The sequence below is a fragment of the Phoenix dactylifera genome, unplaced genomic scaffold (genome assembly GCF_009389715.1).
Source record: "Phoenix dactylifera cultivar Barhee BC4 unplaced genomic scaffold, palm_55x_up_171113_PBpolish2nd_filt_p 000469F, whole genome shotgun sequence".
Lineage (NCBI taxonomy): Eukaryota > Viridiplantae > Streptophyta > Magnoliopsida > Arecales > Arecaceae > Phoenix > Phoenix dactylifera.
Window position 1 is genome coordinate 137,971 of NW_024067892.1, and position 72,089 is coordinate 210,059.

General features: G+C 45.2%; 1 protein-coding gene across 2 annotated transcripts; it reads right to left on the bottom strand.

Moving 5' to 3' along the window:
• Window positions 1–30,078: 30,078 nt before the first annotated feature.
• On the bottom strand, window positions 30,079–60,377 carry LOC103698873 (probable BOI-related E3 ubiquitin-protein ligase 3). Of its 2 annotated transcripts, XM_039119006.1 has the most exons (4): window positions 60,252–60,377; window positions 60,091–60,155; window positions 59,705–60,021; window positions 30,079–30,742 (listed from the first exon to the last, which is right to left on the bottom strand). In XM_039119006.1, the coding sequence occupies exons 1-4, from the start codon at window positions 60,308–60,310 to the stop codon at window positions 30,215–30,217; spliced, it is 969 nt and encodes a 322-aa protein (XP_038974934.1). In that variant the 5' UTR covers window positions 60,311–60,377; the 3' UTR covers window positions 30,079–30,214. The 2 variants fall into 2 exon arrangements, with proteins under 2 accessions (XP_038974934.1, XP_008790191.1); XM_008791969.4 differs by lacking the exons at window positions 59,705–60,021; window positions 60,091–60,155; window positions 60,252–60,377 and adding an exon at window positions 35,308–35,744.
• Between the last annotated feature and the right edge of the window lie 11,712 nt (window positions 60,378–72,089).

Here is a 72,089-nt window from a genome sequence, read left to right on the forward strand (position 1 = left end):
CGGATGCCAGGCTAACCCGATGATCATCCCTGGAGCAGACTAGCCTGAAGCCCCGACCGGTCGCCTCGGCTTGCGCCAGCCTTGGCCGACCAACGAGCGGAATTCCCCGAGGCTCGGCCCTCGGATGCCAGGCTAACCCGATGATCATCCCGGGAGCAGACTAGCCTGAAGCCCCGACCGGTCGCCTCGGCTTGCGCCAGCCTTGGCCGACCAACGAGCGGAATTTTCCGAGGCTCGGCCCTCGGATGCCAGGCTAACCCGATGATCATTCCGGGAGCAGACTAGCCTGAAGCCCCGACCGGTCGCCTCGGCTTGCGCCAGCCTTGGCCGACCAACGAGCGGAATTCCCCGAGGCTCGGCCCTCGGATGCCAGGCTAACCCGATGATCATCCCGGGAGCAGACTAGCCTGAAGCCCCGACCGGTCGCCTCGGCTTGCGCCAGCCTTGGCCGACCAACGAGCGGAATTCCCCGAGGCTCGGCCCTCGGATGCCAGGCTAACCCGATGATCATCCCGGGAGCAGACTAGCCTGAAGCCCCGACCGGTCGCCTCGGCTTGCGCCAGCCTTGGCCGACCAACGAGCGGAATTTTCCGAGGCTCGGCCCTCGGATGCCAGGCTAACCCGATGATCATCCCGGGAGCAGACTAGCCTGAAGCCCCGACCGGTCGCCTCGGCTTGCGCCAGCCTTGGCCGACCAACGAGCGGAATTTCCTGAGGCCTAACCCTCGGATGCCTGGCCTAGCGCCGGAAGAATTTCCTGAGGCCTAACCCTCGGATGCCTGGCCTAGCGCCGGAAGAATTTCCTGAGGCCTAACCCTCGGATGCCTGGCCTAGCGCCGGAAGAATTTTCTGAGGCCTAACCCTCGGATGCCTGTCCTAGCGCCGGATGAATTTCCTGAGGCCTAACCCTCGGATGCCTGGCCTAGCGCCGGATGAATTTCCTGAGGCCTAACCCTCGGATGCCTGGCCTAGCGCCGGATGAATTTCCTGAGGCCTAACCCTCGGATGCCTGGCCTAGCGCCGGAAGAATTTCCTGAGGCCTAACCCTCGGATGCCTGGCCTAGCGCCGGATGAATTTCCTGAGGCCTAACCCTCGGATGCCTGGCCTAGCGCCGGAGGAACTTCAAGAGTCAGGAGTCGGCGAGGCGCTACCGAGAAAAAGAGGAAGGATGTCCGCCGAAATCCGCAGACCGCCAGATCAGCAACAACTGTCATACGCCATAAAGAAGGCGGGGAGCTCGGAGCACGCGCGCCTTTCCGAGGGATGGCGGCAATCTCGAAGCATCACTCCCTTCACCCGTACCCCTCCTGGTTCCAGGCTCGGGAGTGGGGGGCTACTGTTACGGAGGAACTTAGCCACCATGCCCCACGTGACCGGCACGCGCGCCCAGGAAGACTACGGCTGCCCCTTGATCCAGCAATCCGACCCCGAGTCGGATATCTTCGGCTCCGCAGCCCGACCCCGAGTCGGCAGTCCCTTGATCCAGCAATCCGACCCCGAGTCGGATATCTTCGGCTCCGCAGCCCGACCCCGAGTCGGCTGCCCCCTGATCCAGTCATCCGACCCCGAGTCGGCAATCTCTCGACAACAACAGACTGTTCCTCTGAGGCACGCCGCGGCCCCCTGCTCCACTACTCCCTGCAACGGCCGTATCCGGCGCTGCCCCACGATCCCCTGTAACAGCCGTACAAAGCGGAGCTCCACTATGCCCTGCCAGGGCCGTACCCAGCGCTGCCCCACGACGCTCTGTAACGGCCATGTCAGTGGCAGCCCCATCGTGCCACACGATGACGAATCCCCGGAAAAACCCCCCAGCCTGATATATATGAGGCTGGGGGGGGAAGGGAGAGAGGAGGGAAAAGGTTTTCCAGAGTATTCTCTTATCCGTTACTACTATCTCTCCTTCTCCTTGAATCTCCTCTGACTTGATCGTCGGAGGGCCCCCACTACCCCAGTGGTGGTGCGAGGCTTGCCTGCAGGTTTCCCGGTGGAAGGTGGAGCGCAATCAACCCAACTCCAAGGGAACCCCGTTCACACCGCTGTGCCAATCGTTCCCGGTTTGGACCACCAGCAACAATAATATTTTATTTTTAAAAAAATATTTAAAATAATTTCAATATATTTTTATAATTATATATATATATTTTAAAAGTTCTTTAAAAATAGATAATTCATGATTTTTTTGTTGCAAACTATAGTTATACAACGATATACAGATGATAACTTCCATTTCGTCATTGAATGGTCAACATTTTGCAACAAAACTTTATATATGGCCAATAAACATAATTTAACGATGAAATACTGTCATTATTAAATTATATAAATAATTTGTAATAAAAACTATTGTTAGAAATCCGCCCATGCCGCAGAAAAATTTCAAAAATTTCAGATGCAGCGGAAGAGGCATGCGCGGGATCAACCGTTCATCGCATGAACATTGTTTAAAATCGTTCGTAGATAGATAAGGATTAAAAACTTTTTAAAAATATTAGAAGATCAGATCTTCACCTTGTGCGGATAGATGATTACCGCAAACTGATGATCGTGGTTTTTGGATGAAGGTTCGCTTGAAGCCGTTCAAGTGCCCGGCCTCTACGGGTATCCACACGAAGCAGGAACCGATCCAAGCTTTCTATCTCTCCGGGGTGCTAGCTCCCTTGCAGAGATAATTTTTGATGGCTGATGTCCTCCCTCTTAATCAACCCTTGATTGTGCTTGGAAGGAGGAAGAAGAAGGATGAAGAGATGAAGAGGATCAAAGCCCTTGGCAGCCTTCTTCTCTTCTCATGCGTTGAAGCCAAGGAAGAAGCCCAAGAGGAGGGAGACGCCTCCTCTTCTTTTCTCTTGCTGTTGGCGGCTGAAACAAAGGGGAAAAGGGTGGCCACGGCTAGAGAGGAGAGGGCTTTCACATAATTAGGTCAGCCCCCAAAAGCCTCCTTTAAATAACATGTGGAGCTCCTAACTTTTAGGAGCTCCCTTGAAATTATTCCAAGAGGGGCGTCGGCCCCTCTTGTTGCCGCACCAAGGAATCAAAGGAGGAGGGGCGTGATCCCCTCCTTCTTGTGATGCCCTAGGTGTCCCTCTTATGGCTTAGTCCTAATCCAATTAGGTCTTAACCAAATCATGAATCAATTGGGTTCAATCTATGCTAGTCCTAATCCAATTAGAACTTGAATGAACCATGACTCAATTGAACTCTTCAATCCTAACCCAATTAGGAGTCATGTTGATTCATTAGATTAATAATTAATTAGGACTTAAGAAAACCTAATCCAATTAGGACTTATTTAATTTTAGTCCTAATCCAATTAGGACTTTAATTTGAATCCGAAGTCCTAATCCGATTAGGACTCTAGGAATCCTACTCCAAGTTGGAATCCAATTTTAATTCAAAACTCCTAATCTAATTAGGATTGTAGGAATCCTACTCCAAGTAGGAATCCCAGTCCTACTCCAATTAGAATTTTCAGTATCCTACTCGAAGTAGGATTTGTGTTTAAGTTCAATTAATTAATTCCATTGTTCCTTCTTCAACTGAATATCAATCGAATTGATTACTTGTGATTCCTAATCACGATTCAACCATCGGATCGGTCAATACTTCTAGTGTGTGTGACCCCATAGGTTCTATTCTGACTGGTAGTGAGATATATTGTGATCTCTATCATAATATCATTGAAAACTCCTTTCAATGGATTGGAACGATTCCAACTCTACTCATTAGGGTTAATCGATCATCGAGATAATCCCTGTGAGTCCCACCATCCACCAATGACACCTAGCAGCATGTAGTGGCTACCCAGCGGAATAGAATGATGAACCTCTAGGTGCAGTTATCATGTGATACAGTCCTTCTATCGTGGATCCCTACAGGACGGAGGTCATAGATAACTCGTCAAACCCCTTCGTCTGTCATATGTCAAGATTTATTCGACTTAAGTTCGAGAGCGGAGAACTCTTTCTCCACTGTGCAATCTGCTCCGGCCGAGGTCTTACGAACTCAGTCTTATACATCACATAGGATCTCTCCTTATCTATCAAGATCGATAGATTCCTTATAGGTGCATACCCTAATCCTACAGTGAACCTACTGCAGCCAATCTACACTGCATGGACCCATATGGCTAGAGACCATGTATATGTGCAGTCAAACTACAATAACCTCACTATGAGTAGCCGAAGCATCGCAGGTCAAAGGACCAGTCACACTACTGCAACATCAAGCAAGTCACTGACGAGTGGATAGACATCCAAGTGACTTCTTGTCTTGGTCACGCTCAGTACCCTTGTTCTTAACAAGCACCTGCACTATTACTTCAGTGTCGTCACACTGTGGACTCGAGTCTCGTCCATCCATAAGGAAAGCAATGTGTGCACTGATCTCATCGGATCGATCACCGTCCTCGTGATGATCCATCGATCAGGAGCGTTTAGAAATTAATCACTAATGATATATGGCTCAAATTCTCAACTCTTGAGAATATGCATCATCATCTTATTAATTCCTTGGACGATTCATAGACACAATAACAATATGAATGAAAAAGATGCCTTTCATTTATTTAATAATAAATAGTCAAGTACAAATTATGTCCCTAGAATTAACAATGTGTCAACCAGATTGGCTTCTAGGGCATACATCTAGATGGGAGATGCTTCGGGCGTTGATCATGGGAGATGCTTCACGGCTGAATAGGAATGGGGCGCTCGCACAAGATTGCCGTGGATGGATGAGATGCTGGGAGGAAACGGGATGGGAGCTGGGAGACACCAAGTTCCGTCCAATCAGTCATATAGATAAAAAAAATAGTGTGATATGAAATTTGACTTGTAGACGGACGAACTTGGTTCGTCGCGGGTCATCTGTTGAGGTCAATTGCAAGTCTTTCAAGTCATGGGTTACCCAACACCTCATAGTTATGATATGGCCAAATTAGATTTGCCCCAAAATTATTTCCCAAAAGCACCAAAGAAATGGACCTGATTCGGATCCGAACCCGATTCGGACCCGACCCAATCTTCAACCGGATCAGATCTGGGAAGGGATCCTTTTTTAGTCAAATTTGTACTTAATGTGCATTTTATCTCTAATTTATGAAAATCTGTGCCAAACCCAAATATAATATTAATCCAGTGAATTTATCATTATCGGTTAGCAATAATACTAATTTAGGTGACATGTAGGTCGCACTTTTGTGCTCTCATCACACCCCCCAACTAGCTTATTGCTAGTCTCTAGCAATTTAGTGTGAAAATGATAAAATGAGAGTGCAAAAGTGTAATTTATTATATAAATATACTAAGATAAATACTCATTTTCGTAGAGCATTACGATTGCACTTAGCACGTGCAACAAGCCTTTAAACCCCTAGGTTACCCTAGTGGACGAGTGTTGTCTCGTGAGGGTTTGCAGTGAAGTTACCCACAAACTTCAATCCCAAAATAAAATTTGGTTTGTGAAATGAAAGTCTTATTTCCAGTACATAACTGATAAGAATTTCAAAAGCACACAAGGTTTTAATTACTAAGTAGCCCAATTTCTAGGTTAGTATGCAATTTGAGTTGAAGTCATTAAGTTTTCCATTAGGGAGTTGTAAGACTTATTTATACTTGAGTGCTCAGTGAAGTTTGGACCATGCACAAGCTAAGGTTTTGGATCTTCAAAATATCGCTAATATTAGTAGTTTCCAAGAATTGGTCGGACAAGACCTATTTGTTGATTCCAAATCATCTTTTCTGCAGGATTTCGAGAGCTGTGGATGTTTACTTTAATACCTCATGGGCTTTATCTGTAATATTCCAGTTTACTCGAATTTTTACAACGACGGCTTTCACACTATTGTCTTTCTTCAGGTCAATATACAATTTTTTTTTTATTTTTGGTTTTTTTGTTTTTGTTTTTTTTTTGTTTTTGTTGTTTTTTTTTTTTGCATTAAAGAGAAATGATAATGTATATATTGTGCACTTTTACTCCTGTGATGATTCCTCCATGTAGCGAGCAATTAGTCGACAATTCTCACACCAGTTGGCATGAGGTGTCGGGCATCAAGACTCCCCTACGGACCTATGCTCGGGTTCCTCATCACAAGCCCGCTGACCTTTGACAATAGGTAGCCCTTTCCGATGTACCTGACTAAATCCACCATTTTTTTTTTTTTTTTGATCAGAAAAAGATGGTTCATCAGGATTCGAGGTTGCTACCATATTCTCAACACAATGTCGAACCTATACCTTAGAAAATGTAGGCCAGATGTGTTGTGAAATTCAAAGCACTAATTAGCTTACAACTCACTAAAAGGAACTTAATAAAAAGAACTCACTTTGCACTACTTCCAACTAGTCATTGGGCTCTTAGATTTTATATACCTTGTGTGTTGTATATATATATATATATATATAATTTTTTTTTTCAAAAATTTTAACTAAAAACTTTTTTTTTTATAAAATTTCAAATGCGTAAAAATACCCCCGAACCTAAATCTAACATTGTCCTCAATGTTAAAGAAAATTTAAAGCAGTAAGAGGACAGAGGAGAGGTTACCTGATATGGGTGGATAAATTGAAAATTGGGGCAAAATCCCCCAAACCTGCATGTTAGTAATTTATTGATTTTTTTTTTTTTGAAGATATTTACATGTTGGGTTGCCTCCCAAGAGCGCTAAGTTTTATGTCTTTAGCCAGACAATTCCGATTTACTCATAATAGACAGGATCAGTCAGAAGTGTCTTCTCGACTTCTGGACTCAGATACTCGAGGTATGGTTTTAAACGATGTCCATTGACTTGAAAGGACCTACCATCCTTGGTATTGCATATTACTACTGCACCATGCGGGTGCACTTTCTCTACTGTGTATGGGCCAGTCCAGCGAGATTTAAGTTTTCCAGGGAATAAATGTAATCGAGAATCATATAAAAGAACTTTTTGTCATTGGTAAAACTCTTTACGAGTAATCATTTTATCATGCATGACTTTCATGCGATCCTTATACTTCTTGACACACTCGTAAGCATCGTTCCTAATTTCTTCAAGCTCGTCGAGCTGAAGCTTTCGATGTTCTCCCGCCTTGTCGAGATCGAAATTTAAGCGTTTGATTGCCCATTAGGCCTTGTGTTCTAACTCGACAGGTAAATGGTAAGCCTTGCCATAGACAATCCTATATGGGAACATCCCAATTGGTGTTTTGTAGGCCGTACGATATGCCCACAATGCATCTGTCAACCTAAGGGACCAATCCTTTCGAGATGGATTGACAGTTTTCTCAAGGATGGTCTTGATTTCTCTGTTGGAAATCTCAACTTGTCCACTCGTTTGTGGATGATATGGTGTACCGACCTTGTGGGTGATGTTGTACTTTCTAGCAAGGGCTTTAAAAATTCTATTGCAAAAATGTTTCCCCCCATCACTAATGATAGCACGAGGGGTGCCAAAGCGAGCGAAGACAGACTCCTTAAGAAACTTGATCACTACTTTGTGATCATTGGTCTTACATGCGACAGCCTCAATCCACTTGGATACATAGTCAACAGCTAGGAGTATGTACTGGTGCCCAAATGACATGGGAAAAGGACCCATAAAATCAATACCCCAAACATCAAAGATTTCTACAATTAAGATTGGGTTCAGGGGCATCTCATTTTTTCTTGAAATTTTTCCTAGTCTTTGACATCGGTCACATGATTTGCAATACTCGTGTGAGTCGTGAAATAGTGTGGGCCAATAGAATCCGCACTGCAAGACCTTTGCAGCCGTCTTTTTACCACTGAAATGACCACCACAAGCGTGGTCATGACAAAAGGAAAGGACATTCCTTTGATCGTGTTCAGGGATGCATCGTCTGATGATTTGATCAGGACAGTATTTGAACAGGTATGGTTCATCCCAAAAATACCATTTTACACGAGCTAGGAAGCAAAATTTCTCTTGTTTGGTCCAAGAGCTGGGCATTTGCTCAGTAACAAGGTAGTTGACTACATCAGCATACCATGGAACATTGGTATGGGAAATCATCATTAATTGTTCATCAGGGAAGGTCTCGGACACAGGCATGGATTCTCCAGATGATTCAACAATTAATCTGGACAAGTGGTCAGCTACAACATTTCAGATCCCTTTTTATCTCGAATTTCGAGATCAAATTCCTGGAGCAATAGGATCCAACGAATGAGCCTTGCCTTAGCATCCTTCTTTGTGAGAAGGTACTTAAGGGCGGCATGATCGGAATAAACAAGAACCTTAGATCCTATCAGGTAGGGACGAAATTTATCTAGGGCAAAAACCACTGCCAACAATTCTTTTTCAGTGGTAGAATAGTTAAATTGGGCGTCATTCAGAGTTTTGCTTGCATAATGAATCACATGGGGAAGCTTCTCTACTCGCTGACCTAAGACAGCACCTATGGCATAATCGGATGCATCACACATGATTTCAAAAGGACGACTCCAATCTGGACTCCTTATGATGGGTGCTGAAGTTAGTTCAGACTTTAGTCTTTCGAAAGCAGTTATACAAATTGGCGAAAAATTAAAAGTAGCATCTTTCGCCAACAAATCGCATAAGGGTTTCGACAATTTACTGAAATTCTTGATAAAGCGGCGGTAAAAACCCGCATGCCCTAAAAAAGATCTGACTTCCCTAACAGTTTTGGGAGGTGGCAATTCAGCAATTAATTCTACTTTGGCCTTATCCACCTCAATTCTCCTTTGTGACACAATGTGTCCTAAAACAATACCTGATTCTACCATGAAATGACACTTCTCCCAGTTAAAAACTAAGTTTTTCTGTTTACAGCGTTCTACAACAAGTGTCAAGTGGTGTAGACATTCCTCAAAATTGGATCCAAATACAGAAAAATCATCCATGAAAACTTCTAAAAATTTCTCCACCATGTCAGAGAAAATACTCATCATACACCGTTGGAATGTAGCTGGTGCATTGCATAGCCCAAAAGGCATGCGACGATAAGCAAAAGTGCCATAAGGACAGGTGAATGTGGTTTTCTCTTGATCCTCACGTGCGATAGGGACTTGGTTATATCCAGAATAACCATCGAGGAAACAGTAATGGGAGTGGCCAGCTAGCCGTTCTAGCATTTGATAGATGAAGGGTAGAGGAAAGTGGTCTTTCCTAGTCATGGCATTAAGCTTCCTATAGTCGATGCATACTCGCCATCCCGTTTGGACTCGAGTAGGGACTAACTCATTGTGATCATTTTTTACCACAGTGATGCCAGACTTTTTAGGTACGACTTGAACTGGGCTTACCCACTGACTATCAGAAATAGGATATATAATCCCTGCATCTAAAAGCTTGATGACTTCGGCTCGAACTACGTCCTTCATGATTGGATTAAGTCGCCTTTGTGGTTCTCTAGAAATTTTTGCATCTTCTTCTAGATGGATTTTATGTTGGACCACAGAAGGACTAATCCCCTTAATATCAGCTATAGACCAACCGATAGCTTCCTGATTCTTTCGAAGGATACTTAACAGCTTCTCTTCCTGTTCTTTAGTTAGATTCGATGCAATTATAACAGGTAAGGTCTTGTTTTCTCCAAGAAATGCATACTTCAAGTTTTCGGAAAGGTCTTTAAGTTCTAGTTGTGGAGGTTTGACATTGGATGACACTAGCTGAGATTCCGAAATAGGCAATGATTCAAACTTGGTGGCCCATCTGCTAGTATCCATCACAGGAATGGAATCTAACAATGCATTAACCTCTTGACTTGACTCACAATCTTGACCAAAATTAGCCAAACATCTTTCTAATGGGTCAGAATAACTCAACTCTTCAAAAGAACTGCTAATTATATTCTCAATCATGTGAATTTCTTCCAAATCGTCCATCTCAGTTGACTGACTACTACTATGAAAAACATTGAGCTGGACAGTCATGTTCCCAAAGGCTAGAGTCATTATTCCATTTCGGCAACTAATCACAGCATTTGAAGTGGCCAAAAATGGTCTACCTAGAATCACCGGGATGTGACTTTCTGGATTTTTTACTGGTTCAGTTTCAAGGACTACAAAATCCACAGGGTAGTAGAATTCATTAACTTTTACAATCACATCCTCTACAATTCCTTTGGGATACTTCACAGTCCTATCTGCTAATGACAAGGTAATGTTTGTGGGTTTTAATTCCCCCAAACCTAGTTCGATGTAGACAGAATAGGGTAATAGGTTTACACTTGCTCCTAAGTCTAATAGGGCTCTCCGAATGATGGTTTCTCCTATTTTAATTTCAACAGTGGGGCAACCAGGGTCCTTGTATTTTGGGGCAATCTGCTGTTGAATAAGAGATGAGGCTTGTGCAGCCATCACAGCTTGCCTAGGAATACTGGTTTTCCTTTTTACCGTGGTTAGGTCTTTTAAAAATTTTGTATAGGAGGGGATCTGTCTGATGGCATCTAGGAAGGGTAAATTTATCTGGACATTTTTAAAGACTTCCATGATTTCATCGTACTGAGATTTTTTCTTTGAGTCTTGTAGTCTACTAGGAAAGGGAGCCTTAGGTGTGTAAGTTTCTATTGGTTTCTCCTCTATTCCTTGTGTTCCCTGTTCTTGTGCCTTTTTCTGGGTGGGGTTTGGTTCATGCTTTTCTTCTTTTTCTTGCACAGGAAGTTGGACTTTGTTGTCCACTTGCTTGCCAGATCGTAAAGTGGTAATTGCCTGGACTTCATGGGTAGGGTTTCCATTAGAATCAATCTAAAACTGGCCTCTCGGCCCTTGATTCTGTTGTCTACTAGGGTTAGGTACTGGCTGACTGGGCAATTCACCTTTCTTCCTATCCCCTAGAGAGTTGGCTATTTGGCTCAGACTAACCTCAAGTTTTGCAATCGCTTGCGCATGGAATTGGTTAGTCTGGGTTTGAGCCATGTTGGTCTGTTGTTGTTGTTGGATGAAGTCTTGTTGCTGCTTCATCATGTTAGCCATCATGGCTTCTAATGATGTAGTTTGCTGAGGGATAGGGGCACTATAGGTAGGAATAGGTGGAGCCAATGATTGGTTTATTTGTGATGGACCTATCCTGAAAAAATTCTTTTGAAAACCTGGTGGACCACCTTGATGCTGAATAGGTTCATTTTGCTTGTAAGAGAAATTTGGGTGGAACCTATTATCAGGGTGGTAGACTGGGCTGAATGAATTGGGAGTGGGCTTCTTGAAGGCACTATATGAATTTAGAGCATTTGCCTGCTCAGCCTTAATGTTGGGTAAACTAGGACAACACTCCACTAGATGCTCAGAACTATTACACAAGATACATAAACTATGTGATTCGTGATCCACTTTCATGATGGGATTTAACTCTTTATATGAACTCGAGCTAGTGGAAACAGTGAAAGCATCAAACTTTTTGCTTAAGTTGTTCATTCCAGTCACCAGATTGGACATGACATTTTTGAGTTCTGGGTCTGCTTTCATTTCATAATTACCTGGTTTTCTAGACCCGAACTCATCTCTATTTACTTCCTCACCATAGCTACTCCAATTTTGGGCATTCTCGGCTAAGTCAACAAGAAATTCATAGGCTTGATCCGGGGTTTGGTCCATAAACCTACCTTTGTGCATGGACTCGATCATGTTTCTATGTGCCGGAGGTAGTCCTTTATAAAAGAAATGTACTAGATCAGCCTTGTCAAGCCCATGGTGCGGGCACTTGACCAAAAGATCATGGAATCTCTCCCAAAGTTGGGAAAATTCCTCCTCAGATTTTCCTCTAAAAGTTCTGATGGCATCCTTAATTTTTTCAGTGTTTACCATGGGATAGAACTTAGCCATGAACTTCCTAGATAGTTGTTCCCAGGATGTGATGGAATTTGAAGCTAGGGAATACAGCCATGCAGCAGCACGATCCTCTAAAGTCATGGGAAATAACCTTAATTTAATACCCTCTTCATCTAAATTTTGATTTCTAAACGTTTGACAGATTGTCAAAAATTTGTTTAGATGAATGTAAGGTTGTTCACTCTCGAACCCATGAAACTTGGGTAACAAGTTTATTGTTGCAGCCCGAATCTCGAATTGGGCTGCATTATTAATTGGTAATACTATGCAAGTAGGGGGACTAGCGGATGCGGGTGCGAACAATTCATTCAGGGTTCTAATATGATCGCCCATTGTAGAGATTGACGGTTGGTTTACAGTTCGCAGGTTGTGATGAAAAGTTCTGTCAATCTCAGGATCAAATAGGGTTAGCTTATCCCTTAATGACCTTCTACCATGCATACATTATCAACACTTCATTATATTTGACTCCTAAAATGAACGAAATCCTAAGAGAAGAGAAGGGCTAGACACAGATGACCACAACCAACACCACACAACAATTTGACCCTATTAGTCTTAGAACTAAGTGAGGTTTAGCAGCTTCTTAAATCTAGTTGCACAGAGATGTATCAGGTTAAAAAGTTCCTGAAATTCTCTCCTAGATTAGACAGCTCCTAATCTCCCTTTTAGATTAAGCTTGAGCTTACCAGTTAAGCAATCCAGTAATCAGTGACCAGGAAAGTCCCGGGGTGTGTGGTGGTGCCAGAAGGGATACACCGATACCACAATACCCATAACAGTTCTCACTGTTGTAAAACTTTCCTAGACATCACCAATTACTAAATTCTCACTGGAGTGGCTTTCAGCCGCTTCTTTCCAAGAGCCTAATTGAGCTCGAAAACCCTAAGGCCAACGTCTAATTTGATTTTAATTTAATTTGGCTTAGGATAAGTATGCAAGGTGGTGATTTTTGGGCTAAGGACAGGTAATGACTTCCCGACCTTATCTTTTTAATGGGTTTTGCCCTTAATTACTTTATGCAAATGCTTAATACTAAATGCAGCAAATAATCAATATTTTTTTAAAGTTTATGCAATGTCATTAGGTTGTACTGATTAAATGAGCAAGCAATTTTTTTTATTTTTATTTTTCTTAATTTTTTTTTAATTTTATGTTGTTTTTTTTTTAATTTTTAATATAGGAATAACTTGAATGTAAACTAAAACTAATCCTTATGCGTCAGTCAATCTCCGAATGCCCGTTGAATAAGCTCTGGAGATTACTCCGTGAGGAGCCCCAATAGAGGTATGATCACCTCGGGGGATTGCACCCTATCAATTACTAGCAAAAATAATATATATATATATATATTTTTGAATTTTTTTTTAATTTACTTAACTTTTTTTTTAATTTTTTTTTTTAAAATTTCAAATTTCGAATCACAGAATTCAAATTTTGAATTTAAATTTTTTGAATTTTTGAATTTTGGAAATTTTTTCAATTTTTTTTTTACTTTTTTAGAAAACTTTAAATTTCGAATTTCAAATTTCAGAATAACTAATAAAAAAAACTTATAATAACTAATAATAACTACGAAATTACTTAACTAAAAATAATCAAAATAAGAAAAATTAATAAAAAAAAACTTACTACCGGAATGCGTTCACTCCGGATATCCAAAATCTGATTTGATCTTCGTGATCGTTCTTGCTTCTCGATTTGCCTCCCCGGCAACGGCGCCAAAATTTTGTTCGTCCTTTTTCTGTCTACCTAAAAATATGCTAGACAGATCGTTGTTAGAACCGACGAACAAAAGTTAAATTTAATTCTACTCTTACCTTTCCTACTCGAAGAATAGCGGTTGTAAGAGGTCGATCCACAGGGAGGCGATTGGAGTTGCATAAAATAAAAACATTCACTCAGATTTGAAATCGATTTTCGAATGATAAAAGAAAAAAACATTACTTTGAGGATGTTGATGGATTCTCTAGTCTATCGGAGAATATATTTTTTTTTATTTAAAAATAATCAAAAGACAAGTACTTAGAAATCAAAGAGCATTTATAAATTCATGAAATGTTTAACTATTCAAAGAAAAATTTTGGCATAAATTAAAATGGATGAAAACAAGTGCTAAGAAGATCAAAAGCCTAGAACATGAATTTTTTTTAAAAGAAAAATTAAATATATTGCATCAATTAAAAGATTGCATAAAGAAATAGAAATTAACTTGAACCTAGAACAAGGATTGCATAAAAAAAATGATAGATTTATAAAACTAAATTGATTACAAAGGTAGAAATGAAGATTGGTAGCTTGATGCTGCCTTTTTTCTGCAAATAAAATAAAGGAAGAAAATAACAAAAATCAAAAGAAAACATCTCCCTTTCTCTCCCATGGTGGAATAACAACATAAACTAATATTTCTCTTTTTTTTTTCTTTCTTCTCCAAAAGAAACAGAGCTCTCCCCTGTTTCTTTTGAACCAGCCGACTCCTTCTTCTTCCCCTGGCTCTGTTTCTTAGCTCTTTTTCCTCCCACCGAGCCCTCCTCCTAAGCTCCTCCTCTCCTCTTTTTATAGGCCCTTGGAGATGTGGTAGAGGCGGGATCAGCGGGATCGGCTGGGCGGATCGCGGAAGGGAGGCGCGGACTTCCTTCTTTGGGCAACGGATGCGGGATCGCCGGAATGCTTGATGCGGAAGGCGGATGGCTGTGAGGCACGGAGAGGACGCGCTGGCAGTGACTGCGAGGCGCTGGGATCACGGACGGATGAGCTGGGAGCATGATCGACGATGGCGTGGAGGATTTGGAAGGGATGCCACGGCTGGATGTCTGGGACGGATGCGGGATCGCCGAGATCACGGAAGAGGGGCTGGGATTTTGGGATCACCGGATTGGAAGCGATGCTGGGAGCTGATGCGGAAGGGAGGCGCTGGGATCTTCCTTCTTTGGGTGCCGGATTGGAAGGCGATCTGGGATGCTCACCGTGTGAGGACTGCGGCTTGGACGCTGGGAGATTGCCGCTTGGGATCACTGGCGGAGCCGGGAGCGTGATCGACGGAGCTTGACGCTGATCGCGGGATGCTGGGGATCCGACGGGAGCTGGCACGGGTTGGATGCGAGGCCACGGGATGATTCGGGCATTGATCATGGGAGATGCTTCACGGCTGAATAGGAATGGGGCGCTCGCACAAGATTGCCGTGGATGGATGAGATGCTGGGAGGAAACGGGATGGGAGCTGGGAGACACCAAGTTCCGTCCAATCAGTCATATAGATAAAAAAAATAGTGTGATATGAAATTTGACTTGTAGACGGACGAACTTGGTTCGTCGCGGGTCATCTGTTGAGGTCAATTGCAAGTCTTTCAAGTCATGGGTTACCCAACACCTCATAGTTATGATATGGCCAAATTAGATTTGCCCCAAAATTATTTCCCAAAAGCACCAAAGAAATGGACCTGATTCGGATCCGAACCCGACTCGGACCCGACCCAATCTTCAACCGGGTTAGATCTGGGAAGGGATCCTTTTTTAGTCAAATTTGTACTTAATGTGCATTTTATCTCTAATTTATGAAAATCTGTGCCAAACCCAAATATAATATTAATCCAGTGAATTTATCATTATCGGTTAGCAATAATACTAATTTAGGTGACATGTAGGTCGCACTTTTGTGCTCTCATCAGGGATGAAGTAGACCACGCCAAGAGCTTCTTTTCTCTTGCTTCCTTGTGGCTGAAAGGAGGAATGGAAGGAGATTCCTTTCTGCCAAAAATCCTAAGAAAAATCATGAAAAATTCAAAGCCCCTTTGAACCCCTCTTTTATGGTGTGTGGATAGAGATGAGCTCCTAAATTTTAGGAGCTCATCTTTATCCCTTTGTGAATTCAAAATAGGAGGGGCATGGCCCCTCCTTTTTCCTTCACGCCACCAGCACTTCTCCCATATGGTTGGCCCCACTTAATCAAATTAAGTGGGGATTGGGTTAGGACTAGTTCTAGGTCCAATCCTATTCAAAATAGGATTAAGTGTACCCAATTTAATTCCTTCAAATTCAAATCCAATTAGAATTTAATTGAACCATGACTCAGTTGAACTCTTCAATCCTAATCCAATTAGAAGTCATTTGATTAATTAGATTAATTAATTAGGACTTAAGAAAATCCTAATCTAATCAGGACTTGTTTAAATTTCTGCCCTAAGACAATTAGGACTTTAGAAATCCTACTCCAAGTAGGACTCTAATTTAATTTGAAATTCTAATCCAATTAGGACTCCAAGAATCCTACTCCAAGAAGGACTCATCATCAAGTCTATTTAATTACATCCAATTAATTAAATTAAATTGCAATCCGATTGCAATTATTCCTTCTTCTAACTACTAACTCTTAGCGGGTTATCCATTTATCAATCTAATTGATCATATGTGATTCTTAATCACAATTCAACCATCGGATCAATCAATACTTCTAATGTGTGTGACCTCATAGGTTCTATTCTGACTGGTAGTGAGATATATTGCGATCTCTATCACAATATTATTGAAAACTTTTTTTAATGGGTTGAAACAATTTCAACTCAACTCACCAGGGATTATCGACCATCAAGAGATCCCTGTGAGTCTCACAATCCACCAGTGACACTTCGCAGTATGTAGTGGCTATCCAGCAGAATAGAATGATGAACCTCTAGGTACAGTTATCGTATGATACAGTCCTTCTATCGTGAATCCATACAGACCGAAGGTCATGGATAACTCATCAAACCCCGTCGTCTGTCATATGTCTAGATTTATTCGACTTGAGTTCGAGAGTGGAAAACTCTTTCTCCACTTTATATTACTGTCATGGCCAAGGTCTTAGAACTCAGTCTAATAAATCACATAGGATCACTCCTCTTCTATTAAGGTCGATAGATTCCATGTAAGTGCATACCCTACTTCTACAGTGAACCTACTGCAGCCAATCTATACAACAAAGACCCATATGACTAGAGACCATGTATATGTGCAGTCAAACTACAATAACCTCACTGTGAATAGCCGAAGCACCGCAGGTCAAAGGATCAGTCACACTACTGCAACATCAAGCAAGTCACTGACGAGTGGATAGACATCCAAGTGACTTCTTGTCTTGGTCACGCTCAGTACCCTTGTTCTCTAACAAGCACCTGTACTATCACTTCAGTGTCCCTACACTGTAGACTCGAGTCTCGTCCATCCATAAGGAAAGCGATCTGTGCACTGATCGGATCGATCACCGTCCTCGTGATGATCCATTGATCAGGAGCATTCAGAAATTAATCACCAATGATATATGGCTCAAATTCTCAACTCTTGAGAATATGTATCATCATCTTATTAATTTTTTGGACGATTCATAGACACATAAACAATATGAATGAAAAGATACCCATTTATTATTCAATAATAATAAAGTCAAGTACAAATTTATGTCCTAGAATTAATAATATGTCAGCCAGATTGGTTTCTAGGGCATACATCTAACAGTTTGTTCTGAAGGTTAGATAGGATTTATCTAGGGCGGATAAGCTCGGGAAAGATAGGGAAGCTAGGATGTTAGAATTTCGGCTGATAACAGGAGATGAGATCTTGATACTTGGTTGGAATAAGGACGTAATCCGAGACGCGGGGGATTTGATGAGTTCATGGGATGAAGTAGATCACGAACGCGATCCGGAGGGAGGCTGGGAGAAGCTCTGTTTTCAGGGGATTCGGAGGTTGATTGGTATCCGCGAGGGGGAACAGCTTGTAGAGTAGGTTGTTGGTTCTTATCCAAAAGAGAAGAGACACATAAAACCGGGGAGAGGGTGCTGGGAGAAATCTGTGGACGAAGGATTGGTTTTGCTCGTTGGATACGGGAGGAAACTTGGTTTGATTCGTGGACATGATCCTTTGATGCTGAGAGGCTTGCTTGGATAAGGATGGATCACGTCCGTGGACGATGCGGGATGAAGAGAAGGTAAGGAAGTTTGGGATGAAGGATTTTTTTGTTCGAGATGAAGCTGAATCTATTGGATGCAGGGGAGAGACGTTGCTGTTAGATGTATGCCCTAGAAGCCAATCTGGCGGACACATTATTAATTTTGGAACATAAATTTGTACTTCACTTTATTATTATTGAATGATAAATGGGCATCTTTTCATTCATATTGTTTATGTGTCTATAAATCGTCCAAGGAATTAATAAGATGATGATACATATTCTCAAGAGTTGAGAATTTGAGCCATGTATTATTGGTGATTAATTTATAAATGCTCCTGATCAATGGATCATCACGAGGATGGTAATTGATCCGATCAGTGCACAGATGACTTTCCTTCTGGATGGATGAGACTCGAGTCCACAGTGTAGGGACACTGAAGTGATAGTGCAGGTGCTTGTTAGAGAACAAGGGTACTGAGCGTGACCAAGACAAGAAGTCACTTGGATGTCCATCCACTCGTCAGTGACTTACTTGATGTTGCAGTAGTATGACTGGTCCTTTGACCTACGGTGCTTCGGCTACTCACAGTGAGGTTATTATAGTTTGACTACACATATACGTGGTCTCTAGCCATATGGATCCTTGTAGTATAGATTGGCTACAGTAAGTTCACTGTAGGAGTAGGGTATGCACTTACATGGAATCTATCGACCTTGATAGAAGAGGAGTGATCCTATATGATTTATTAGACTGAGTTCTAAGACCTTGGCCAGGACAGTAATATAAAGTGGAGAAAGAGTTTTCCACTATCGAACTCAAGTCGAATAAATCTAGACGTATGACAGATGACGGGGTTTGACGAGTTATCCATGACCTCTGGTCTGTAGGGATCCATGATAGAAGAACTGTATCACACGATAACTGCACCTAGAGGTTCATCATTCTGTTCTGCTGGGTAGCTACTACATACTGCTAGGTGTCACTGGTGGATGGTGAGACTCACAGGGATCATCTTGATGGTCGATTTACCCTGATGAGTTGAGTTGGAATTGTTTCAACCCATTGAAAGGAGTTTTCAATGATATTGTGATAGAGATCGCAATATATCTCACTACCAGTCAGAATAGAACCTATGGGGTCACACACATTAGAGGTATTGACTAATCCGATGGTTGAATGTGATTAGGAATCCCAAATAATCAATTAGATTGATAACCCGCTAAGAGTTAGTGGTTGGAAGAAGGAACAATTGCAATCGGATTGCAATTTAATTTAATTAATTGAATTTAATTAATTGGACTTGATCATGAGACCTACTTGGAGTGAGATTCATGAAGTCCTAATTGGATTAGGATTTCAAATTAAATTAGAGTCCTACTTGGAATAGGATTTCTAAAATTCTAATTGTCTTAGGGCTAAAATTTGAACAAGTCCTGATTAGATTAAGATTTTCTTAAGTCCTAATTAATTTTAATTTTAATCTAATTAATTAAAAGACTCCTAATTGGATTAGGATTGAAGAGTTCAATGGAGTTTTTGTTTAATTAAATCCTAATTGGATTAGGATTTGGAATAAAAAGAAAGGGGTGCACTTAGTCCTTTTTGAAAGAGACTAAACCTCCTAAGATTAAGCCCCTAACCTCCACTTGATTAGATCAAGTGGAGGCGTGCATGATTTAACATAAGGAGGGAGGGGCGTACACCCCTCCCTTGGCATTTCACGGAAAGAAAAGGAGGAGGGGCCCACGCCCCTCCTCTTGAATAATGGATAAGAATGGATCTCCTAAATTTTAGGAGCTCCAACTTTATTTTAAAAAAGGAATAAAAAAGGGGGCTGCCATGAAGTTTTTTCTACCCTCTCCTTTTGTGCCGTGAAGCCCCTCCATTCTCCTCTTGTTATCAGCCGCAAGCCATTAAAAAAAAAAAGGTGGTGGTGTTGTGGGCTTCTCCTCCTTGATTCCTTCTTCCACCGCAAGAACGATAGAAAAGGCTGCAAAGGGTGTTATCATCTTCTCCCTTTATCTTTGTTCTTCCTCTCAAAAATAATCAAGAGTTGATTGCAGAAGGGAGGATATCAGCCATGAAGAGTTGTCTCTGCAAGGGAGCTAGCATCCCGGGAAGATACGAAGGCTTCGATCGGTTCAATACTTCGTGTGGATACCCGTAGAGGCCGGACGCGTGTGCGGCTTCCATTGAACCCTCATCAAATACCTCGTGAATCAGATTTGCGGAGATCATCTACCCGCACAAGGTGAAGATCTGATCTTCTTAATGATTTTAAAATGGTTTAAAATAATTTAATTCTAATCTATCTACAAATGAAAGATTTTAGAACACGTTCATGCGATGAACGGATCCCGCATATATTTTTCCGCTGCAATCTGAAAATTATTTCAAAATTTTCATGGCATATGAGGGATGCTAATAGTGGTATCAGAGCCATGGTTATGTAGATTAAGATTAGAATTAAATTTTTCAAGGCATTTTAAATCTAAAATTTAATGGATTATGCTTGCTGAAATTTATGTATGCAGAATTTTCAGCTTGCTGATTTTTCTGCATACTAATTATTGGATGCTTGGATTAATGATTCTAATGCTTTGATAATGTGATTACAAATATTTAGAATCATATCTTGCATAATCAGCAAGTCATGAGATGAAATAATCAGTTAAATATCAGATCTGAAAATAATTTTTATGCATGTGATGCGTATGGTGATGATCATGGATGGACCCTTTGAATGTGCTGAAATGTTCTGTAATGTTCTGTGATGCATGTAATTTTAATTTTCAGATGCCTGCGTGCATCTTAAATTCATGTATTAGAGACCTGCGTGTCTCATAAAAAGGGTTGTAATTTATTATTTTATTTTTATTTAATTTTTAAAGCAATCTGGGATGTAATCTGTGATGTGTGTTGCACGTCGATGGTTGATCGATATGTACATCAACAAGCTCAACATGCGCGGATCGAGATCAAGGGTTGATTGAAGATGGATCAAGAAGTTGATCACAATTGAACCTAAGGGATCAAGATCGAGTCAAGAGTTGAAGACGATCAAACCAATTGACGTGCATGTGCTTGTAAAATGACCCCATCCTGGATCCATAATCATCACCATTATATTTATTTTGTTGATAAATGCCTGGATGTTTAATGCTTATGTTTATGCGGGTAGATTTATATTTGCATGAGATGTGAATACGCGATCGAGTGAGACCTAAATATAAACTTCCCTAATCAATCGAGAGTGAACCAACATGAGTTAGTCATATTAGATTAATTGAGACCAACAGACTGACCAGAACCAACTATAAAGACTGGTTTAGGAACCTGAAAATTGTTCTGAATTGTGAGAAAATAAGGTATGTGCTCGAGAATGATATCCCTAGGCTACCAGCACGTCCTACTGATGATCAGCGTGAGACGCATCAGAAGTGGACTGATGATGACATTAGGGTCAAGTGCTATATCATGGCATCCATGACTAATGAACTTCAATGCCAGCATGAGAACATGAAGACTACTAGGAAAATACTGGCTCACCTGCAAGAGTTGTATGGTGAGCAGAGCCGCACTACACATTTTGAAGTGTCCAAGAGACTCTTTAAGGCAAAGATGCGCAAGGGGCAGTCTGTCCACGATCATTGTTTGACTATGATCAACGACCTCGAGGAGCTTGAGAAGCTCGGTATATCCATGCATAAGGAACTGCAGATAGATCTGATCCTGCAATCCCTTTCTGATTCATTTGGGCAGTTTATAGTAAACTACCATATGAATAAGATTGAATACACTAAGACCGAATTGTTGAACATGTTGGTAACTGCTGAAGGAGCCTTGAAAGGTTCAAGGGGCTCTGTTCTAGCTACTGAGCTGACTTCTGGTTCCAAGAGAAAGTCTACTTGGAAGAAAAAGAAGCCTGCTAAGAAGTAGAATAAAGACAAAAAGCCTAAGAAGGAAGTTCAAAAGAAAAAGGCTGATGACAAAGGAAAATGTTTCCACTGCGACGTCAACGGCCATTGGAAAAGAAACTGCCCTTCATACCTCGAGAGCCTGAAGAACAAAAAGGCAGACACACCTTCTGAAGGTATGTTAGACTTGCTCATAATTGAAACTAACCTTACGGTTTCTTCTACTTCTAGTTGGGTTATAAATTCTGGTTCTAGTGCTCATTTGTGCACTACTATGCAGGGTCTAAAGGAAAGTAGGAGGCTAGCGGAAGGTGCAGTAACCCTTCGGATTGGCAACGGGGCAAGAGTTGCTGCTGTAGCTGTGGGCACCTATCCTCTGCGATTACCGTCTGGATTTAGTTTACTATTTAGATACTGTTATTATGTCCCTGCTGCTAGCAGGAATTTGATTTATGTTTCATGTTTAGCACAGGATGGTCATGTTTTGACTTTTGACAAAGACTGCTGTTCTATTTATTTCAGAAATAAATTAGTTGCACGTGGTTTCATGATTGACAGTCTCTATCACTTGCATGTTGATGTGTCTGTGAATGTGTTTGAGCAAGTAGTGAGTGCCATAGGATCTAAAAGATCCAGAGATGAGATAAACCAGAAGTATTTGTGGCACCTCAGGCTTGGCCATATTGGAGAGGACAGAATGAACAAAATGAAGAAAGATGGGCTTCTCGGCCCATTGACTTCCGAGTCATATCCAGTTTGTGAATCCTGTCTTCAAAAAAAAATGGCTAGATTACCTTTTGTAGGATATGGAGAGAGGACCACTGAAATACTTACCCTGGTACATACTGATGTGTGTGGCCCATTTGATGTGTCAGCCAGGGGTCGTTATTCGTACTTCATTACCTTTACCGATGACTATTCACGATATGGGTATGTGTATCTTATGAGATACAAATCTTTTGAAAAGTTCAAAGAGTTCAGAAATGAAGTAGAAAAACAGACCGGAAAAATTCTTAAGGTTCTTCGATCAGATCGAGGAGGAGAATACCTTAGTAGGAAATTTCGGGACTATCTCAAGGAGAATGGCATAGTCTCACAATGGACGCCTCCGGGTACACCTCAACTCAACGGGGGTGTCAGAAAGGAAGAATCGGACTCTATTGGATATGGTCCGATCCATGATGAGCTTCACAGATCTGCCTATGTTTCTTTGGGGAGATGCCTTATTATCCGCAATTTACTTGTTGAATAGAGTTCCCTCTAAATCCGTTCCTACCACACCGTATGAGATATGGCATGGTAAGAAACCGAGTCTTGGTCATCTCAAGATTTGGGGATGTCCGGCCCATGTCAAGCGACAACAGGCAGATAAGTTAGAGCTTAGGACCATAAGTGCTCGTTTCATTGGATATCCTAAAGAGTCATTAGGATACAATTTTTACGTCTCAGAGGATCACAATATGTTTGTGAGCCGACATGCCGTCTTCCTGAAAAAATAGTTTATCCTTGATAGAGGCAGTGGGAGAAAAATTGAGCTTGAAGAGAAAGTCTCTGAAAAGCAACGAGTTATGGATCCTATACAACCTATTCATACAGAGCCAGTACACGTAGTACCTCCTCCACCTCGTAGATCTAGTAGGGTCTCTCATCCTCCTGATAGATACTTAGGTATACTAGTAGAGGATACCGAGGAAATGTTTCTCATGGGAGATAGGGAACATGTACAGGATCCTAATACCTACAACGAGGCGATATCTGATATCGATTCCAAGAAATGGCTGGAAGCCATGAAGTCAGAGATAGACTCCATGTATTCCAACCAAGTCTGGACCTTAGTAGATCCACCAGAAGGTATAGTACCTATTGGATGCAAATGGAACTATAAAAGAAAGATAAGTTCGGATGGAAAGGTAGAGACCTATAAGGCAAGGCTAGTGGCGAAAGGGTATAGTCAGCGCGAAGGCATTGACTATCAGGAGACCTTTTCACCAGTAGCCAGGCTGAAATCCATTCGAACATTGCTTGCCATTGCAGCATTTCATGATTATGAAATATGGCAGATGGATGTGAAAATTGCTTTCCTGAATGGATATCTTGATGAAGATATCTATATGGAGCAGCCTTTGGGTTTCACTTCCAGTGATGAAGATCACAAGGTCTGCAAGCTGCAAAGGTCCATCTATGGACTAAAGCAAGCATCTCGGAGTTGGAACACTCGTTTCAATGATGCGATCAAATCGTTTGATTTCATCAAGAACGAAGAGGAACCGTGTGTTTACAAGAAGGTTAGTGGGAGTGCTATCGGGTTCCTCGTACTATATGTGGATGACATCCTCTTGATTGGGAATGATGTTCCCATGCTAACCTCGGTCAAAGTCTGGTTGTCAAAAGAGTTCTCCATGAAAGACCTTGGGGAAGCATCCTACATTTTGGGGATTAAGGTCTATAGAGATAGATCTAAAAGGTTGCTTGGCCTATCACAGAAGATGTACATAGAGGAGGTACTGAAAAGGTTCAGTATGAAAAACTCCAAGAGGGGTCTATTACCCCTAAGGCATGGGATTCATCTCTCCAAGAAGATGTGCCCCAACACATCTGAAGAGATACAACGCATGAGCAAGATCCCTTATGCTTCGGCAATAGGGAGCCTCATGTATGCCATGCTGTGTACACGACCTGATATAGCCCTTGCTGTGAGTGTCACTAGCAGATATCAGTCGAATCCAGGCGAAGAGCACTGGACAGCTGTGAAGAACATTCTTAAGTACCTAAGAAGAACTAAAGATTTGTTCTTGGTCTTTGGGGAGCATCAGAGTTAAAGGTAGAAGGATACACAGATTCAGATTTTATGACTGATATTGATGATAGAAAGTCTACATCTGGATATGTGTTCTTGTGCAATAGTGGTACGGTAAATTGGAAGAGTTCCAAACAACCGATCATTGCTGATTCTACCATGGAAGCTGAGTATATCGCCGCCTCTGAAGCTGCAAAGGAAGCCTTCTGGTTCAAGAAATTTATTGCAGAGTTAGATGTAATGCCATCAGATGCCATCACACTCTACTGCGATAATAATGGCGCCATAGCTCTAGCTAAGGAGCCTAGGTCTCATCAGAAGTCCAAGCACATAGAGCGGCGCTTTCACCTCATACGCGATTACCTCGAGAAGAAATATGCCGTGGTGCAGAGAGTAGACTCCACGGACAACGTGGCGGACCCGCTCACTAAGCAGTTAAATCAGCAGAAGACTGAAGCCCACCTTGAGAAGATGGGACTTAGATATATGACTGATTGGCTTTAGTGCAAGTGGGAGATTGTTAGATGTATGCCCTAGAAGCCAATTTGGCGGACACATTATTAATTTTGGGACATAAATTTGTACTTGACTTTATTATTATTGAATAATAAATGGGCATCTTTTCATTCATATCCAAGAAATTAATAAGATGATGATACATATTCTCAAGAGTTGAGAATTTGAGCCATGTATCATTGGTGATTAATTTCTAAATGCTCCTGATCAATAGATCATCACGAGGATGGTAATTGATCCGATCAGTACACAGATCACTTTTCTTCTAGATGGACGACACTGAAGTGATAGTGCAGGTGCTTGTTAGAGAACAAGGGTACTGAGCGTGACCAAGACAAGAAGTCACTTGGATGTCTATCCACTCGTCAGTGACTTACTTGATGTTGCAGTAGTATGACTGGTCCTTTGACCTACGGTGCTTCGGCTATTCACAGTGAGGTTATTGTAGTTTGACTACACATATACATGGTCTCTAGCCATATGGGTCCTTGTAGTGTAGATTGGCTGCAATAAGTTCACTGTAGGAGTAGGGTATGCACTTACATGGAATCTATCGACCTTGATAGAAGAGGAGTGATCCTATGTGATTTATTAGACTGAGTTCTAAGACCTTGGCCAGGGCAGTAATATAAAGTGGAGAAAGAGTTTTCCACTATCGAACTCAAGTCGAATAAATCTAGACGTATGACAGACGACGGGGTTTGACGAGTTATCCATAACCTCCGGTCTGTAGGGATCCACGATAGAAGGACTGTATCACACGATAACTGCACCTAGAGGTTCATCATTCTGTTCTGCTGGGTAGCCACTACATACTGCTAGGTGTCACTGGTGGATGGTGAGACTCACAGGGATCATCTTGATGGCGATGAACCCTGATGAGTTGAGTTGGAATTGTTTCAACCCATTGAAAGGAGTTTTCAATGATATTGTGATAGAGATCGCAATATATCTCACTACCAGTCAGAATAGAACCTATGGGGTCACACACATTAGAGGTATTGACTGATCCGATGGTTGAATGTGATTAGGAATCACAAATAATCAATTAGATTGATAACCCGCTAAGAGTTAGTGGTTGGAAGAAGGAACAATTGCAATCGGATTGCAATTTAATTTAATTAATTGAATTTAATTAATTGAACTTGATCATGAGACCTACTTGGAGTGGGATTCATGAAGTCCTAATTAGATTAGGATTTCAAATTAAATTAGAGTCCTACTTGGAATAGGATTTCTAAAGTCCTAATTGTCTTAGGGCTAAAATTTGAACAAGTCCTGATTAGATTAAGATTTTCTTAAGTCCTAATTAATTTTAATTTTAATCTAATTAATTAAAAGACTCCTAATTGGATTAGAATTGAAGAGTTCAATGGAGTCTTTGTTCAATTAAATCCTAATTGGATTAGGATTTGGAATAAAAAGAAAGAGGTGCACTTAGTCCTTTTTGAAAGAGACTAAACCTCCTAAGATTAAGCCCCTAACCTCCACTTGATTAGATCAAGTGGAGGCGTGCATGATGTAACATAAGGAGGGAGGGGCGTACACCCCTCCCTTGGCATTTCACGGGAAGAAGAGGAGGGGCCCACGCCCCTCCTCTTGAATAATGGATAAGAATGGAGCTCCTAAATTTTAGGAGCTCCAACTTTATCTTAAAAAGGGAATAACAAGGGGGCTGCCGTGAAGTTTTTTCTACCCTCTCCTTTTGTGCCGTGGAGCCCCTCCATTCTCCTCTTGTTATCAGCCGCAAGCTATAAAAAAAAAAAAGGTGGTGGTGTTGTGGGCTCCTCCTCCTTGATTCCTTCTTCCACCGCAAGAACGATAGAAAAGGCTGCAAAGGGTGTTATCATCTTCTCCCTTTATCTTTGTTCTTCCTCTCAAAAACAATCAAGAGTTGATTGCAGAAGGGAGGATATCAGCCATCAAGAGTTGTCTCTGCAAGGGAGCTAGCATCCCGGGAAGATACGAAGGCTTTGATCGGTTCAATACTTCGTGTGGATACCCGTAGAGGCCGGACGCGTGTGCGGCTTCCATTGAACCCTCATCAAATACCTCGTGAATCAGATTTGCGGAGATCATCTACCCGCACAAGGTGAAGATCTGATCTTCTTAATGATTTTAAAATAGTTTAAAATAATTTAATTCTAATCTATCTACAAATGAAAGGTTTTAAAACACGTTCATGCGATGAACGGATCCCGCATATGTTTTTCCGCTGCAATCTGAAAATTATTTCAAATTTTCATGGCATATGAGGGATGCTAACAGTTGGGAAGATTTCGGAGTAGATGAGCTTGGATATGGCTCGATTTGTGGGAGAACAATGCAGAAGGATGTAGGATGCTGGGAAGCTTGAGAACAGATTGTTCTTGGATGCGGAAGAGAATGACATGCTTATCCGGCTGGGAGGGAAGCCATCGCAAATGAGAAGAATCCGGCTCTGTTTCTTGGTTCCCTTTTTGGGTCCGAATGAAGGCTGTTGGGATGAAGATTGGTTGGTTTGAGATGAGGAGATTTGATTTGAATGTGTGATTTCCTTTGGCTGGGAAGAGCCCAATGGTTATAATTCTTTGGGATCCGTGTGACTATAGATGGTATACTTTGAGATCTGAGAGACAAATAATTGAAGGGATTAATGAGAAGCACTGGGTTTTGGAGAAGAGTTCTTGGAGTCGACTCCGGAGGATGTAAAATTGTGAAATGATGCATTATCAGTTTAGGCTTTACCTAATTAAGCTTGACTCGACCTGCATACATTAAGCTTAATCAGTAAATAAGTAAAACTCGAATTACCTTTAATAATTTATTCAAATGCAATGATGAAGGTATCACTATTTTTTACTTAAATTTACAAAATATGTGAATTAAAAATATGATAAGTGCTATGAATAAGATATTAATTTGTACATTATTTAGCACTTATTAGCTGGCAGACAAGTATCTTGTCCATGATGGGGAGGATCACACTATTGCGATCAATGCTCAGCTTAATCCTGCTTTATCTCCTATCTAATACCTTGATTTCCATCGGTGTGTTACAGTACATCAAGTGTCTATTCCGAGATTTCATTTGGCGGAGGCAGGGGAGTAGCAGGGGTGTACACCTAGCGGCATGGGATACGGTATGCCAGCCGACTAGCTATAGGGGGGATCCACTCTCTGATCGAGAGACGGGAGATCTTCGCCACTAGATTGGCAGTCAGATTTATATTGGAGCTGGCAGGTCTATGGAGTTTCCTGATGAGAGCCAAGTGTCGGGACTCGGCGGATCCGTTAGCATTCCTGGTGGGGAGGTGCAGCTCTTTCATATGGAGGGAGATCTGCTCCTGTGCTACTGTGGTGCTTCTGGAGATTAGGTGGGAGATCGGTGATGAGCGAGTGGTGGACGTCTTGGGAGATTTCTGGGTGGCTGATTTTCCATTATGTAGGTGGCCTATCATGTTTGACCCCGAGGAGCTGGAGGGGCGCACTATAGGTGACCTGATTATTCCAAGCAAGCGGAGCTGGGACGAGACCCTGGTTTGACGGACCTTTGTCGAGCAGTTGGTCGAGCGGATTTTTGCGGTGTCGCTCCCGATGAGTGTAGTGGAGGACATGAGGGTGTGGGGCCGGACGGGTAGGCCGGAGGTGAGGACCAAAGATCTATTGGAGCTAGTTAGGAGGGTGTCGACTTGGTAGTTTGAGAGGGGATGGATCTGGCAGATACGCACTCACCCTCGAGTGGCCTTATTTGTGTGGATGGTAGCCTAGGGATGCCTGCCTACTAGAGGAGTGCTATCTTGGCGTGGGATGGGCATTTCTCCGGTGTGTGGAGCCTTCCCGAAGGTGGAGGAGTCTATCTTCCACATTCTTTTTTGGATGTCAGCATGCGGTTCAGATTTGGGAGTGCGTAGCAGTTTCCTCCGATCTGACATAGAGGTGGACATCGACTGAGGATTTTCTGACTTTCCTGCAAATTTCCTCTCGGAGGTCGAACAGTGTGGACCAGGGGACTAGGGCAACTTATTTGGCGTATCATTGCTGGCTAGATAGGAATGCCCAAGTCTTTGAGGACAGAGGCGCGCATCCGAGGCTGGTGGTGGACCGGGCTCTTACTTATGTAGCGAAGGTCCTTGGCATTGCCGCGGTGTCATCCTTTGGGTTGACTAGGAGAATTTGGGGCTCTCATTCCACTCTTATAGCACCCAGGACTATATCCATATCCCAGGAGCCCCCACCCCTTGGCTTTCTCAAGGTAAACTTCAATGGCGGTGTCAGCTAGATCGGAGGCAGCAGAGGTGCCGGGTTTGTCATCAGAGATCAGGAAGCTCGATTGATGGCGGTCGAGGGTCAACAATCTTCGAGTAGACGGTGGTCGGAGCCGAGGCTAGAGCTGCACAAAAGGGCATCTCCTATGCAAGGCGTGTGCTGGTCGCGGACCGCATTATCCTTGAGGGAGACTTAGCTATGGTGATTGAGTGGATCCGAAATCCGGACAGTGATGCCGGCAGATTGCGATTGATTCATGACATCTACCGATTTTTGGGTGAGTATATCTCCTACCATACCACTCATGCCTATAGAGAAGCTAACAGTGCGGCTGACTAGGTGGCATTCTTCACAGCTCAGCACTCCAAAGGTTTCACTTGGGACAACCTATCCTTGGTTCCATCATCCTCATATTCTCTTATCATATTTGATCTTATAAGCTGCACTCACATCCGTTATGTGTGAGTCGCCATTGTACCCAAAAAAAAAAAAAGTCAACTACCGGTACCTATAAGGACAGAAAAGGTCTAAATGCAAGAACAGTCATTTTGGAGAACCTCGAATACGAAATTCCCCGACATCTTCATTTTCATGCAAAAACAATTAGCCAAAATTTGGTCAAATAATTTACCCATTAACAATATAAATCATGCTACAAAGGTCATGGCTAACAAGTGTAAGTAACCACCAACACGCTCCCAAATTCTTGGTAATTATGTCATGATGTTTATCACAGAGGACTTTCTCTCTCAGGCCTGGCACTTCCATCACTTGCCATGTAGTTATCCAAGGATCACAGTCCAAAATGTTTGCATCTGAGTGGGACCACTCATTTCCAACCACACCAAAAATCCTACTGCAAAGTAGCTCCATGCAAAATCAGAATAGGACAGCAAAATGCTCTCTCTATTTGACACTTCATTCTCCATGAAATTTTTGATGGTTATGCACAAGTGGTAACAAAAATCAAGCATAGAGAGGTTTGAGGAACTAGAGACTTTGCATGATACCCACTGTTTCATTACATATAGATCTCCATGCCGATAAACTTTGAGGACTGACATAGAGGACAAAAGCCGAGTTTACTGTCACATTCCTTGCATAGGCAGAGATGTCGGCATGGCAACAAAAGCATACAGACTTCGTTGACTTGGCAAAACTTACAAGTCAGCATAACTTTCATGCCCTTTTTCTCTTTGCCCAAGAGCTGGAAATTGGCATCCCCACCCTTGCAGAAAGAGGCTGCATCATCTACCTCACTATCACCACACCCTTCCCTGCTGTCCCTGCCCTGAGCAAGCACTTGTTGAAGATGGAATTTGAGGGAAACGATCATGTTGTCATTGTACTTGGCTCGTTGCTGCCATGTCTCCACTTCACCACACAGCTGTTTCATTTGTTCCTCAAGCTCCACGTTCTTCTTATTGATCTCCTCTACTTCTGCTTCTTTCTCCTGGATCTTATGGAGGATCTTATCTTTGATAGCCATCAATGTCTGTAGCTGTTTCAGTTGGAACTTCTGCAATATTGCTTGCCTCATTTGTTCGCCCTGCAAATCCGATGAAAAACATGCTAGTTTTCACCAGATCATGGTGAAATTTTCAACATGTGCTACGTCTTCGTGATGATATTGCATGAAAAAGGAATTAGGCACATTATCATGAGGGAAAACTAGTGTAACCCCCCCTCCTCTCTTCCCCTGTGCCGCACTAAAAGAAGCAAGATGCCAACTAAACAGCTGAATTTAATTTCCAAAGATGGACAACATTAGCATCCAGCATAACATAATTCATTGATATCCAAAGTTTGAAAGCATTAACCGAACCATGGAACAGGCATCCACAGGCTAATTTGATAAATTCTCTTTCTTGTTAAAGCTACAAGTAATAAGTGCCTTAATTTTTGTACTTACTTTTTCAGTAATTGTATTAGCTATGGTTTGAGAATAGGTGACCATGCATGTTAAACAGATGGAACCATATCTTTAAGGATAAGAACAGGATTGTCAAATATTGCTTGCTTGATACATAACCTACTCAAGATTGACCTGTTCAGCAGGTCTGTTAGGTACTTAGGTCTTAGCATTACTCAAAGAATAGTTTACCTCCACTTGATCACTTACTAAACAATCCAAAATCCTTCAAATACTTATTGGGAGACCAAATCACATTAATAAATGTAACTAGCAATTTAGCATGGTAATGCTTAAACCTATGGTTTAGGTGACAACATCCAGGCTCTTGAATTGCCACCCTAGCAATTCAATACCGACTTTATTGGATCTTTATTTGATTTATGCACTTCATTTGAATTATTATATTTTTATGCTACTAACAAGTTAGCATTTTAAGATCTCTCAAGTAATATCCAATGAATATTATGTATCTGAACTTTAGAATCAGATCTAGGTTGGGAACCAAACCTAGGATCTTGCTGCATGGATGTTTCACTGTTTATCAGTGTCCGAGTCAAGAGTGACTGATTTAGCACGTCTCTTAGGCTTTCCCTTATTATAACGAAAAGTATTAAAGCATTTTCAGTCCACAGGGATACCAAATGCTAGTATTCAACTAGAGAGGTTGATCCCAAATAAGTTCATCTTTTTTTTACTTTTCTTCACTTATTCTATTTTTTGAATACTTTCCTTATGCAAGTTCACGGTACTTGAAATTGGTACTAGAGCTATGACAACTGGGAAAATGAGTGCTCAACTAAAAATTGTGATGAAGTAGCCTCAATAGAAACCATCTATATTGAGACATCTTGATCAACTCAATTGTTTAGGAAAATGATCTTACACAAGACACATATCTGGTCTTGCACCTATCTCTACATAAACTGAGCATAAAAGAGTTGCTTAAAGTGGCAATTGCTGTTGATTTTAATGATTAAAATATTCAGTTTCTTTTATTTAAAGGAAAAATATGCATCAACAATGTTATACTCATTCAAGAATACGATGTTGAAATAGAATTTTACAGCTTTCTGCTCAAGTAAAGGACAACTAGCATTACTCAAATATATCCTAAACAAAGCAAATGTTGTGCATATAGCATATATACAAGACAGATCATCATACAATCTCATTAGGGTTTCATAATTGATGTGTTGGTTAGACAGTTCTTAGCAAAATGAATTGCACCACCACATGGATGAATCTTAGACAACAAATAAGTAACAAAAAAAGATTAAGATATTATTAAATGATTACCCTATAGACGAGGTAAATTCTACCAAAGGAGGGCCATATGGACATTGATCATAAGTAGCAAGCCAAATAATGATTAATCCATAATTAGAAATGAATATTACATTTTCCATATGGCTTGATTTCCTTCTTAAAAAAAGACTGGTTCAGCAAATCTCTTAAGTTTAGCCTATAGGTAGAAACTCTTTTACAACATAATACACATGAAAATATTTTAAATAACGAGGTCAAACAAGGAGGCTGCCTCCCTTAAGTAGACTTGAGTGTTAGTGAAATAAAACAGGAGAGACATAATCTTTCGTACTTTTAACATATTTAACCACTAACTTAGAGAAATTGTTCAAAAGTATACTCCCTAAATCTTTATAAATGCAATTTGGGCTTTCCCTGGAGGTTTTAAATTAAATATCACAATTTGCACATTTATGAATTTGAAATTGTTGGATTTTAAAACTGAAGTTTCTAACAAACATTTGTTGTTAATATGATTCACCATACCGGACCAAACCGGATAGTACGGAGCGTATCGTACCATAATGGTTCGATACCAGTATCCGGTACGGGTTGCATTGTGACACTTAGTATACTGAAAAAATTCCATACCATACCGTACCGACACAGTGCTAGTGTGGCACCGGTACGGGGTCTAGTACCAAAACGACAAGCCTTGATTGTTAAAATGAAAAAAATGTGAAGATAAGAAAGAAAACTATAAACATGAAAAGATCTACTTAAAACAAAAATATTTAATTTGGTGATTTAGGACCATTTTGAGATTTATCATCCAACCAAACACCCTAAATCCAAACACACCCTAAATATTCTAATACAAGCTAATCATTACAAACTAATGATTAGCAATTTAAAAAAAAAATTGAAATATCATTATTTTCCAATAAATCCAAACACACCCTAAATATTCTAATACTTGCAAATATCTGTGTAAAAGTACTTCTTTAAGTCTGAATTTATCTTTCATCAAAAAAAGGCTGAATTTATCAGGACTAAGCAAGGTCTTTCTGTCCGACCTAAAAAGAGTAGAAAAGATGATATGGAAATAAGACCAAAGCACCAGTAGTTGATTCTACTTGGAAGGATAATGCATAACTCTATTTTCTCATTATTGTTGTTTTTTTTTTAACCTTAGACCTGGGTTAGGTATACACTGATATGAGCTGTATATTCTAGAGCTTGGGTTAGTTGTCAATATTGATCAGCAAGTTAATCTTGTTCTCATGGTTGACTTACTACGAGAGACTCTTCAAGGTTGACCTTACTATATTGAAAAATTTGATGAATCAAATAACATAGCCAATTAAACTATAAAGGCATAGACAAGTTTAATGTCTTTTTATTAAAAAAAGAAAACTAATACCACTATATGGCTGCCATGAAGATAGAGGATCTCTTGACCGTTAAAGACCTAAACACCAATAGATGGACACAAAATACTTTGATCGAGGGAAGTGCCACCAATAGACGAACATCCTATATCTGTTTTAAGTGGGAAGGAATCATGCATAAATTTGATTTAGCATCTCCAATGTTATTAATGTTAGACAAGCCCACAATGAGTACTAACTCTGATATAGTCTGTGCCTTTCAGAATTTTGTTAGCATGTCAATGACAATCAGTTTAATATCATTATTATGTTTGACTTGTTTGGAAGACCGCTCCTAGGGTTAACTTCCTCAAAAAGAGAACTCTTAAGGGAAATTAGAAGCAGAGAATAGAAATATCACTGTTTCATTAAGACAATCAATATCCTTATAGCAATAAAGGAGGTTAATTGCATCAACTGATCATATTTATTAGCTCTTACTTTATCTATAAATGTCTGATTCATACCACCTAGATCACAAGAATCTGGAACGATGATCACAGCCATGAGGAAGATGAATGATCAACAAACAAACATGGAGAATATCCTAAAAGAACCCGCGATATTCAGACAAAGCTTGGTCAACTCCTCAAGGATTATACTTTTCCTAAGGAACCTAGTTTGAACATTGACATTAGTGATTATATAATCATCAATTTCAATTACAATTTATCCAATGGAATGGAAAAGCATGTTCTTCTTATGGATCAAAATGAAAAGGTTTGAACCATCATTGGAGCAAAAAGATGCAGAAGGAAGCACCCATAGGAAAACATTTTTTCGACAGACAAAAACATTGAAGAGATTATCCTACACAGGCCCCCAATTAAATTATGTAATGTCAAGGATGCAATCAACAAGTGCAGGAACCATGAACTTCAGAAGGACATGTCTGCAAAAGATTAACAGAATTATATCACCATTATAAAAATGAACAAATAAATTGAGGAACGAAAGATAATGGACAACTTGGAACCACCAATGCAGAACAGCCGGAAGAGAAAATGACCTTGAGGGCGACATGACAGAGAGCAAAATTAACTTTCCTATCAGCATCATTGATTTTGTCTTATTTTGCAAAGTATAGTTTTACCAAAATGTAATTTGTAACCTCTAAGTACACATTACATCAATTAACATACGCTACCAAATTAGTAAATATTTTACTTCCAAACACAAGGTCATCTAGTGTTATCTAAGGTCTTATAAAACTATCCAAGAAGCCTCCATCTCAATAAAACGCTCACTCTAGTTTCAATACAGGCCCGCTGTAAACTACCGCTTTGTCTGAAAAGTTAAAACCTGATCCTTGCAAAAATTTCATGACAAAAAAGAACGGACAGTATCAGACAATATATTACACCTCAAACAAAAGCCACACGCATCTTCCAAAATTGATTCCGATCCATCCAAAATAAATCAAACTAAAACAAGAAATCATCATGAACAATAATAACGTTGAAGAAATGAATCTACATGGAATTTAGAAATTAAATAGAAAAACCTAATAAGAAACCTCCGAACCTGGACTCCGACAAAGCGATCTATCTCGACTTCCTGCCTCTGGAGTTCATGGCTGATCTCGTCATCAATTGCCGGAAAGCGGTGGACGAGGAGGAGCGAGTCGCCGGAGGAGGCGGCGGCGGCGGTGGCGGCGGCGGCCACCGCGCCCCCGTCGTCCATCGAGAGCCCGAGACCGGTGGACAACGGGAGGGTGCCCAGGAAATCGACGGCCATCATGTGGGAGCTGGCCATCGGGAGGAAATCCTGCTCCTTCAGCCACTTGGCCCTCGGCTCCCACCCCTTCGATCCCTCGTCGCCAGGCGCAGCACCCATCACATCAAATACTAGCCAAAAAAATTAGAAAGGAAAAAGAAATGAAATCAAGGGATAGAAATTGGGGTTGAGAGATTACGGCTGGGACGAGATTGGTCGGAGCGGTTGAAGAGGGTGATCTAGCCATCGGGGCCCACATAATTCCTGGGATTTTTCGAGAGGATCAGTTAATTTTTTTTAGGGAGAGAGAAGAGGAAGGATGGATTTTTGTTTATTCATTTTTCTCTCTGTACCTGAAAAACAGCTGCTGTCGCTGCTGCTGGGGGAGGCGGTGATGAGGAAGGGCGGCCGGGAGGCCGGGGAGGAAAAGGGGGGGAAAAGAGGACAAAGGGTCTTAAATAGAATCGGAGTAGCGGCGGGCCTGGCGGCTTCAATTTCTTCATGGGCACATAACGACGTTAAAAGAATAACGTAAAGGGTGATCGTTGGGTACACATGTGCCGCTCGTTTACAGGATTGCAAGATATTTTTTCAAGAAAAATGATAATTATACTCGAATTTCAAACAACCTTCACGGAACTGCTAATATGGCAATCCGATTTGGTTGTCGTATGCTTATATAGCAAAATAGTGATATGCGCACAAGAACAATTCTATTGCCAGGTTGTAAGAGGGATTAGTATAACTCCTGGATTTAGGCCTTGCTTGGAGTACCTTTCGGCAATAGAGCTTTTAAAAGTAGAGCTTTGTAAAGTAGAACTTTTATAAAAAGTTGTTTGTTATTTGGTAACTACATTTCTAAGTGTTGTGATACTTTAACATATTTTTGGTAAACAAACTGAGAAAGTATTTTTAGTATGACGGAGAATCATAATGTTATTTTGATGTTTACAAAACCATGAAGGCTATAGGAAAGTACTAATGCAATTAACAAAGTTAATCAAGTAAATAGATACTCAAAGAAGAGATAAGTGATACATTCTCGATACATCCAACAAACTTGATACATTCATGGAACACTCATCTACAATGTTTAATATGACCTTCAACAACTCATCCAAGGATAATTCTACTAGAAGAACTTGAGAGAAAATATAATTTTCAGTTTGATCAAACTAAGAGTAAAGTTTCTCTTGATAAGGGGTATTTCCATAATTCTATTAATTAGAGAAATGAAACTTGAATGTGCCATACTTCATCAATTTAATTGGAATATCTTTTTATTACTTCAATGCGCTAAACTAACCTTCAAGTGCAGAAAAACAGGGTTAGAGTCGACCCCAAGTAATTTAGAGTCGATCCTGATACATTTGGCACGATGTGGCACAACCTTGGAACACTTGGCACAGAGTTGGAGTCGACCCCAGAAGTAATGGAGTCGACCCTGGCACTCCTTGGTACACTCTGGCACAAAATGGCGTAAATGGCACAGAGATTGGGTCGACCCCAAGAAATCTTAAGCCGACCCCAGGTGGAGCCAACCCCAAGCTTGCATGAGCCGACCCCAGCTTCAGCTATCTGAAAATACAGCTTTCTGAAATTTACTGAGAGGACCGACCCCAAGATTTCTTGAGCTGACCCTAGGTGGAGCCGACCCTAGGTTGAGTTGACCCTAAGACAGAATGAGCCGACCCCAGCCAAAAGAGCCAGAAAAGCAACTCTCTGGAGTTCTTGAGAGGGTTGACCCTAGATGACCTTGAGTCGACCCCACTAAAGTTTGAGTCGACCCCAGGAAAGCATGAGTCGACCCCAGCCTGAAGAATCAGAAAATCGAATTTCTGAAATCCCTGAAAGGGTCGACCCCAGAAAAGCTTGAGTCGACCCCCACTGTAGCTCGAGTCGACCCCAAGAAAAGTTGAGTCGACCCCAGCCCAGAATGACAAAAATAAGTCTCTAGAAATTCTCAGAGGGTCGACCCCAGAAAAGCTTGAGTCGACCCCACTGTAGCTAGAGGCGCCCCTTGAAATACATGAGCCGACCCCAGTCTGTGGAACAGTAACTTGAGTCGACCCCAGATTTGCTTGGGTCGACCCCAGCACGAATGAGAGCATAACGGCTAGTTCTGTAGAAGTACTTTTTGAGTCTCCAACGACTAGAAATGGCTAGTTTCTCCATTCCAACAGCTAAAGAGTAACTATTACAGGTTGGGGAAGTATTTAAGAGGCACTATTCATCAAAGAAAAGAAGCTTTTGCAATTAAGAAGAGCATTCAAGTGAAAAACCTAGTTTACAAGTGTTTCATCAATTTGCTTCATTCCAAAAAAGCCAAAAGAAGGTGGTTGAGCACATTCAAAGAGAAATCGATAGCTCCATCAACCCTTGAAGAGTGAAGCAACATTAGCCAAGAAGAGAAAAGCTTCAACAAGCGATAACCTTCTCTTATCTCTTCTTTGAATTCAAATTTGCTTTATATGCTCATTTAGGAGCTTTGTTCCTTGCATTTTTACTCTTGTTGTAAGGTTTGTTGGTGAGCCCGCAAAACCAATGGAATAGGTTGTTGGTGAGCCCGAAAAACCAACATAGATTTTTGGTAATCCCGGAAAACCAATTGTAAAGATTTTTGGATTGTGAGCCCGGAAAATAATCCACCCGTAATCCAAAGGATTATAGTGAATTCCCAAGGGGACGCTTGGAGAGTGGACGTAGGTGCCTTGGGGTGTACCGAACCACTATACTTCTTGTGTGTTTGTATTGTCTTGTTTGTGTTTTCAATTGCACATATAGAATTGACACTAACTAAATCACTCACACACATCCATTAAGAAGAGTTAAGGTCGAAAAATTTAGAAAACCAATTCACCCCCCCTCTTGGGTTGTCACATTGGCAACAAGTGGTATCAGAGCGGGTGCTCTTGTATTAATTGTTGATCTAACAATCAAGAGCCAAAGATCATGACAACTCATATATCTAGCTCTCTATCCGAGGGACAATCAACAAATAGGCCACCCCTATTTAATGGCACTAATTACATGTATTGGAAAGCACGAATGAGAATATTTATACAAGCATTAGACTATGATATATGGGGAATCATAGTCGAAGGACCACACACACCCACCATTAGCTTAGATGGCATGGTCATCCCTAAGCCACAAAAGGAATGGGATGATAATGATAAGAGGATGGCTCAACTTAATGCCAAAGCCATAAATGTCCTCTATTGTTCACTTGATGCAAATGAGTTTAATAGAATATCAACTTGTAATTCAGCTAAGAAAATTTGGGATAGATTAGATGTCACACATGAGGAAACTAATCAAGTGAGTCAAAAATAAATATGTTAATTCATAAATATGAATTGTTTAAGATGGAATCTACTGAGTCTATAACTGAGATGTTCACTAGGTTTACAGACATTATAAATGGTCTTAAGAGCTTAGGTAAATCTTACACTAACTTTGAATTGGTGGAAAAAAATTTCAAGTCTCTTCCAAGGATGTGGGAGGCTAAGGTGACTGCTATTCAGGAGGCCAAGGACCTCAATACATTTCAGCTAGAAGAACTTCTAGGGTCCCTCATGACCCATAAGCTAACAATGAAGCAAAATTTGGAAGAAGACAAGAAAAAAAAGACAATTGCCTTGAAGTCCACAATCCCTAAAGAAGATAGCGAGTCGGATGAGTCCGATGATGAAAAGGGGTATGATGAGGAAGAAGTAGCTATGCTTGCCAAGAAGTTCAGGAAATTCATAAGAAATAAGAAAGGATTTCACAAAAGGAAGCCATTCTCCAAAGGCAACATGAGCAAAGAAAAGAGTAAGGACAAAGAAAAGGAAAGGAAAGTGCCAATCTATTATGAATGCAATAAGCCCGGGCACTTCAAAATAGATTATCCACAATTAAAATGGATGGCAAGAAAACTCAAAAAGAAAGCTCTCATGGTTGAATGGAGTGAGAGTGAGGAATTAAGTTCAGAAGAGGAAGATCAAGAACATACAGCTCAAATGTGCTACATGGCAAACGACGATCAGGTATGTCTTACAACCAATGAGAAGAATCGACTATAGTATCTAAATAGTGGTTGTTCAAGACATATGACAGGTGATAAGGATCAATTCATCACCGTGGAATCTAAAGATGGTGGAATGGTAACCTTCGGTGACAACGCCAAAGGTCACATTATTGAAAAGGGTAAAATTCGTATCACTTCATCTACATTCATAGATAATGTTTTGTTGGTTGATGATCTAAAACATAACTTGCTAAGCATAAGTCAATTTTGTGATAAGGGTTTTGAAGTTTCTTTCAAAGCTTTAGCATGTATAATCACTAGTCCTAAAGATAATAGTATTGTGCTCATAGGACATAGGCATGGGAATATTTACACAGTAGACCTTGATGATCTAGCAAAGAAAAATGGATTATGCCTAATTGCAAATGAGGATAAGATAAATGAAACTAGTTGGCTATGGCACCGAAGACTAGATCATGCTAGTATGAAATTAATTTCAAAGTTAGTTAAAAAGGAGTTAGTGAAAGGTTTACCAAAATTAACTTATGAAAAGGATAAAATTTGTGGTGCATGTCAATTGGGTAAACAAACAAAATCATCTTTCAAATCTAAGAATATAGTCTCAACTACTAGGCCATTATAGCTTATCCATATGGATTTATTTGGACCAACTAGAACTGCAAGTCTAGGAGGCAAAAAGTATGGGCTAGTAATTGTAGATGATTTTTCAAGATATACATGGGTGTCATTTCTTACACATAAAAATGAAGCGTTTTCAGCTTTTTTGAAATACTACAAAAATGTTATAACTGAAAAGAACACTCTAATCGCAATTCGTAGTGATCATGGAACCGAATTTAAAATCAATACTTTGAAGAATTTTGTAATGAAAATGGAATATCTCATCAATTTTCAGCACCTAGAATGCTTCAACAAAATGGGGTTATTGAAAGAAAAAATAGGACCTTAGTAGAAATGGCTCGCACTATGCTATGTGAGTCAAATCTTCCAAAGTACTTTTGGACTGAAGCTGTAAACACCTCCTGCCATATTTTAAACCGTGTCTTAATTCGACCAATAACAAAGAAAACTCCCTATGAACTTTGAAAGAATAAGAAACCAATTGTTAAATATTTTCGAGTTTTTGGTTATCGATGTTATATTTTAAATAATGGTAAGGAGAATTTAAGTAAACTTGATGCCAAGTCAGATGAGGGTATCTTCTTAGGATACTCTACATCTAGCAGGGCATATAGAGTCTTCAACAAAAACACTATGGTTGTTGAAGAATCAATAAATGTTATATTTGATGAAACTAATAGTGAGTCCTCTAGGAAGGAAAATGTTTTTGATGATGATACAGGAACGTTCGAGCTTGAGAAGCAAGTATTCATGATACACCGAATCATGAGCAAGAGGATACATCAAAGTAAGGTGAGGAAGAAAAGGAAGATGATCATAGTTCACCACAACATCAGGATCTACCTAAAGAATGGAGGTATGCACATGGTCACCCCAAAGACTTAATAATAGGTAATCCATCACAAGGAGTAAGAACTCGATCCTATCTAAAAAATATTAATAACTACCTTGCCTTTGTATCTCAAATAGAGCCTAAAACTTATGAAGAAGCCGAACATAATGTAAATTGGATCAATGTCATGCAAGATGAATTGAATCAATTTAAAAGAAATGATGTATGGACATTAATTGAAAGACCTAGAAACAAATCTATTATTGAAACCAAATGGTATTTAGGAACAAACTTGATGAAAATGGAATAGTAACTAGAAACAAGGCTAGGCTAATAGCTAAGGGTTATAATCAGGAAGAAGGGATTGACTTTGAGGAAACCTTTGCCCTAGTTGCTAGATTAGAAGCCATTAGATTACTACTTGCATTTGCTTGTTATATGGATTTTAAATTATATCAAATGGATGTAAAGAGTGCTTTTCTAAATGGTTACATAACAGAAGAAGTATATGTAGAACAACCTCCTGGCTTTGAAGATCATGAATTTTTCGATCATGTATTTAAATTGCATAAGGTACTATATGGTTTGAAACAAGCTCCTAGAGCTTGGTATGATAGACTTAGTAAATTCTTGCTAGATAATAAGTTCTGTTGCTGGTGGTCCAAACCGAGAACGATTGGCACAGCGGTGTGAACGGGGTTCCCTTGGAGTTGGGTTGATTGCGCTCCACCTTCCACCGAGAAACCTGCAGGCAAGCCTCGCACCACCACTGGGGTAGTGGGGGCCCTCCGACGATCAAGTCAGAGGAGATTGAAGGAGAAGGAGAGATAGTAGTAACGGATAAGAGAATACTCTGGAAAACTTTTTCTTCCCCTCCCCCTTCCCCCCCCAGCCCCATATATACCAGGCTGGGGGGTTTTTCCGGGGATTCGTCATCGTGTGGCACGATGGGGCTGCCACTGACATGGCCGTTACAGGGCGTCGTGGGGCAGCGCTGGGTACGGCCCTGGCAGGGCATAGCGGAGCTCCGCTTTGTACGGCTGTTACAGGGGATCGTGGGGCAGCGCCGGATACGGCCGTTGCAGGGAGTAGTGGAGCAGGGGGCCGCGGCGTGCCTCAGAGGAACAGTCTGTTGTTGTCGAGAGATTGCCGACTCGGGGTCGGATGACTGGATCAATAGGCAGCCGACTCGGGGTCGGATGACTGGATCAGGAGGCAGCCGACTCGGGGTCGGATCGCTGGATCAAGGGGCAGCCGACTCGGGGTCGGGCTGCGGAGCCGAAAATATCCGACTCGGGGTCGGATCGCTGGATCAAGGGGCAGCCGACTCGGGGTCGGGCTGCGGAGCCGAAGATATCCGACTCGGGGTCGGATTGCTGGATCAAGGGGCAGCCGACTCGGGGTCGGGCTGCGGAGCCGAAGATATCCGACTCGGGGTCGGATTGCTGGATCAAGGGACTGCCGTAGTCTTCCTGGGCGCGCGTGCCGGTCACGTGGGGCATGGTGGCTAAATTCCCCCGTAACAGTAGCCCCCCACTTCCGAGCCTGGAACCAGGAGGGGAACGGGTGAAGGGAGTGATGCTTCGAGATTGCCGCCATCCCTCGGAAAGGCGCGCGCGCTTCGAGCTCCCCGCCTCCTTTATGGCGTATAGCGGTTGTCGCTGATCTGGCAGTCTGCGGATTTCGGCGGACATCCTTCCTTAATGGTGTCGATTCGCCTTTGGGGCGCGAGCGATCCTTCGGCAGCCAGGCGTCCTCTGACGTCACCGAGGCGTCACCCGCCTTTCCGCCTATTTAACCGGGGGCCCTCCCCCGTCCGCTTTTCTCTTCGCAGGCATCTTCGAGTTTCTCCCTTGCGCTGCTGTCGTTGCCGTCGGACTGTTTGCTCACTCCTCCTTTGACGCCCTCGGAGCCGTTCTTCCTTCCTTTCCGGTGAGTTGCCCCATTCTTCAATTTAGGGCTCTCCATACTTTCTCCTTCCGTATTAGTGTACTTCAGTCGTTCCGGTCCTTTCCCCCTTCTTGGCCCCGTCCTGACCGTAGATCCACTGGCCATTAGGTATGGACGAAGTAAGAGCGGACCGCATTCAGTCGGATCTGGTCCCCGAAGACCTAGATAGGTTCGTGGCCCGGTACCACCTTCCCGAAGCCTGCAACGTTACGCTCCCGGGGCCTGAGGAGAGGATGTCCCATCCTCCTCCAGGGAAGGTCGCCATCAACGAGGACATCCTTCGGGCCGGGTTCCGCTTTCCCCCCTCGGACTTAGTTGTGCAGGTGCTTCGGGGTTTAAGAGCGGCGCCGACGCAACTGGTGCCGAACTCATGGCGCGCCCTGACGGCCTTCCAGGTTCTCTGCCGCATGCACGAGGTTCCCGCCACCCTGAATGTCTTTTGGGAATGCTACGGCCTGAACGGCCACCCCCAGGACAGAGGGTGGTGGTGCTTTGCGGCGCGGCGAGGGTGCGGCCTCGTCAAGGAGGCTCCTTCCTCCATCCACGGCTGGAAGGAGCGTTTCTTTTTCATTGACGTAGATCCCTCTTGGGGAATCAGGGCAACCTGGGAGACGCCGATGAAGTCCCCGATCGGCCTATCGAGGTTGTCGAGGGAGGAATCCGATGGCGTCGCCATCTTGAAGGGGTTGGTTGCCGAGGGCCGGCTCCCCCCGGTGTCTCGCCTTATTTCTGAGGACACCTTGGTGAACGTCGGCCTGAGCTCGGTCCCCGCTGACCGTGAGCCCGCCACCACTTCTTTTTTAGCTTTTTTCTCCTCTTTCGTTTCTTCTTTCCATCAGCTTCTCAGTCTCCGACCATCTCGTCCTTTTTGCAGAAATCGACGACGTCATGCGGTCGGACAAGGCGATGGCTGTTGGTAGGACGTCCCTACTGAAAGCGGTCCGGAGGAAGAAACGGACTCCTCCGAGCGGGGTCCCACCGGCGAAGAAGTCCCGCCAGCAGGCGACTCCGACGCCGACAGACGGGTCCGGACCCACCGATCAGGGGGACGCCGCGGGCTCGGACCGACAGTTGGCGCTGTATCAGCCCTCCGGTGATGAGACTACCGTTATTCCGGAGGTGTCATCCGAGCGCGCCCGAGACGGCCGGGTTGGACGCGATCGGTCCCCAACCCGGCCTTCGACTCGGTCGGCTTCGGATGACACGAGAAGGAGGGGCGCGCCGAGGCCCCGGCCGAGCGGGACCCTGTCGATTCCTGGAGCGGCCCCCGCCCCGAGCACGGTCAGCATGACTCTTCCCCAAGCGATGGATAAGGGTAAGGCTGTAGAACCACCGTCCGGCTCCGGGGCGAAGTCGGGGTCGGCCTTCACTTTCGCCGGCGCCCGAAACCTCATCGAGACGGTGCTGCTGGAGAAGGACCGTAGGCAGGTCCGGCAGATGAGGATCCCTGACGTCGGGGCTGCCAGCTGCGTCTGTTTTATGTCGGTGAGTGTTCTTTTGGTCGCTTCCGCCACTCATAAGCTCTATTGATCCCCGTCTGACGCTCTCATTTTTCCTATCTTTTAGCTCGCCCAGTACATGATTCGTCTGGAGGAGAGCCACGAGGAACAGGCGAGGCTCCTGGCGAGGGCCGAGAGCCAACTGAAAGCAGTAGAGGAGGGAGGCCAGGCTGCGGCGGGGAGGACGACCAGGGACCTCGAGACGAGGCTCCAGGTGGCCGAAGAGCGGGCACTCGGCTTCGCCGCCCTCGAGAGGCAACTGTTGGAGGCTCAGGAGCAACTCAAGGTTGCCTCGGGTCTCGAAAGCGAGGTCAGGAAGGCGGAGGAGCGGGCCGAAAAGCAGTCCCGGAAGGCTGCCGACTTTCGGGAGAGGTGGGAGAAGGCCCAGCGGTCAGCCGACAACGCCCGCAACCGAACCCGGTCTCTTGAAGCCAAGCTGGGCGAATTGGAGTCGGTCTTGGAGGAGTCCCGCGCGAGCGACCGGGAGCTTCATTCGCGCCTGGAGGAGGCTAAGGCTGCTCGCATTGCTGCCGAGGCGAAGCACAAGGAGGCTCGGGCTGATCTGCTGAGGGTCTCCTCCGAGGCGGACGACCGGATTGTGGCGAAGGTCATGGAGGCAAAAGCTCAGATTACGGAGCGAGCAGAGGCGGCGCTGGCCGAGAAGAGCGCGGAAATCGGGCGTCTGGCGGTACAGGCCTATCGTCAGTCCGCCGAGTTCATCCGTGACATGTCGGAGGCGGTACAGGCCTATCGTCAGTCCGATGAGTTCGTCCGTGACATGTCGGACGCGGGGTCCGACTCCTTTGTCTTAGGCTTCGATGAAGGCTTGGCAAGGGTGTCGGCTAAATACCCCGGGATTGACCTGAGTGGGGTCTCCCTCCTCGACTCCCCTCCGGCGCCATTGCCTGCTGATTTTCCAACCGCCTCCCTACCCCTTGCGGACGTGCCCGGCGTTCCCGACCCAGAGGTTCCTCCAAGCTGACCCTCTGTACCTTTCTTTGTCCTTTTCTTTGTATGTTGGCGTTTTGCCAAGTTGTATGGGTCTCGGCCCTGAAACAATGAAAGTTAATGCAAATAGAGTGTTTCTTCATTTCACTTTCGTCCTTCCTCTTTTTAACTCTTGGTAGCGTCTCGCCGACTCCTAACTCTTGAAGTTCTTCCGGCGCTAGGCCAGGCATCCGAGGGTTAGGCCTCAGGAAAGCGCTAGGCCAGGCATCCGAGGGTTAGGCCTCAGGAAATTCTTCCGGCGCTAGGCCAGGCATCCGAGGGTTAGGCCTCAGGAAATTCCTCCGGCGCTAGGCCAGGCATCCGAGGGGTAGGCCTCAGAAAATTCCTCCGGCGCCAGGCCAGGCATCCGAGGGCTAGGCCTCAGGAAATTCCTCCGGCGCCAGGCCAGGCATCCGAGGGCTAGGCCTCAGAAAATTCCTCCGGCGCCAGGCCAGGCATCCGAGGGTTAGGCCTCAGGAAATTCTTCCGGCGCCAGGCCAGGCATCCGAGGGTTAGGCTTCAGGAAATTCCTCCGGCGCCAGGCCAGGCATCCGAGGGTTAGGCCTCAGGAAATTCTTCCGGCGCTAGGCCAGGCATCCGAGGGTTAGGCCTCAGGAAATTCCTCCGGCGCTAGGCCAGGCATCCGAGGGTTAGGCCTCAGAAAATTCCGCTCGTTAGTCGGCCAAGGCTGGCGCAAGCCGAGGCGACCGGTCGGGGCTTCAGGCTAGTCTGCTCCCGGGATGATCATCGGGTTAGCCTAGCATCTGAGGGCCGAGCCTCGGAAGATTCCGCTCGTTGGTCGGCCAAGGCTGGCGCAAGCCGAGGCGACCGGTCGGGGCTTCAGGCTAGTCTGCTCCCGGGATGATCATCGGGTTAGCCTGGCATCCGAGGGCCGAGCCTCGGGGAATTCCGCTCGTTGGTCGGCCAAGGCTGGCGCAAGCCGAGGCGACCGGTCGGGGCTTCAGGCTAGTTTGCTCCCGGGATGATCATCGGGTTAGCCTGGCATCCGAGGGCCGAGCCTCGGGAGATTCCGCTCGTTGGTCGGCCAAGGCTGGCGCAAGCCGAGGCGACCGGTCGGGGCTTCAGGCTAGTCTGCTCCCGGGATGATCATCGGGTTAGCCTGGCATCCGAGGGCCGAGCCTCGGGAGATTCCGCTCGTTGGTCGGCCAAGGCTGGCGCAAGCCGAGGCGACCGGTCGGGGCTTCAGGCTAGTCTGCTCTCGGGATGATCATCGGGTTAGCCTGGCATCCGAGGGCCGAGCCTCGGGAAATTCCGCTCGTTGGTCGGCCAAGGCTGGCGCAAGCCGAGGCGACCGGTCGGGGCTTCAGGCTAGTCTGCTCCCGGGATGATCATCGGGTTAGCCTGGCATCCGAGGGCCGAGCCTCGGGAAATTCCGCTCGTTGGTCGGCCAAGGCTGGCGCAAGCCGAGGCGACCGGTCGGGGCTTCAGGCTAGTCTGCTCCCCGGATGATCATCGGGTTAGCCTGGCATCCGAGGGCCGAGCCTCGGGGAATTCCGCTCGTTGGTCGGCCAAGGCTGGCGCAAGCCGAGGCGACCGGTCGGGGCTTCAGGCTAGTCTGCTCCCGGAATGATCATCGGGTTAGCCTGGCATCCGAGGGCCGAGCCTCGGGGAATTCCGCTCGTTGGTCGGCCAAGGCTGGCGCAAGCCGAGGCGACCGGTCGGGGCTTCAGGCTAGTCTGCTCCCGGGATGATCATCGGGTTAGCCTGGCATCCGAAGGCCGAGCCTCGGGGAATTCCGCTCGTTGGTCACGCGCCTGTCGCTTGCCGCTCGACGAGATTTCTCCGTGGCCAGCTACGATCGTGTTTCTCCTCTTCTTGAAGCGTCGCCTGGGGAACACCAGAAGGGTATTAAATGCTAATTGAGGCGTTACCTGGGAAATCGGATCGCCAGTTGCTGCTTGCAAGGAGTGTCAGTTAAGCGGCCGCGATACGCGCGTTCTTCGAGGCGGATGCGGCCTGGGCGCGAGCGGAGATACGTGGGCCGTGGGATACACACCGCCCGGAGTGCTCTGCATGAAGAATGCAATTAAGGAGAACGACGCTTAGGAGATCGCGGGAGGATACGCCTCGAGAGCTGGAACGGCTCCGAATTCGGTGCGCCCGCCTTTATTAGAGCCACCCGCATCGGAACGACCGGGGGGCCACAGTTTGGCTATAAATATAAGTGCAGGCGCGGTGGAGCCTGCCAAGCCGGAGCTATTCAGGTTACCATGGATCGTGGACCTCCTCTCCGGCGTGTGGCTGGGAAACCCCCGCCGGAGGAACGGAAGGCGCGTCCCTCGCGACTTCCGCCAACTAGCCGTTTCATCTGGGATCAACAAGGAGGTTCTCCCCGGCGGAACTCCGCTCTAGGCGTTTCATCCGGGATCACATCCCCCCTCCTTTCAGCCCCGCCTCCCGATTGAGCTCTGCGCCAGACGCTTCATCCGGGATCGCGCCTCCTCGCGCTCTTCTCCCTTGTATTCCTTCCCTCCCCTTCTCCTGGGGAGGACCGGAATATCCCTTGGAGGTGGCGTTTCTCTGGAGGCAGCGGGAACTCCTCCTTCGTCCACTTCTTCTTCGTCCGCGCCGGCTCTTCGTCCTTTGCGTGAGGCGTGGATGGCGCCTCCGGGGAGAAGCACCCACGCCCGGTGGGATTGCAGCTGCTTCGGATGGAGGGTTCGGGGTCCCAGATCTTCAGCTCCACGGAGTCTCCACCTCTTCCTTGTTTTCTTTACTCCCCAATTCCCCTCTGGGAATTCTTTGTAATCACACGAACACACCGTTGTAACCAGGAATTATTGAAATGAAAAGAATTGTACATTTTTCGAACTGTCTTCCTGGCTTTGTCGCTCTACTGGTGATACACCCGCAGGTTAGCGGAATTCCAGCTCCTCGGAATTTCTCGACCATCTAGGGTCTCCAACTGGTAGGAGCCAGGTCGGTTTACCCAGCGAACCCTATACGGGCCTTCCCAATTTGGCGCCAGCTTCCCACCTTCCGCGGGTTGAGATGCTTTGGCTCGCCTTAGCACCAGATCTCCGATTCTGAAAAGTTTCGGTCGGACCTTGGAGTTATAATATCGGGCCACCCTCCGCTGATACATCGCCATCCGAACCTGTGCCATTTCTCTTGCTTCTTCCAAGAGGTCCAGGTTCCCTCGGAGTTGCTCCGAATTGGCCTCGAGTCGGTGCGCGGCGACCCGGGGCGAGGGGAGTCCGAGCTCCACGGGAACAACCGCTTCCGTGCCATAGGTTAGGCTGAAAGGCGTCTCCCCGGTAGGGGTCCGATGCGTGGTCCGATACGCCCAAAGGACATTCTCGAGTTCTTCGACCCAAGCTTGCCCCGTCCGACCGATTCGCGCCTTAATTCCTTGGAGGATTGTCCGATTTGTGACCTCGGCCTCACCGTTGGTTTGGGGATGCGACACAGATGTGAACCGATGCTCGATCCCGAACTCCTCGCAGAAGTCACGGAAATGCTTGTTGTCGAACTGTCGACCATTATCCGAGATGAGGACCCGAGGTACCCCAAATCGGACAATGATGTTTTTCTTCACGAACTTCCGGACTTGCGCCTCCGTGATAGTGGCCAGCGGCTCTGCCTCCACCCACTTGGTGAAGTAGTCGATTGCAACAATCAAAAATTTCCGCTGGGCTGAAGCGACGGGGAATGGTCCGAGGATATCCATTCCCCACTGTGCGAAGGGCCAGGGCGCGGTGATTGGTGCCAAGGGGACAGAAGGGACTCTCTGGACATTGGCGTGGCGCTGGCAGGCGTCGCATTTCCGTACGTGATCCTTCGAGTCCTCCAACAAGGTAGGCCAATAATAGCCTTGCCTCATGATCTTGTGCGCTAAGGACCTAGCCCCCAAGTGCGATCCGCAGACGCCCTCATGGACTTCGCCGAGGACGTAGGCCGCCTCCGAGGGGCGGAGGCACCTTAAGAGGGGGGCGGTGAACGAGGTCCGATACAGCCTCCCTTCATAGAGTACGTAGTGGGCGGACTTCTTGACAAGTCGCCGAGCTTGAACTTCGTCTTTAGGGAGGATCCCTTCGGCGAGGTAGGCGACGAGCGGGTCCATCCAAGACGGCTCCGGATCAATCGCCATCACCGCTCCAGCCTCGCCGATGCTCGGGGCATCCAGGGTCTCCAGGTAGATTGCCCTCGACAAGTTGTGCGCCTCTGTGCCCACCAAGCGAGACAACCTGTCGGCCCTGGCATTTTCGCTTCTGGGGACCTGCTGAATGTCGACACTGCCGAGGTCGGGAATGAGTGCTTGCACCTTCCGGACGTAGTTCTGCATGGTCGGGCTCCGGGCCTCGAACTCCCCACGAACCTGCCCGACCACCAGCTGGGAGTCGGTGAAGACCTTCAAACGCCGAATGCCGAGCTCTCTGGTGAGTTTGAGTCCCGTGACTAGGGCCTCGTACTCCGCCTCGTTGTTGGTCACTGGAAATCCAAACCTCAAGGCATACTCGGCTATCACTCCATCAGGACTGGTAAGGACCAGCCCGGCCCCTCCACCCTCGGGGTTCAACGACCCATCGATGTGAAGCGTCCAAATCGGGAGGTCGAGGCTGGGCGTTTCCGGCGGTCTAGGTTCCGCCTCCTGCACCGTGCACTCAGCGAGGAAGTCTGCGAGCACCTGAGCCTTGATGGCGGGTCGAGGCTGGTAGCGGATGTCGAACTCACCGAGTTCTACTGCCCACTTCACCAGTCGTCCCGCATTCTCGGGGTTGCTGAGGATCTGCCGTAGTAGTTGATCGGTTAAGAGGGTGACCGAATGAGCCTGGAAATAGGGGCGAAGCCTCCTGGTCGCGGTCAGCGGCGCGAAGGCGATCTTTTCAGCCTTCGTGTACCGCGTCTCGGCATCCCGTAGGACCCGGCTGATGTAGTACACAGGCTTCTGGAGCTTTGCCTCTTCCCGAACCAGCACCGCACTGACCGCGGTTGGGGAGACCGCCAGATAGAGGTAGAGCATCTCCCCTTCTTGCGGCTTGGGCAGTAGGGGAGGAGACGCCAGGTATTCCTTGAGCTGGTCGAATGCTGCTTGACATTCGGCCGTCCAGAGGAAGTCTTTCGGGCGTTTTAACACCTTGAAGAATGGTTGGCAGCGTTCGGCCGATTTTGCCACAAATCGTCCAAGCGCGGCGACCCTTCCAGCGAGCTCCTGAACCTCCTTTACTTTGGTCGGAGGGGACATACCTTGGATGGCCTTGATTTTGTCTGGGTTGGCTTCGATACCCCGCTGGTTGACAATGAAACCGAGGAACCTCCCGGCCGAAGCGCCGAAGGCGCACTTCGCTGGGTTCAGCTTCATGCGAAACTTCCACAAGGTGGTGAAAGTCTCCTCCAAATCCGCGATGTGCTGGTCTGCATGGCGGCTCTTCACCAGCATATCGTCCACGTACACCTCCATGTTCCGGCCGATTTGCTCTTTGAAGATTTTGTTGACGAGGCGCTGGTAAGTGGCGCCAGCATTCTTCAGACCGAAGGGCATTACCTTGTAGCAATATAGCCTCCGGTCTGTTATAAAGGCAGTTTTCTCCTCGTCCTGTGGGGCCATCATTATCTGGTTGTAACCGGAGAAGGCGTCCATGAAAGACAGCAGCTGATATCCGGAAGTCGCGTCGACCAGTTGGTCTATTCGCGGAAGCGGAAAGCTATCCTTAGGGCACGCCTTGTTCAGGTCGGTATAGTCGATGCACATCCTCCACTTCCCGCTCGCCTTCCGGACAAGTACAACATTTGCCAGCCACTCGGGGTAGCTTACCTCCCTTATGAATCCTGCCTCCAAGAGCTTGTCTACCTCCTGGTCGACCACCCGGATCCGATCCGGAGCACAGTGTCTCTTCTTCTGCTTTATTGGTCGGTGGGTCGGGTCGACGTTGAGGGCGTGAGAAATGACCTCCGGGTCGATCCCAGGTACATCGGCCGCCGACCAGGCAAATACATCGGCATTGGCTCGGAGGAATTCCATCAACCGGGCCCGAGCTCCCGGGTCGAGATTGGCGCCGACCCGGACCGCCCGGTCGGGGCGGCCTTCCTCAAGGGGGACTTCGACCACTCCCTCGGCCGGCTCCCCGTGCCGCAAGGCCACCTCGTCTCTGGCATCAAGGGACTCGACGCTTAGGGCTTCCACGGGCTTCTTCCCTTTGAGGGTTGCTAGAAAACATTGCCGTGCGGTCGGTTGGTCACCTCGGACCTCTCCGATCCCGACCGCCGTGGGGAACCGCATGAGCAAGTGGTACGTGGAGACCACCGCGCGAAGGGCGTTCAGCCCGGGTCGCCCGAGGATAGCGTTGTAGGCCGAGGGGATACGGACGACCAAGAAGTGATTACATTGCCGACCCTCTGCCTCTTTACGACGGCCGTCCCTGACGCTTCCGTCGAGCCCCCTGCGTTCCTCACGGGCCGAGAGCAGCCCCCAGTGATAGTGTGGATCACGCCCGCAACGGGTCGATTCTGCTCCCGAGGCTCCGGAGGAGCCGGGTCGGCCGGACGCGAGTCTGCGGGGGGACGTCGGTCGCTCACATACCGACCGAGACGCCCCCGACAGATAAGAGCCCCGATCTCGTCCCGAAGCTGGAAGCAGTCCTCTGTGTCGTGGCCGTGGTCTCGGTGGTACTCACAGTACGCCCGGGAGGGCCTCTTTCCAGGAATCCTTCGTATCTGTCTCGGGGCCGGAAGGTCCTCCCGCCCCTTGATCTCCATAAGGATCTGGGCCCGGGGAGTCAGGAGAGGGGTGTACCGGTTGAAACGTCGGGGTGGAGAACGAGGGCGTGGGGCGCCGTGGTTCTTCGCCGGCGACGGGCTTCTGCGCCGACGCTGGGGCGTCGGGCTCCTCCTCTGGCGTGCCTCTTTCCGCCTTTTCTTCCCAAGCTTTTGTGGGATCTCGGCGGCCTCCTTGCTCCGGTGGGCGGCCGCCTCCTCGGCGTCCGCATACTGGTTCGCCGGGACAACAGCTCTGGGAAGCTCCGCGGCAGGCGTTTGTCCAGGGAGAAGGTGAGTCTGCCCTTCCGGAAGCCACGCTTCAGGGCTGAAAGAGCTACCTCCTGACTCAGGTTCCGGACCTCCAGCGTAGCCCTATTGAAGCGGGTAAGATAATCCCGCAGGCTTTCTCCCTCGTTTTGCCGGACATCAAAGAGGGAGTCGGAGACCAGTCGCCGCCGGCTACTGACGGCGAAATGAGTGATGAAGAGGCGAGTGAACTGGTCGAAGGACCGGATTGAGTCAGCCTCCAGCCCGGCGAACCATGCCCTCGCCGGGCCACGGAGGGTTGCCGGGAAAGCCTTGCAGAGAAGGGGATCTGATGCTCCGTGGAGCATAAGGGTCCTGAAACTCTCGACGTGATCCCGCGGGTCCGCCGCCCCGTCATAGGGCTCGATCGCCGGCATTTTGAACCCCGGCGGATTCGGGGTCCGCAGGATCCTCGAGGCGAGCGCCGGCTGGAAGGAGATCTCTAAGTCGGCGAAGGGATCTTTGGAATGGCCCTTCAGGACCTGGAGTTGTCGGTGGAGATCGTCCACCCGCCGGTCCAAGGAACGCGACCGGTGGGTGGGAGACAAGGAGCGGCGAGAGGGGGACCGACTGGAGCGCGGGTTCCTCGAGGACTGGGGGGTCTGAGAACGCGCCCGGGCCCGCCTCTCGTACCCCGCGCAGCTCCGGTGGGAAGGTCCCGGCAGAATGGAGCGTGCTCGAGAATCCTCCTCGCGTCGGCGCTCCTCCCTATGGGAGAGGAAGGAACGCGGGTTGAGGAGGACAGGCGAACGCTCAGGCAGCGGCGGCTCCTGAGCCTGCTGCGGCGCCCGGGACATCGCACCCTGCAGATTCTGCACCGCCTCCGCGAGGGTGCGAACCTGCTGGGTTAGCTGGTCGAACTGGGCGGCTTCGACCATCTGAATGGGCGGTGAGGCGGTGGAGTGTTGCTGAGAGCGTGTTGGGGATGCAGCGGCCTCCCGGCCAGTGGCGCGAGAGGCCCCGCGACCGGAAGCATTGGAAGCTCCACGACCACCTCGCCGTGCCATTACGATCGCTCTGAGATCCGTCCCTTCCTCTAGCGCCAACTGTTGCTGGTGGTCCAAACCGAGAACGATTGGCACAGCGGTGTGAACGGGGTTCCCTTGGAGTTGGGTTGATTGCGCTCCACCTTCCACCGGGAAACCTGCAGGCAAGCCTCGCACCACCACTGGGGTAGTGGGGGCCCTCCGACGATCAAGTCAGAGGAGATTGAAGGAGAAGGAGAGATAGTAGTAACGGATAAGAGAATACTCTGGAAAACTTTTTCTTCCCCTCCCCCTTCCCCCCCAGCCCCATATATACCAGGCTGGGGGGTTTTCCCGGGGATTCGTCATCGTGTGGCACGATGGGGCTGCCACTGACATGGCCGTTACAGGGCGTCGTGGGGCAGCGCTGGGTACGGCCCTGGCAGGGCATAGCGGAGCTCCGCTTTGTACGGCTGTTACAGGGGATCGTGGGGCAGCGCCGGATACGGCCGTTGCAGGGAGTAGTGGAGCAGGGGGCCGCGGTGTGCCTCAGAGGAACAGTTTGTTGTTGTCGAGAGATTGCCGACTCGGGGTCGGATGACTGGATCAGGAGGCAGCCGACTCGGGGTCGGGCTGCGGAGCCGAAGATATCCGACTCGGGGTCGGATCGCTGGATCAAGGGGCAGCCGACTCGGGGTCGGGCTGCGGAGCCGAAGATATCCGACTCGGGGTCGGATCGCTGGATCAAGGGACTGCCGTAGTCTTCCTGGGCGCGCGTGCCGGTCACGTGGGGCATGGTGGCTAAATTCCCCCGTAACAAGTTCAATAAAGGAAATGTAGATAAAACACTATTCATTAAGAAAAAAGATAAGAATCTTCTTGTAGTGCAAATATATGTAAATGACATAATATTTGGTGCTACTAAAAATTCTTTGTGCAAAGAGTTTGCTGAGTTAATGCAGGGTGAGTTCGAGATGAGCATGATGGGAGAACTCAATTTCTTCCTCGGACTTCAGATCAAGCAAACTAAGGAGGGGATCTTCATTCACCAAACAAAATACACAAAAGAAATCCTCAAGAAGTTTGGGAAAGAAGATTCCAAGAAAATGGGAACTCCAATGAACTCTACTAGTAAGTTGGATAAAGATGAAAAAGGTAAGAGCGTAGACACTAAACTTTATAGAGGTATGATTCGGTCTTTGCTTTACCTTACTGCTAGTAGGCATGATATTATGTTTAGAGTTGGAATGTGTGCTAGATATCAATCTAATCCTAAAGAATCGCATTATCTGCTGTTAAAAGAATTCTTAGGTATTTAAGAAGTACATCTAGTATAGGACTATGGTACTCTAGAGATTCTTGTTTTGAACTTAATTCATACTCAGATGCTGATTTTGCTGGGTGCAAACTAGATAGGAAAAGCACTAGTGAGACATGTCAATTTTTAGGTGCCAACTTAATCTCATGGTTTAGCAAAAAGCAGAATTCAGTTGCACTGTCTACGGTTGAGGCTAAATACATTGCAGCAGGAAGTTGTTGTGCACAAATATTATGGCTTAAGCAATAATTAGAGGACTATGGAATTAAGCTTGACAAGATTTCCATAAAATGTGATAACACTAGTGCAATTAATTTGACTAAAAATTCAGTTCAACACTCTAAGGCAAAGCACATTGAAATTAGGCATCACTTCATTAGAGATCATGTGCAAAATGGGAACATTAGCATTGAACATGTGTGCACGGAAAGGCAATTGGTTGACATATTTACAAAACCTCTTACTGAAGATAGATTTTGCATGCTTAGGAGAGAATTAGGAATATATGATCCCTTTGCTTAGAAAAGGACAATTGACTCATGATACGCTCCTCTCATTTCATAAATCCTATGAAACATTGGTCAAATCATTGATTTATAGCTTCCTCTCATGAATATCAATGTCTCATAAAAATTTAGTAAGGATAAGAAAGCTGGAAGATTAAAAAAAAAAATTGGAGCCTGAACTGGGGCTGACCCGAGGCCAAAGCGGGGTCGACCCCCCTTTGAGGCGACCCAAGCAAGAGATGGGGTCGACCCGACAGCGAGACCCCCATTTTTAAGGGGGAGCCGTGAGCATCTCTAGGGCATTTTTCCCCTTTCTAACCTCCAAGAAATCCTATTTTCTCCTCTCCACTCCCCTCTAATCACTTCCAAACAGTGGTAGATCCTTCTCCCAAGCCATTAGATCAAGCTCTAAGGAAGGGTTTGGTGAAAATGGGACCCAAACGAGCAGTGGCCAAGCATGCTAAGAGAGTGACACGCCTATCTACAGTAGAGGAGCATCCTAGAGAGTCATCTATAGTACCTCCACGAGCTGAGTCACGTGTAGAGCCTCCTCAACCTCCTTTCCCTTCGGTTTTGCTCACTAGATATACGGGGAGACCGGTTACGACAGGTAGGCGCCTAAACTTTGAATTTTTGGATCAAGAAGGGTTTAAGCTAAGTGGTTGGATCAAGCATCAAGGATGGGAGTACCTCTGCTCCCTAGATCTACAGACCTACCCAGGCTTAGTCCGCGAGTTTTATGCTACCCTACGGGTCGGTGCGGGCGGGCTCGTCTTTGAGGTCTGAGAAGTTGAGATCCATATTACTGAGGAGTCTAGGACACTTGCTCCATCTTCCTTGTGAGGGTGCCATACCGAATAGGCCAGAGGATAAGATCAGAGCGTTACAGTTGATCATGGAGAGAGATGAGATCAACTACTCTGATGATCTGGTAGCCAGTGCCTTCTCTGCTGAGATGCGATTGCTTCATAACTTCATCGGTCGGATACTGTTTCCGAAGAGTGGGAGATTCGACCATGTATCCGAGAGAGATTTGGCCATTATGGAGCATGTTATTTAGGGGATTTCCCTGAATCTTCCAGTTATGATGATCAGACAGATACGTGAAGCCGTGACTAGGGCGAGGGCCTCTTTACCCTATGGTATAGTGCTCACTCTGATCTTTAGACAGTATGAGATATGTTTGGTTGGTGAGATCTCCAGAGGCCTACGGCACACCGACACCTACACTGCACGGTCACTTATTCGCATGAGTTACGACAAGCTGAATGGCCACTGGGTGCGGGTAGGTGCAGGGGCACAGGCACTAGAGCCTGATGGACCGGAGCCCGGAGACTCCATTCCTGGGCCCGAGATTTCTGTTGATCACCCTTCATCACATACAGAGGCAAGACCGTCATCCTCTACACCTACTGGATACACGGAGTTCTAGAGTAGGATGACTGAGATTGTAGCAGCTCAGGTGATGGATCTCTCTGACAGGATGATGAGTAGGTTGGATAGTATTACGGCTGAGGTCAGGAGAGTATCTGCCTAGGTGACGAGTCTCACGGACCGGATGACCACCTTAGAGAGAGTATCATGGTCATCCTGCAGCTCGAGCAGCTGAGTCAGAGATCTCGGCACAGAGCCAGCCTGCTCATAGGGCTCACAGACCAGACCTCCTCTCGCCACTTACACTAGGAGATTTAGAGCCAGATCACAGCCGTTGGATGCTTCTAGGCCTACTGATAGCACTACTGGAGCTCATTTAGACTAGTGCCTAGAGTCATTCTAAGTCTCTATGTATTTTGCCTTTTGTTGATTGTAAACGTCGTTATCATTTATGGCATTTTGTATTGCTAGAACATTGTAATTTTGGCTTATATGAAATACAATGTCTTATTTTGGCTTATGATCTTTGTCTTTATCATGCTATTCACCTTTGAATTACATTTTCTTTTTTGATGATGACAAAAAGGGGGAGAAAGAAATAAGAAGAAATAAGAAAGAAATAAGAAGAAATAAGAAAATGGAGAAAAAATTTAAGAAGAGAAATCAATATTCAAGGGGGAGAACTGAAGTTTCTAAGAAGCATTTGTTGTTAATATAATTCACTGTACCGGACCAAACCGGATAGTACAGAGCGTACCGTACCATACTGGTTCGATACCGGTATCCGGTACGGGTTGCATTGTGACACTTAGTATACTGAAAAAATTTTACACCATACCGTACCGACACAGTGCTAGTGTGGCACCGGTACGGGGTCTAGTACCGAAACGACAAGCCTTGATTGTTAAAATGAAAAAAATGTGAAGATAAGAAAGAAAACTGTAAACATGAAAAGATCTACTTAAAACAAAAATATTTAATTTGGTGATTTAGGACCATTTTGAGATTTATCATACAACCAAACACCCCACATTACAAACTAATGATTAGCAATTTAAAAAAAAAATTGAAATATCATTATTTTCCAATAAATCCAAACACACCCTAAATATTCTAATACTTGCAAATATCTGTGAAAAAGTACTTCTTTAAGTCTGAATTTATCTTTCATCAAAAAAAGGCTGAATTTATCAAGACTAAGCAAGGTCTTTCTGTCCGAACTAAAAAGAGTAGAAAAGATGATATGGAAATAAGACCAAAGCACCAGTAGTTGATTCTACTTGGAAGGATGATGCATAACTCTATTTTCTCATTATTGTTGTTTTTTTTTTAACCTTAGACATGGGGTAGGTATACACTGATATGAGCTGTATATTCTAGAGCTTGGGTTAGTTGTCAATATTGATCAGCAAGTTAATCTTGTTCTCATGGTTGACTTACTACGAGAGACTCTTCAAGGTTGACCTTACTATATTGAAAAATTTGATGAATCAAATAACATAGCCAATTAAACTATAAAGGCATAGACAAGTTTAATGTCTTTTATTAAAAAAAGAAAACTAATACCACTATATGGCTGCCATGAAGATAGAGGATCTCTTGACTGTTAAAGACCTAAACACCAATAGATGGACAAAAAATACTTTGATCGAGGGAAGTGCCACCAATAGACGAACATCCTATATCTGTTTTAAGTGGGAAGGAATCATGCATAAATTTGATTTAGCATCTCCAATGTTATTAATGTTAGACAAGCCCACAATGAGTACGAACTCTGATATAGTCTGTGCCTTTCAGAATTTTGTTAGCATGTCAATGACGATCAGTTTAATATCATTATTATGTTTGACTTGTTTGGAAGACCGCTCCTAGGGTTAACTTCCTCAAAAAGAGAACTCTTAAGGGAAATTAGAAGCAGAGAATAGAAATATCACAGTTTCATTACGACAATCAATATCCTTAGAGCAATAAAGGAGGTTAATTGCATCAAGTGATCATATTTATCAGCTCTTACTTTATCTATAAATGTCTGATTCATACCACCTAGATCACAAGATTCTGGAACGATGATCACAGCCATGAGGAAGATGAATGATCAAGAAACAAACATGGAGAATATCCTAAAAGAACCAGCGATATTCAGACAAAGCTTGGTCAACACCTCAAGGATTATACTTTTCCTAAGGAACCTAGTTTGAACATTGACATTAGTGATTATATAATCATCAATTTCAATTACAGTTTATCCAATGGAATGGAAAAGCATGTTCTTGTTATGGATCAAAATGAAAAGGTTTGAACCATCATTGGAGCAAAAAGATGCAGAAGGAAGCACCCATAGGAAAACATTCTTTCGACAGACAAAAACATTGAAGAGATTATCCTACACAGGCCCCCAATTAAATTATGTAATGTCAAGGATGCAATCAACAAGTGCAGGAACCATGAACTTCAGAAGGACATGTCTGCAAAAGATTAACAGAATTATATCACCTTTATAAAAATGAACCAATAAATTGAGGAACGAAAGATAATGGACAACTTGGAACCACCAATGCAGAACAGCCGGAAGAGAAAATGACCTTGAGGGCGACATGATAGAGAGCAAAATTAACTTTCCTATCAGCATCATTGATTTTGTCTTATTTTGCAAAGTATGGTTTTACCAAAATGTAATTTGTAATCTCTAAGTACACATTACATCAATTAACATACGCTACTAAATTAGTAAATATTTTACTTCCAAACACAAGGTCATCTAGTGTTATCTAAGGTCTTATAAAACTATCCAAGAAGCCTCCATCTCAATAAAACGCTCACTCTAGTTTCAGTACAGGCCGGCTGTAAACCACCGCTTTGTCTGAAAAGTTAAAACCTGATCCTTGCAAAAACTTCATGACAAAAAAGAATGGACAGCATCAGACAATATATTACATCTCGAACAAAAGCCACACGCATCTTCCAAAATCGATTCCGATCCATCCAAAATAAATTAAAATAAAACAAGAAATCATCCTGAACAATAATAACGTTGAAGAAATGAATATACATGGAATTTAGAAATTAAACAGAAAAACCTAATAAGAAACCTCCGAACCTGGACTCCGACAAAGCGATCTATCTCGGCTTCCTGCCTCAGGAGTTCATGGCCGATCTCGTCATCAATTGCCGGAAGGCGGTGGACGAAGAGGGGCGAGTCGCCGGAGGAGGAGGAGGCGGCGGCGGTGGCCACCGCGCCCCCGTCGTCCATCGAAAGCCCGAGACCGGTGGACACCGGGAGGGTGCCCAGGAAATCGACGGCCATCATGTGGGAGCTGGCCATCGGGAGGAAATCCTGCTCCTTCGGCCGCTTGGCCCTCGGCTCCCACCCCTTCGATCCCCCGTCGCCAGGCGCAGCACCCATCACATCAAATACTAGCCAAAAAAAATTAGAAAAGAAAAAGAAATGAAATCAAGGGATAGAAATTGGGGTTGAGAGATTACAGCTGGGACGGGATTCGTCGGAGCGGTTGAAGAGGGCGATCTGGCCGTCGGGGCCCACATAATTCCTGGGATTTTTCGAGAGGATCGGTTAATTTTTTTAGGGAGAGAGAAGAGGAAGGAAGAAAGGATGGATTTTTGTTTATTCATTTTTCTCTCTGTACCTGAAAAACAGCTGTTGTCGCTGCTGCTGGGCGAGGCGGTGATGAGGAAGGGCGGCCATGAGGCCGGGGAGGAAAGGGGCAGGAAAAAGAGGACAGAGGGTCTTAAATAGAATCGGAGTAGCGGCGGGCCTGGCGGCTTCAATGTCTTCAGGGGCACATAACGGCGTTAAAAGAATAACGTAAAGGATCGTTGGGTAGACATGGTGCTCGTTTACAAATTGCAAGATATTTTTTCAAGAAAAAGTATAATTATACTCGAATTTCAGACAATCTTCACGGAACAGCTAATACGGCAATCTGATTTGGTTGTCGTATGCTTATATAGCAAAATTGTGATATGCGCACAAGAACAATTCTATTACCAGGTTGTAAGAGGGATTAGTATAACTCCTAGATTTAGGCCTGCTTAGAGTACCTATTAGCAGTAGAGCCTTGTAAAGTAGAACTTTTATAAAAAGTTGTTTGTTGTTTGGTAACTACATTTCTAAGTATTGTGACACTTTAACATGTGTTTAGTAAACAAATTAAGAAAGTATTTTTAGTATGTCTGAGAATCATAATATTATTTTGATGTTTACAAAACCATGAAGGCTATAGGGAAGTACTAATGCAATTAACAAAGTTAATCAAGTAAATAGATACTCAAAGAAGAGAGAAGTGATATACTCTCGATACATCCAACAAACTTGATACATTCATGGTACACTCATCTACAATGTTTAATATGACGTTTAAGAACTCATCTAAAGATAATTCTACTTGAAGAACTTGAGAGAAAATCTAATTTTCAGTTTGATTAAACTAAGAGTGAAGTTTCTCTTGATAAGGGGTATTTTCGTAATTTTGTTAATTAGAAAAATGAAACTTGAATGTGCCATACTTCATCAATTTAATTGGAATATATTTTTATTACTTTAATGTGCTAAACTAACCTTCAAGTGCAGAAAAACAAGATTAGAGTCGACCTCAAATAATTTGGAGTCGACCCTGATGCATTTGGCACAATGTGGCACAACCTTACAACACTTGGCACAGAGCTGGAGTCGACCCTAAAAGTAATGAAGTCGACCCTGGCATTCCTTGGTACACTCTGGCACAAAATGGCATAAATGGCATAGAGATTGGGTCGAACCCAAGAAACCTTGAGCCGACCCCAGTTGGAGCCGACCTTAGCTTCAGCCATCTGAAAATACAGCTTTCTAAAATTTACTGAGAGAGCCGACCCCAAGATTTCTTAAGCCGACCCTTGGTGGAGCCGACCCTAGAAAACCTTGAGCCGACCCCAAGTTGAGTCGACCCCAAGACAGGATGAGTCGACCCCAGCCAAAAGCGCTAGAAAAGTAACTCTCTGAAGTTCCTGAGAGGGTCGACCCCAGATGACCTTGAGTCGACCCCAGAAAGGCATAAGTCGACCCCAGATGACCTTGAGTCGACCTCAGAAAGGCATAAGTCGACCCCAGCCTGAAAAATCAAAAAATCGGATCTCTAGAATTTCTGAGAGGGTCGACCCCAGAAAAACTTGAGTCGACCCCCACTGTAGCTCGAGTTGACCCCAAAAGAAGTTGAGTCGACCCTAGCCTAGAATGACAGAAAGACAAGTCTCTGGAAACCCTGAAAGGGTCGACCCCAAAAAAGCTTGAGTCGACCCCACTGTAGCTGGAGCCGACCCCTAGATTACATGATCCGACCCCAGTCTGTGGAACAGTAAGTTGAGTCGACCCCATATTTGCTTGGGTCGACCCTAGCACGACTGATAGCATAACAGCTAGTTTTGCAGAAGTACTTTTTGAGTCTCCAACGGCTAGAAATGGCTAGTTTCTTCATTCCAACAGCTAGAGAGTAACTATTAGAGGTTGCAAAAGTATTTAAGAGGCACTATTCATCAGGGGAAAGAAGCTTTTGCAATTAAGAAGAGCATTCAAGGGAGAAACCTAGTTTACAAGTGCTTCATCAATTTGCTTCATTCCAAAAAAGCCAAAAGAAGGTGGTTGAGCACATTCAAAGAGAAATCAACGGCTCCATCAACCCTTGAAGAGTGAAGCAACCTTAGCCAAGAAGAGAAAAGCTTCAACAAGCGATAACCTTCTCTTATCTCTTCTTTGAATTTAAATTTGCTTTATATGCTCATTTAGGAGCTTTGTTCCTTACATTTTTACTCTTGTTGTAAGATTTGTTAGTGAGCCCGCAAAACCAACGGAATAGGTTGTTGGTGAGCCTAGAAAACCAACATAGGTTTTTGGTTATCTCGGAAAACCAATTGTAAAGGTTTTTGGATTGTGAGCCCGGAAAATAATCCAACTATAATCCGAGGAATTATAGTGAATTCCCAAGGGGACGCTTGGGAAGTGGACGTAGGTGCCTTGGGGTGCGCCGAACCACTATACTTCTTGTGTGTTTGTATTATCTTGTTTGTGTTTTCAATTGCACATATATAATTGATACTAACTAAATCACTCATACACATCCATTAAGAAGAGTTAAGGTCGAAAAATCTAGAAAACCCAATTCACCCCTCCTTTTGGATTGTCACATTGGGCAACAATGACAAAATAACTATAAAAGATATTGCATAGTATTATACAACAGAGCATAATAAAATATAATATATATTAATACATAAATATATGATATAGTATAATATTACTGTAATGTAATATAATATTATTATAATATAATAATATAATATTATATACTATACCATAATAATTTAATATAATATTAAATTATTTAATTTAACATATCAATGTATTATGATATAATGTAATATAATATTATTTTTATAGTATAATACAATAATAAAAGTATAAAATATTATAATTATTAGCATAAATTAATTTTTCATAATATAACATAATACTAAATTATTTACATGACATATTAATGTATTACGATATAATATAATATAATATAATATTTATAGTATAATACAATAATAAATGTATAAAATATTATAATTATTAGTGTAAATTAATTTTTCATCCTTATGATGACCATTTATGACTGTAACAAATTTTCTAGCATATTTCTAGAATTATAAAAAGATATTTTGTGTAATTGTTATATTTAATTACAAGTATTTTGGTCAAAAAATAGCTTTCCGACTGGACCTAAAGTGTTTTTCTAGAAAGCTCCAAAATAGAGCTTCTTCCAAAAAGCTATTTTTAGCTTTCTGAGAAAGCTAAAACAGCTTTTCAAAATTTTTACCACACACCTCTAATTCATTTAAAAGTGCTTTTGGAGGATCGGAAAGTGATTTTTGGCCCTCCAAAAGATCTTCCAAATGGAGCCTTAGTGTTAGACACAAGTTCAGGTTAGATCTTTCACTCGCAAGATAATTGATCTTCTGCATGCATAGCTACTGTTAGATATCCAACCCCATGCCAAAATATGTGTCCAGAGATAAATGGAAGAGTGACCAATCTCTCCTCCTCTAGCAAGTAGCTTTTCCATGCTACCTTCGCCTTGTCTTGCCCATGCCTTTCCCTTGGTGATCTTCTTAAGCACCTCTTCTATCTCTTCTGCCTCCGCTCTTTACTATCCAAACCACCCCCCACCCCCTCCCCGAAGCTTACCTACCTTTGCCCCCACCATCATCCACCACTTAAGTAAGTGCAACAGAATTAAAAGCTTGATTAAAAAATATTTGTTGCCCAGATAGACAACCCAAGAGGGGGGGGGGTGAATTGGGTTTTTAAATTAACTTAGCTAATTAAAACTTTGTGGATGATTAACTAAATACTATAGCCAGTTATTTAATTAAAGCTAAGTGCTGTGAGTAATGTGTGGGGAAGAAGATGAGAGACAATGCACTACAAACACAAAGTTTTATAGTGGTTCGGAGCTAACCCTTGCTCCTACGTCCACTCCCCAAGTCTCACTTGGGAATTTCACTATAACCCCCTTGGATTACAGCCGGTTGTTTTGCAAGCTCACAACCGAACTTGTTGTTTTACGAGCTCACAACGAACTCGGTCGGTTTTCCCAGGCTCACCGACTAGAACCAACCCCGATTGTTTTTCCGGGCTCACAATCAAACCCTTACACTCGTTGGTTTTAAACTGGCTCACCAACCAACCTTAATCCCCTTGATTCAATCCCCCGATTGAATCAAGTAAATACACGAGATAGAAGAAAACAGAAAATAGCTTCTCAAAAAGCAGATTTAAAACAATATAATCGTAAAGGAGTTAGAAGCCCTCAAACGCTTTTAAGATGGTGAAGAGGTGTGGCTTCTGGAACTCCGGTCTCCTCTTGAAAGAGTGATCGACTTGAAAGCAGGAGGAGGAAGCTTTGAATGCTGGGAAGATGTTGGTGGAGCAGTAAATGCAGATCTTCCCTTTTTCTCGTTGAAGAGCACTTAGAGAGCTTGAAGACTTGAATGCTAGGAGTGGAATGTGTGTTCTCTACCTTGCTACAGTCTTCTGTGGCTATTTAAGCCAACCCCCACGGAAACTAGCCGTTACTCTGCTTTTTCTGGCCGTTCTGCACACTCTGCGCAGCCTGACAATGTGACCGTTGGTGGGTTGGAGTCGACTCGCGCGATCAGGAGTCGACTCGGCTGTAGCAGGAGTCGACTCGAGCTTTTCCGGAGTCGACTCGGCAACTGTTCCCAGTTTGAATTAAAGTTGCCGTCTTGACTGGGAGTCGACTCGTCTTGACCCGGAGTCGACTCGCCAACTTCTGGCGCTGACCTGGCAATTTTGGAGTCGGCTCTTCCTCTGTAGTCCGTGGATCCAAATTTGAATTTTGTCCACTCGAGTCGACTCGACTGTCCTGGGAGTCGACTCGAATCTCAGAGCCCGAACTCCCGATTCTCTGTCTTTTGGCTCATCCAGTCTTGGAGTCGACTCGAACTTCCTTGGAGTCGACTCGGCTCTCAGTTTCCGAAAGTTGGTCTTCTGCCTTTTGACGTGAAGCTTGTCTTGGAGTCGACTCGAGCTGTCTGGGAGTCGACTCGAATCTCAGAGGCAGTAACATGGTCTTCTGTCTGTCGATGGTCGCACAGTCTCGGAGTCGACTCGCGTACTGCGGGAGTCGACTCGAATCTCAGAGTCCATAAAACGCTCTCTGACTTTTTCTTTGTGTACCGCTGGGAGTCGACTCGCGTTCCACTGGAGTCGACTCGAATCTCAGAGTCCATAAAACGCTCTCTGACTTTTTCTGTGTGTACCGCTGGGAGTCGACTCGCATTCCACTGGAGTCGACTCGAATCTCAGACCTGAAAAACTGCTCTTCTGTCCTTCTGTCTGTTTTCAGTCGGAGTCGACTCGTACTGATCAGGAGTCGACTCGAGCTCGTGCCAGTGACCTTGATACGCTTGGAGTCGACTCGTGAAACTCGGGAGTCGACTCGTATCTCAGACATTGGTTCATGCAGACTTCTTAACTTATCCAAAATGCTATGAACCAAGTCTAGAGACACTTGGACAGGATTTTCACTGAAACACTCAATTAAATTCATTAGTAATCACAACATATACTCAAATGCTTTGAGCTCATCAAAATCAAACGGGGTTTTAATCGATCACTCCACAATCTCCCCCTTTTTGATGATGACAAAACTTTGAGTATATGTAAAATGAGTTGCTCAATAAATAATGAAATAAACTCCATAAATGAATTCAAATGTCTGATAATTTAATTTATCCAAGTTTGAAAGGAGCGAAACATTAAATTTCGGAGTTAAAGTTCCCCCTTTCATTTGGAATTATATAAGCCTTCATATTCTGCAATCAATTGTTTGGCTTATATGACATTAATGATTTAGCTTGATTAAAATTCAGATTCTCCCCCTCAACATATGCATTCAACTATGTTTTGATTTTCTGAATTTCCTTTTAATGCTTTGAAATTTTTGAACTAAAATTTTTGTTTTTAGAGGGAAAATCTGTCAATTTGTTCTTAAGTAGGATTCAGCTAATCTCCGAATATCCCTTGAATAGATTCTGGAGATTACTCCATTAGGAGCCCCAAAAGAGAGATAATGAGCCTCGAGGTACCGAATCCACTTAGAACAAATTTATGTGTGTTTTTAAGAGTTTATCGTTTTATTTATTTCCATTGATTTCTTTTACATATTTTTTAATATTTCTCCCCTTTTACATATTTTATACTTACACATTTCTCCCCCTTTTTGTCATCATACCAAAAAGGAGGTAATCACACACAATCAATGGCACAAATGGCACAGTCAATCATCAAATGGCACAGAAATGAAGATAAGATGTCTACTCATTGTATTGATATGAAGGTGAATACATTTGAGCATACAATAGGTAAAGCAAGAACAATACAAAAGAAGACAAAACACAACTCAAAATCATCTATGACCTCCTCGAGGATGTGGCTCCCCCTCTCGAGGATACATCTCCTCCTCTGGAGGATGTGGCTCCCCCTCTCGAGGATACATCTCCTCCTCTGGAGGATGTAGCTCCTCCTCTCGAGGATGTGATTCCTCCTCTCAATCGGCTCTGCTCCATGAGGAGGGCGACTGCCTCTGTAACATGGCCCAGCTGCGTGATAATAGACGTGGTGGCTCTGCTATGTGTAGTGGAGAGCTCAGTCACCGACGTCTGAAGCCCAGTCACCGAGGTCTGAAGTGCGTCCAGCTTGTCGATGAGCACATTCGACAAGCGCTCGGCCCCCTCGGTGGTGGTGTGCATGTCACGGCGGATGTCATCCCGCATCCTCCTCGTGGTGCTCGTGACCTCGCTCATGCTGTGGAACTGGGCCTGCACCAGGGTCCTAATGTTGTAGATCTCCTGCCGCACCTCAGCCGTCATGTCTGTCACGGCTGTCAAGGATGGGACCAATGCTGAGGATGGAGTGGGTGCAGGAGTGGGAGCTGGCACGGAACCTCGGAGCTCCCGGAGCAGCTCGTCCCTCAAATCTCGGACGATCTCCTGCCGCAGCTCCCGGAGCTGCTCTGGATCAATACGGACCTCCATAGATGGTGGAGCTGAGGAGGAAGGTCCGGCAGAGGTGGTAGGAGCAGGAGGAGTGGATGGAAGGTCTGGATGGTCTGGAAACTCTGGGTAGTCAGAATCTGGCTCAGGACTGGGTGATGGTCTGGTGGTCTGAGCGGTGAGAGTGGACTTCCTAACCCAGATCCCTTCTCTCTTCCGAAATCCCATCCTGTGCATGGTCCCCGTACCCAAGCGATCAGTCCATCGCAAGGCACGAGAGGGTTCCTTCTCAGGAATGGAAATTTCGTACTGCCTAAAGAGAAGAGTGAATATCATTCCGTATGGGAGGGAGAGCCTAGGTCTATCCAGGGGCTCACACATATACCTATAAATGAGCTTGGGGAAGTTGATCGGGGTGTCCTGAAGAATGTAAGACATAATAGCTAGGTCCCTCTCATTCACAAAATCAAATCTCCCTGTCTTAGGGAAGATGGACCTGGACAAAATGCTCAAAAGGATTCTCACTTCAATAGGAAGTGAGCTAGCAGATACCTCATCTAGGGGAGACTGAGGTGGATGCCCTAAGACGATCGTAAGGGCCTCAAATCTATCCTCAGGATGTGCAGGAGCCACCCCTACTAATGGAAGGTGGAGGATATGGGCAATGAGGTCCTCTGTGACACGCAATGGGACACCTAATACCGTGCCCTCAATACCTCCATCTCCCCGATGGACGGTACTGTAGAACTCTTGAACTAGGCCAGGATAGGTGGGAAGGTCCAAGGTGAGGAAGTACTCTAGACCCTGGGCTCTAAGCCTATCGCCTATGGTGAATCCTTCCCGGGAGAGATAGTCGAAAGTGACATACCTCCCGGAGGTGACGGCCTTCCCGGCCAACGGCCTAACATGAACCACCCTAGGCGGGGAACGATTCGGAGGAGGTTGCCTCGCGGGATCGTGCCGCGCCTTGGAGCGCCGCTCGGGACCGGCCACGGGACGGGACCTCTTTCTAACAACTCCCTTGCGAGGCATCTTGACCTAAACGAGATGAAAACCTAGAGAACGAAGAAGGATCGATAGAGGAAGCTCGGGACTGACCTGAAAAGACCTAGGAACGGACGGAAACTCAATGTCCGGCGAAGAATCGACGGAAAAAGGGCTTGGAGACGATCGAGGATGACCTAGGAGTCGGCTCTAGGGCTTTGTGAACAGTGGCGGCTTGAGAAAAAGTGTTTGCGAAACGACAAACCTAGGGTTAAAAAGTCGGATCCCGACTGCGAGTCGACTCCCCTGAGTCGCGAGTCGACTCGACCTCGAGTCGACTCCAGCAAATGCGCGAGTCGACTCTCCTTATGCGCCTGTAGACTTCGAGTCGACTCCCGACAATGTGCGAGTCGACTCCCCCTCAGCTGCCAACTTTGCGAGTCGACTCCCCCAAATGCGCGAGTCGACTCCCCCTTAGGAGCCGGCTCTGAAACTTACTCGAGTCGTCTCTAACCTTGGCACGCACTTAAAAATCATGCTATAACCGTGCCAAATGAGGGAAAATCACCTAGTTGGGATCTGATTTGATGATCATTGAATAAAAACTCTATTTTAACCTCATTTTAACCATCAAAATCAATTAATCTAGTGGAAACTCCCACTAGGATGGGTCAATCACTCCTAATCCCCTCCTAAGTACACTGAACCTCTCTTCACTTAGGGGTTTTGTGAAAATATCTGCTAATTGATTATCAGTACAAACAAATTGGAGAGTCACATCACCATTCAATACATGATCTCTTATGAAGTGATGTCTTATCTCAATGTGTTTAGTTCTTGAGTGTTGAATTGGATTTTTAGTTAGGTTTATGGCACTTGTATTATCACAATTAATGGGGATTTTATCTTGTTTAATGCCATAATCTTCTAATTGTTGTTTAATCCACAAGATTTGAGCACAACAACTCCCGGCTGCAACATATTCAGCTTCTGCAGTGGATAATGCAACCGAGTTTTGTTTCTTGCTAAACCATGAGATTAGGTTTTCTCCTAGAAATTGACAAGACCCGCTGGTACTTCTTCTATCAAGCTTACATCCAGCGAAGTCTGAATCTGTGTACCCTATTAAGTTTAGGCTACATTCTTTAGAGTACCACAGCCCTATGTTCTTAGTTCCTATTAAGTATTTAAAGATTCTCTTAACTGCAGCTAGGTGTGATTCTTTAGGATTAGCCTGATATCTAGCACACATGCACACACTAAACATAATATCAGGCCTACTTGCAGTAAGATACAGCAAAGAACCTATCATACCTCTATAAAGTTTTTGATCTACAGATTTACCTGATTCATCTTGGTCTAACTTACATGATGGGCTCATGGGGGTGCTGATTGACTTGTTTCCCTCGATATCAAACTTCTTGAGCATCTCCTTGATATATTTGGCTTGATTGATGAAGATGCCTCCTTCAGATTGTTTGATTTGAAGCCCGAGGAAGTAGTTCAGCTCTCCCATCATGCTCATCTCAAACTCACTCTGCATCAAATCAGCAAATTCCTCGCAGAGGCGATTGTTAGTAGCACCAAAAATGATATCATCAACATAAATCTGTACTAATAACATATCCTTATTTTTTTTTTTCAGAAATAATGTTGTATCTACATTTCCCCTAGAGAATTCATGTTCTAATAGAAATTTACTAAGTCTCTCATACCATGCTCTAGGTGCTTGTTTTAGTCCATAAAGTGCTTTGTTCAGTTTATACACATGATTGGGGTATTGATGATTTTCAAAACCAGGAGGTTGTTCCACATATACCTCCTCATTAATAAACCCATTTAGAAAAGCACTTTTTACATCCATTTGATATAGCTTGAAGTCCTTAGAGCATGCATATGCTAATTGTTACGGGGGAACTAAGCCGCCATGCTCCACGTGACCGGCACGCGCGCCCATGAAGACTACGGCTGTCCTTTGATCCAGCAATCCGACCCCGAGTCGGATATCTTCGGCTTCGCGGCCCGACCTCGAGTCGGCTGCCCTTCGATCCAGCAGTCCGGCCCCGAGTCGGACATCTTCGGCTTCGCGGCCCGACCCCGAGTCGGCTGCCCCTTAATCTAGCAATCCGACCCCAAGTCGGATATCCTCAGCACCGCAGCCCGACCCGGGTCGGCTGCCCCCTGATCCAGCACTCCGACCCCGAGTCGGAGATCTCTTGATAACGACAGGCTGCTTCCCAGAGGCACGCCGAGGCCTCCTGCTCCACTACTCCCTGCAACGGCTGTATCCGATGCTGTTCCACGATCTCCTGTATCAGCCGTACAAAGCGGAACTCCACTACGCCCTGTCATGGCCGTACCCAGCGCTGCTCCACGACGCCCTGTAACGGCCATGTCAGTGGCCACTCCGCCGCGCCCACGATGACAAACCCCCCTCAGAGACCCCCCAGCCAGGTATATATGCGGCTGGGGGGAGAAGGGGGGGGTAAGCAATATCTTCCAAAGCACTCTCTTGCTTGCGATTATTATCTCTCCTTCTCCTCCAATCTCCTCTGACTTGATCGTCGGAGGGCCCCCACTACCCCAGTGGTGGTGCGAGGCTTGCTCGCAGGTTTTCCGGTGGAAGGTGGAGCGTAACCAACACCAACCAAGACAACTCAGACGGAACCCCGTTCACACCGCTGTGTCAATCGTTCTCGGTTTGGACCACCAGCAACAGTTGGCGCTAGAGGAGGGGACTGATCTCAGAGCGATCGTAATGGCACGGCGAGGTGGTCGTGGAGCTTCCAATGCCTCCGGTCGCGGGGCCTCTCGCGCCTCCGGCCGGGAGGCCGCTGCGTCTCCAACACATTCTCAGCAACACTCCACCATTCCACCCCCCATTCAGATGGTCGAAGCCGCTCAGTTCGACCAGTTAGCCCAGCAGGTTCGCACCCTCGCGGAGGTAGTGCAGAACCTGCAGGGTGTGATGTCTCGAGCGCCACAGCGGGCCCAGGAGCCGCTGCCCCCCGAGCGCTCACCTGTCTTCCTCAACCCGCGCTCCTTCCTCTCTCATGGGGAGGAGCGCCGGCGCGAGGAAGGTTCTCGAGCACGGTCCATTCTGCCAGGACCTTCTCATCGAAGCTGCGCGGGGTACGAGAGGCGGACCCGGGCGCGTTCTCCGACCCCCCAGTCCTCGAGGGGCCCGCACTCCAGTCGGTCCCCCTCGCGCCGCTCCTTGTCTCCCACCCACCGGTCGCGCTCCCTGGACCGGCGGGTGAACGATCTCCACAGACAACTCCAGGTCCTGAAGGGCCACTCCAAAGATCTCTTCGCCGACTTGGAGATCTCCTCCCAACCGGCGCTTGCCTCGAGGATCCTGCGGACCCCAAATCCGCCGGGATTCAAAATGCCGGCGATCGAGCCCTATGACGGGGCGGCGGACCCGCGGGATCACGTGGAGAGTTTCAGGACTCTTATGCTCCTCCATGGAGCATCAGATCCCCTCCTCTGCAAGGCCTTCCCGGCGACCCTCCGTGGCCCAGCCAGGGCGTGGTTCGCCGGCCTGGAGGCTGACTCTATCCAGTCCTTTGACCAGTTCACTCGCCTCTTCATCAGCCATTTCGCCGTCAGTAGCCGGCGGCGATTGGTTTCCGACTCCCTCTTTGATGTCCGGCAAAACGAGGGAGAAAGCCTGCGGGATTACCTTACCCGCTTCAACAAGGCTACATTGGAGGTCCGGAACCTGAGCCAGGAGGTGGCTCTCTCAGCCCTGAAGCGTGGCTTCCGGAAGGGCAGACTCACCTTCTCCCTAGACAAACGCCTGCCGCGGAGCTTCCCGGAGCTGTTGTCTCGGGCGAACCAGTATGCACACGCCGAGGAGGCAGCCGCCCACCGGAACAAGGAGGCCGCCGAGGCCCCTCTAAAGCTCGGAAAGAAAAGGCGAAAAGAGGCACCCCAGAGGAGGAGCC

What these genes read in the sequence shown, in the direction of transcription:
- LOC103698873 (XM_039119006.1), bottom strand. Translation starts at nt 60,310, where the DNA reads ATGGCCGCCCTTCCTCATCACCGCCTCGCCCAGCAGCAGCGACAACAG. An exon ending in CGACGAATCCCGTCCCAGCT is followed by an intron (nt 60,022 to 60,090) that starts GTAATCTCTCAA and finishes TTTTTTGGCTAG; the next exon opens with TATTTGATGTGATGGGTGCT. An exon ending in ATCGCTTTGTCGGAGTCCAG is followed by an intron (nt 30,743 to 59,704) that starts GTTCGGAGGTTT and finishes TCGGATTTGCAG; the next exon opens with GGCGAACAAATGAGGCAAGC.